The following is a 72,089-nucleotide window of genomic DNA, read 5'->3' as shown; positions in this document are numbered from 1 at the left end:
AAATAATTGTCAACATTAGACTCAATGCTGTCAGTGAAATGACAAAAAAAATACTTGAGAATGTTCTGTTATGATTGCCATTATACGCTTTAGTGCAGAAACAACTTGTAGATCTGCTATCTGAGACATAAACCAGAAAACTCTGTTACTTTTGGAAGGAGAGCACAGAACTTTCAAAGCTATGTTTGGTATAAATGACCCAAATGCACTGTGGGGTTGTTAAATCTGATAAAGCAGCGTGACACTTAACGGTGAACCGCCTAACCAGCTCTGCAGGGAGAACCATTAACACTGATATTTATTTTTTTGGGATCTGACTTATCAAAAAGAAATGTCTTCAGGGAGTACCTGTCTGCGTGCATGTCTGTGGGTGGGCTGCTGTCAGTTTAGGTTATAGAACGGGACAGTGCACCACTCAAACCACATATTTACATATTTGTTATGTGAGATCAGCCGACAAAAAACACGTCTCCCTGCAAAAAGTCAAGCCCGCAGGGAGAGATTATTGAGTTACAGTTCTCATTAAAGTGGACATAAAATATCGCAGCTGGGTAAACGCTCTTAGTGGAGGAGACAGGGGGGGAAAAACACGAAGAGAGAGAGAGAGAGAGAGTGTAGACGAAGATGTGAAGAGGAGGAGTGAGGAAGATGGAGAGGGTGCGAGGAGAGGACGGGAGACGGAGCGAGAGGAGGGATCGCAGTCCTGAGGCTTCATGCCAGATGTCCTATCACTCATTTAACTCCTCGGCAGAGCCTGGAGCTCGCTAATTAACTTAAGGTGTTGAAGACATCAGCTGTCAGTCAGTGTTGTCTTCTGCACATTTAGGCCCAATAAAGATTCATCATTCAGTTATTCTTTCCTTATAAAGGCAGAACACTCTGCAAGCTGGTGATTTGTCCAAATTTAATAAGAAAAGGTGGTGATGGGGAGAGAGACGCCGATGAATCCTCCTCGGATTTTTCCTGGAATATTCCGGCCTGAATTATTTGTGTTAATGGGGGAAGACCACGTGGCTGTGAGGCACTTAATCTGAATGCATTGCTACAACAACATTCACAGTTTTTAACATCACCCTGCTGTCTGAGGAGAGCTGAGAGGACACTCCTACCACTGCAGACAGATTTAATATAGAAGACATGAGGCACCAGGAATTGGGCTAATTTAATACAGCGAACTGGGTCATTAACACACATTGTTCCACCACAGACTACTTCCTCTGTTCACAGGCTGTTTAACCACCACAACACACAGTAGCCTATATACTGTATATGTTTTATTCCTATATTTAACTGCACCAGATAGAGATTAGATAGATTAGATTTTTTATTTTTAGAGATCTAAGATTTTCACTGCCAATGATTGTGCACATGATGAATTAAGAACTGTCTGTCTGGAGTATCAGCAGCCACATAGATCTTAATGCTAGAACATCCATGAGTGATACTGATCATTGATCACTTATGACTTAATCTGCATTACATGAAATGTTTGCGAGAACCATCTTTAGTCTTCCTCATCTTGTTCTGTGTATGCAACACTTTGCTTGTGCGAAGATACAACAGTTTGAATTCCTGGGGCTGAAAATAATGTAAAAACAATCATATAATATCTAATAAACTCCTGTAGTAATAATGATTATCATACAATCATACAAGAGGATCAAAGAGTGTCATGTATTTCTAATAGACATATCTGCTCATGTTCATGTTCATACTAGTATTTTGGAATCTACTAGAGTGTTTACATGCTGTAATGTTGGCATGAAGCCCTTTCAGCCTATTTCTGAATGCAAGCACAAGCACAATTTGCGTGCTTTGCTCCACCTTTAACATCTTATTACTAGAGCTAGCATTGGCCACGTAGCAATGGAGACAGCGAGGTGGACTCAGGTTTTCATTTGGCGGGTCTGTCAGCCTGCTGAAGGACTGCAAAAGGTCACCTCTCATCAGCAGATCACAGTGGGGGACATCACATGCAGGGCCAAATCCAAATGGGGTGTTTTCACACACATTTACTGAAAAAGAGCAGGAGACAAAGTGCTGGTACGGTGTTTCCTCTTAGTCTGAGGGTCTTTAGACACACAAGGGACATGTATTTATGTTGAAAAGTGTTTAAAATGTCAGTTTCCAGCCCAGATTGTCTCGTTTCTCATCACTGATATCCAAAAATCCAGCTCTCTGATCTGATATGTGTAGGGACCATATCAGTCTGACTGTCACCCTAAGTGGACGCTAATTAGACATTTATGAATTGTATCGCTCTTCCCACTTGAACTCTTTGTCTGCTCGTCTTTGTCTGCTGTCTGTTTGGCATTATAGAAGCCCGAGCGAGCCGTGATCCAATTAGTCAAATCCAGACCCAGACCAAAGGTTGGCCAGTCACTCAATTTGTTCGGCTTATGTAAGATTGTCTCCTCTGAATGGAGCCGGACAGCGCGGCAGCTGGTTGCTCGGCGGTGGATGAACCAGCTACAGATCCAGAGCATTGTGGGTATAAATATGCATGATCCTGAAGTGTGTCTTCCACTCATGCTTAATGGGTACACGGAGTTCACATGTGCATGCATCTGATTTATTTCATCAGCCTAACTTTCCACGCAGCCGATTAGATGGTGATCATTTCAACTGAACTGTTGGCATTTACGAGACAACAGGCAGAATATATAGATATTTACATTTCAAAATAAATGTCTCTCCGGGCCGTTCTTCCAGCGTGACGGCAGCAAGAGTGTAATCCTTACATATACATACACGCTGCCTCTATAAACTGCTGAAACCGGAGCACAAGGCAAACCTAAACACACAGAGGGAGAGAGTCCAGAGAAGGCATTAGGCTGGAGGATGAGAGAGGGCCCAAACAAGTCATCACATGCTGTCAGAATATCTTATCTTATCTTAATGCCTGATTCCTATAGTTCACAGCTTGTCACAACAAGTGGGATGATTTTGGGGGGAGTGGGAGGGGGCACAGGGTTAGCACAGGATAAATGGAAAGGCATCAAATATTTCCTGTAATACACAAATCAAATATCATATCTTCACAGTGGGGAATGTCTTTTTCTTTAGGAATGATGAACATCCCTCACCCTGCAGCCTTTACCCAGCAATTCATCAAGAATATTAGCCTGAAGATTGAGGAATTAAACCTGCTTCATGCGTCAGAGATCATAATTCTGTGGGTGTTTTGTCTGCAACTTAAAGTTACACGTCATCTTTGGGAGGATATGAGCAAAAGATGACAATGAAAATGATGAATATTGTCTGAATATTCCAAGGAAGAAGGTTTCCAGATTAAATCTCCTAAACAAACGGTCGCACAAATAACAAAAACGTTTAACTTCCAGAGAACTCATGTGACAGCATGACAGCACCTTTTCATGTTTCAGGTGGCTTTGAACTGGAGCAACTATGAAATGCAATGCTTGGAGCTAAATGCTAACATTAGCGCACTAACATGCTGACAGTGACGATGTTTAGCAGGTACACTGTTTAACATGTTCCCTAATCTTTATTTAGCCCGTTAGCGTGCTAGCATTTGATAATTAGCACTAAACATATCTGAGGCTGTGACGTCAGGATCACTGAAACCTTGTTTCACTGCAGTCCGTCCAACTGTTGCTCAGATACGTCAAAATGTGAGGAGAGATGAGTGGATGCATGTACACACACATCATCTCTCTATTCCAATGTGTGTGTGTGTGTGTGTGTGTATGTGTGTGTGTGTGTGTGTGTGTGTGGCCTTCATGACTCAACACAATGCCGTCTATTCTCACGTCAGCACCGTGCGTCTGAATACCAAAGACTATGGGGGCAGTGCAGGAGAACAACAGCAGGGTGCTACAGTGTCTGTCTGCAGCACACACACACACACACACACACACACACACACGCACACACACACACACACACACACACTGATTCCTTATCACTGCTTGTCTGGCTTGTTGGCTGAATTGAGTGTGCTTCTTTCTCTCTCTTGTTTTGTTTCTTCTTTTCATTCCACTTTGACATCTCTCTCTCTTCTCTCTCTCTCTCTCTCTCTCTCTCTTCTCTCTATCTCTCTGCTCTGATCCCCATTTCTGTGTTTGATCTCAGTTATCTGCTCTTGCCTCTCCTGTTGACCCTTTAACCTTGGGGCAGTACAGAGGAAAAGGTGATGAAAATCAACCCCGCTTGGAGAGAAAAGGCAAATTCTGAGGAAATTCAAGCAAAGACACGTCTCCGAAAAACCTAAACTCCTCTTTTTCTTCCCCTCATAACCCACAGAAATTAACATATTGATCATTTTCTCCCTCCTTTCCTCCCCCTCTGTCTGTGACAGTTTGGAGGACGCTGTCAGCCCCCCCTTATAACCCCCTTCATCCATTTCCCCCGCACCTCCTCCTCCTCCTCTTGGCCTCGGCTCCTCCCCCTGTTTGCCCCCTTCCACCTGATTAGCCAATGGGACCAGACAGGCTTGTCTGGGCATGGAGTGACTGGGTGTTGGGAGGGGGTGGGGATGACCCACTGGACAGGACCGAGCACCTTGGCAGCCACACAGGCCCGAGCAGAGAGCCTGAGAGTGTGTGAGACCAGACCTGGGTGAAGACAATCAGCCTTTTCCTGACACTTAATTGGACAGTTTGTTTCTGGGTGAATTAAACGCCTCCGCCTGTTGCTTCCTCTCAATGGGCCTTTTCAGCAGCAGGTGGGGAGGAGGGGGTTTCTGAACCTGAGGCCCCAAAGGAAGACCAGAAGAGGAAGAAGAAGAAGAAAAAGAAGAAGAAGAAGAGCAGGATATACACAAGAAGGAAAGAAGAAACTGAAATTAAAGAGGGGAGGAGGACGCGTACCAAGAGTATTAGACTGAGCTGGCTGAGACCGACACACACACACACACACACACACACACACACAGTCCTGCACAATGCCAGCAGGAGGACAGAGGTTTTCAGACATGGAGATGTTGGTAGGGATGGAGGAGAAAGTGGACAACGCCAGGGCCAGGGCTGGGAGCTGTGTGGAGTTTCACAGTATCAAGGTAAGTTGTCTTTTTGATAGAGCTGCAGTTTGGCTGAGGGGGGAGGATGATCAGCAGTGTGGGGGGAGAAGGGAGGTTTGTTGTCACACTTTTAACTGTCATGCTAGTTGCACAAGAAGCAACACATCATATAACAGTCGTTCCCAGATGAGAGGGAAGCTTAAGGTCTTGAGTTGAAATGGGTATCCCCTAAAAAACAGAATCACTCATTCAATTTGTATAATTGTTTAATCCATGAATGTGTGTGATTCTCTGTAATGTGTAATGTTTTTATGCTGCTACCTCATGTCTTTAGCTAGCAACTAAAAAGTAGACTCAAATTAAAGCAGTTACCGTCCTCTTTGAGTCAGAAATGACTAATTGCAGACAAACTTTTATTTCCAAAACAACAGTAATATGTAAAACTACTTAATAAGCAGCTTGACAACCAACCCTGTGAGACAACCAACTCCGCTCTCCCCTGTGTGACGTATATTTTATGCAGAAAGTAACAAAATATTAGGAAATACACCAGAAATACACCACACTGTGTTTTCCCACTTGTTGCACACACCTGTTGCATTTCTGCGAGGAAAAACCGGCGAACCATGAAAGAAATCCAACTTTCCTCTGAGCCACAGAAAACTACTTACAAAGAAAAAAAAAAATCATGGAATTTCAACATTTCAGTGCACCGGGGGGATTTTAAGGATGTTTACTATGAAGTGTCGTAGCAAGCGAGCGTGAGTGTTTAAGGCTGCAAAGATGATTGTTACTCATTGAGAGTCAAATGAATGTTCAGTGCATTGACTCTGTGCCACATTTATTCATTAGATTAGACAACATTTTAAATAAAAACTTAAATAAATCAAATTTTGTTGCGTGGAAACATCAATTTGAACAAAACAATTTGACGAAATGATTAAAATTCCACTGAAAATTTGATCTTGAATTGAACTGAAACAGAAGTTACTGTGTGCTTTGTGCAAGAGGAAGACAAACACAGCCCAGTGTGGACCACTGGTGTGTTTAATCTTTGTTTCATAACCTGAGACTCTGTGTGTTTTTGTGCTGATACAAATCTTCACAATACAATTTAGTACACATAAAGTCAGCGGTATTTGGAGGGATAAATGCTACCGTTATTACAACCACTTCTCTGTGCCTCTGTTAAAGCCAGTGGACCAGCAGAGATTTGTATGTGATTGGAAAGAGTTGAGCTGCATGAGGAGGGTCTGAGTCATGATGCCAGATGCTCAAACTGCACATGAATCTGGTGTTTTTTCCCAGCTCTGCTCTGAGTTGATGACCTTGAAGTCTTGCTACAAGTCTGTGCTTTTGTTAAATGACACTGAACATGTTTTAATACAACATGATTTATCTGCGGTTTAGGTTGAATCCACTTCTTCTTTTGTGCTGAAGGAAATTCTGATTTCATGCAGTTGAACCTGTAATCTGAAATGTTCTTCGCACATCAAGGACATTATTCTCATCTTATAATGTTGAGAATTAAAAATGCACACAAGTTTATATCTAATGTTTTGATGGTGGCACTTCTGTCCCCAGGGGCTTGTGGTGTTTTGGACACAAATAGAGGCATGCCTCTGTCTGTTAACACTTTACCAAATGTTTGCCAGCAGAAAACAGAGACGGGAAGCATGTTGTCTGGACATCCTACTGACTCTACTGCCCACATGGACAGTCAGATCAAGAGAGGGGCATCTCAGCCACCTGTCCGCCACGTTGTCTACTCATTCACACTGACACAACCACTGGTAGTACCATGGCAGCAGGCAAAGTAGCTGCAAAGCATTCTGGTTATTGTAGGTTGTGAGCTGGACAGCTCAGACAGAACAGAGGTGAAATGCTCCTTTAAGAGTCAGCAGCAGACCGTCAAAATGAAGCGATACTGGATGTAGAGGCTCGGTTCCTGCGAGTGTAGAAGAGATGTTGAATTGAGTTCAGCTGCTTACGGAGAGGCCTGTTTATGATCAGTTCTGGCAGCAGTTCACCGAAACATTGAGCTCTTTAAGACCAACATGGCGGTCGTCCAACTTCTTTTCATCATTTGTTCTGTGTCTGTTTTATGGTCACGGTTAAATGTTGTTGTCTGTGCCTCAAGAACAAAGTGGAGCGCATGCTTTCCTCCGCTGATGTAGATATTTATCAGCTTACAAAAACCACATAGTTATCTGACTACATAAGGTCATCTGACCTGATTTACTCAACCTTCTCCTCACTGGATGAACAGTAGGTCAGCTAGCAGGTAATCTCTACCTGACCTACTCTTCGTTTTATTGCCTTTCAGTTTATCGTATTATATGACTGTCATACATGAAAGGTCATGTGCACAGTGTTTAAACACGGCCGTGAAACGTTAGCGTGAGCCTCATTTATTCTCTTATTCTCTAATCTCTGTTTTTTTTTTCTCCCCACTCTGTCAACAACAAAGTATGTTTTTGTGCAGGTTGGTCGATCTCTGGCTGTGTTATGTGCACACACGTTATAAAATCTGGGTTTATGGGATTACAGAGGTGTAAGCATGAGTCAGTGTGTACCGTAGGAAGTCAGGTGGCATCACGTGCTGAATCCCACAGACTGGACCGACTCAGAGGAATGCTGCTTTTGTGCTTTGTTCCAAAACCTGGCTGAGAAGCTGCTGTTGTACGGTGCAGCCTCTGAAAGAGAAAAGCTTTGGCATCAGTAAAGAGATTGCACAAATGTAAACTTTGTAGTTCATTTAGATATTTTAGGTGCATCATTACTTCTCAGTCTTGTTGTCTGAAAGGTTCCTGTGGAATGAAACGTTTTCATTGATATTTTTTTCATTATGGTTAATGCTTCAAGTTCCTTTTGACCGAAAACATTGGCTCTCTTTTTAATAAATCAATGCAGAGGTGTGATGCAGAGGAGCAGAGGTGTATATGCAGACATTTCCTTTTCTCTATGTCCTTATGTTGGGGATTTTGATTCCCTGCACCGTAAAAGAGATCCATCAAGTGGTGTGCATGTTGCCTTAAAAAGAAAACATCTGGAGGATGTAGCATGTGTTGCATGAGCACAGGTAAAATAATACAAACCTCCACATATGAAACAATCTTATAAAGATCTAAATAAATATGTTGTTATCCACACAATGAACCATTCATTAGCATGAAAACAGGAGGAGGACCAGAGATAGTCCTGATATATGCAGACTGGAACACCTGAGTGCACCTGAGAACTAAACTCACCATCAGCTGTCCTGAAGCAGTGAGGTAAAGGCCAATCACTACAAATCAAAAACATATATGTAATTTAGATCCCTGTTACAGTCTGAACGATCTCAGCGTGCTTTAGTTATGTTCAACTATACAAGAAAACAATTAGCATGCTCCTGAACATCCACTCTGCATGTTGTCACACAAGGGAACACACTGTGGTCATTGCAGCAAATCAACCACGTTCGAACATTATTAACACAGACTTCATGTTCACTGTGATGCTGTGAAGTTTTAAGTACATGCTAATTGCTTTTATGTATAGAAATGATTCACCTGCTGCCTCAACCTGAAGAAAAAATACATTAAAATTATTACAAAACAATATCAAGTGCATTCGAAACTTGTAAAGAGGTCAAATATACATGCTTTATAGTTAAAGAGCTAAAACATGGAAATACATGAGCATTTCTGAAAGAGTTTGACTGGATTTTCTAAAATGAAAACTTCAAAACATGGACGTCTTTGAGCAGCTAGAGGAGGAAAAGCCATGAAGGAGGTTGTGTGACTCAAAGGTCAGAGTGTGTGGGTGAATGACGGTCTGTTTGTGTTCAACGCAGCCCAGTGTGAGCGTCGGTTCTGATGCTCCAGTATATCAGCTGTACAGCCACACACACACACACACACACACACACACACACACTCAGAGTTTGAAGTCCAGAAGCCATGAAGCTCAGTGTATCATTAAAGTTATCTCCTGACTCTTCCAGGTATATCATTACTGTCCTGAAGTCATAACAAATCAGGCCATACTGATGCACTGTATATGTATTTAGACATGTATGGTGCCTGTGTATATATTCTGTGTGTGTGTGTGTGTGTGAGGGTCCAGGGGGTTAACAACCAAGCTATATGAAGGAATGCGATTGTTTTCACGTGACTGATTTAATGCATGTACAGTACATGTGTGTGTGTGTGTGTGTGTGTGTGTGTGTGTGTGTGTGTGTGAATGGGAATCACCACCAACATCTTTCTAGAGACCCAGCAAACTGAAAAACTAAGAGATCAAGTCACGTCTTTGGAGACGAGCAAAAGCTTGGCGTGTTTATTGGGACCACACGGAGGGGATATACATGGGAAAGTGTTCGATCGAGGGTCTTTACCAGAACTGCAGACTGAGATTGAAGCCACAAGAATGAGTATTTGAGACTCGACCTGAAAGAATGCTAAGTGAAAAAGCATCAGACAGACTTGTAGCCACACAGCTCACATAACACGAGGAATTCTTAGGACTAGACCTTTAAATAGCTTTATCTCACTTATTTAAAACTACTGTTAGTGTAGTTTTCCAGTCATTTTACTGGTCAGAGCTTGAGACTTGTTTCTGAAAGACTTGAGACTCGACTTGCTTTGATCCGTTTTTGACATTTGACTTCTGTGATTGATGTGAATTTGATCACACGGGTTTTCTGCCATTTAGGATCCATTTCAGATCCGAGGAGCTGCCTGTTTCCAAATCAACGAGTATTCTGCAGTGTAATTCCTCTCAGCTTCTCACCTCATGGGTGGCCATTGTGGCTCAGCGGGGCCTCTTTACGCGCCTTCATCAGAGCTTTGCTTCTCCAAGCAGAGCCACAGAGTGAGGGGATTCAGTGTCAGGCTGCATCACGTCTCCTCGGCTTCAGTCCGCGGTCGTGACACGGCAGGTTGTGAAGTCTGAGACGTCAGGGTGGCGGCAGGAGGTATTAGGGATTATGTCCCTCTGACCCCGTGTTCCCAGGTTAGAGAGCAGCAGGAGGAGGAGGAGGAGGAGGAGAGGAGGTGAGGGAAAATGGGGGTCGGGTGAGAGAGACAGAAAGAGAGGATAGGAGAGGGGATAAAGTTTTTGATGAGATGGCATCTGGCAGGCCTCGGCCGCCCCCTCTGATAACTTTTACAACTTCAGTGAGAAAGGTAGCTCCCTCTGCTGCCGCCTCTATGAATAGATGGAGAACAACCTGACCAAAAGAGACAGACTGCACCTTTACTGACTGGAAACTGACCTTCAGCAGCAACAACAAATACACAGAACTTGGACACTTGAATACTGTGGTGGGTTGTAAATGAATAGAGGCAGCAGGCAGTAGACTACAGAGACTTTCAGAGGCTTTGATACTGCAGCCAGTTGTTAGAAAGGATGTAGGTACAGATGATTAGCTCCATGGTTACCAACATAGCAACAGTTAATCTATATATATATATATATACTTTTTCTGCACTGGTAAGTGACATTCAAAGACATGTTGCTCAGTATATTGTGCCTGTGGTGTGGAGAGTCCAATAACTTAGACAGGAAATGGTGACACACGTGGGTGTTTCAGGGGGCTGTGACCACAAAATACACATTATTCATTTGTACGGGGGAAAATTAACTCATTTTTGGTGACAAATTTGACACAAACGACGCCCAAATTAAAATCCTCTCTGCTTAGAGTCGCCGTTATGTTACATGTGACTCTCCCTGCACGCTCCAGTGTTCAACTGATTGTAAAAATTTCAGTGATGCTGAGGACGGGGTAGTAACCAATGAGTGTGCACACGTGTGTCCAAACAACAGGTCACTGCGTTTCTATAGCAACGCCGCCAAACATAACTGCCTGACCAGCGGATGATCTTCGGAGCGGGAGAGAGAGAGAGAGAGAGAGAGAGAGAGAGAGAGAGAGAGCATCTGGGAGCTCTGCAGCCGATGAGCTTGTCCAGATGGTTTAGAGGAGATGGAAGACTAGATTAGGCTTTTGCTTTGTTGTTGTAGTGTGTGTGTGTGTGTGTGTGTGTGTGTGTGTGTGTGTGTGTGTGTGTGTGTGTGTGTGTGTGTTAGCCATCCATGAAGTAATTTGGCCATTAGGTTGGGTTATTATTATGGGTTTCTGAGGGTGACCTTGTGTAAAAACATGCTGTTTGAAGTCAACACACATACACAGCATGAACATCGTGTGTGAAACCTGATAGCATTGCTGGTTTAAGTGTATATATATATATATATATATACACACACACACACACTGGTGCCCATAAAGGTGGAATAATTGTTCAATACCCCCAATTTTGTTAAAGCCTGAATACACAGTTTGCAAAGGTTAATTTCACTGTGATATGTTTGGAAGAGTTTGATCAATAAAGTTGAGGAGATCTGCACTTTATTTATCAAGAATAAATCACATTGTCACAATCATTTCATGAGAAGAGGTAAAAAACAGTTTAGTCCAACCTTATGGGCAACAGTTTATTTATATATATACACTAATGCAGTTGCTGTGAAACTTCCCCATGGGAGGCAGGAAGGAGTCCACCACACACACAGAGATGGAAATCAGGAGCGAGATGTGGATGAAGTGACAGAAACAGACAAGGAAATAAAGAAAAGAATCGCTAAGACACTGGAGAGAGTGGTTCATCAGGAAGCCTTTACGTGATCTAGTGTTGGAAATCTAAGGGAGAAAGAAAGGAGAGAAGAGAAAAGGAACGCGGATGATATATTTTATTGCGCGGAGGAAAATGTGGCGGGATGCAGCAGGAAAACTATTCTTTATAGGTGAGAAGGGTTCAGGTCGGACGCTCCCAGACAACCCAGCAGCAAGGATTTGGAGAAAAAACACACACCTGTTGCTACATGAGAGCACATAAACTTTGAAGTTTGTGTATTTGCCCTGTAAACATTACAAATTGGACAGATTTGTAATATTTACAAGACAATCAGCTGCAAAAATCTGTGTTTTAGTGTCAATATGCAGAGGTGAAGCAGCTGCAGCTGATGTGCAGTGCTCAGTATTGGGAAGCCCCATTATGTGTGGCTGTTTTTTTTCTGGTAAATCAATACTAGCTTTGTAATGATTACTTGGCCATGATTGCTGAAATATTTGGCTTCCAGCTCTCACTTTCCAACCCAAAACAGCAAATGATGAGTGTAGTATTGTTCCAGTATTTAGAAAGGTGATACATCACCTCTCTCGCTAGATGCTTTTGTTGGAGGGTTCACTGTGGGACACAAACACACGTCGTTGCTCAAGAGCTCAAAACATTGGCACACGACGGGTGTGAAGATGAATGCTGCCTGCTGTCTGATATCACACGCAGCTTCCTGTTTCATACTGCTTTGATGAAACCAAACAGTGCCCACCAGATAACAGCTGTCCTGCAGACGTTCTATATTTCGATCGGACAGATAACTGTTGTCCTGATGTCGCTCAGGGCCGAGGGGACGCAGAGAACAGTGGCTGCTGATGTGAGCAGTGCTCGACGATTAGAGCCTGCTCCTGCAGATAAATCTCGTGGTTAATTGCTGTGCTGACAGGAAGGCTTCAGAGAACACTTCTTCTGCAAAGAGATGTTGCAGAAAGGAGCTAAATAGATGAATGTTTGTTCAGGGGAAGGCGTGCGGACCATGACTGCTCTTTTTAACTCCAGCTTAAGCCCTCCACGCTGCTCAGTGCAGGGTGTATCAACTTTAATATCTGAGGACACACTGAACACCAAATCGACAACGATGACATGCATCCTTTTGTCTCTCTTCTTTGCAACCACCCCTTTGTTAGAGTCTCTCTCCGTCTTTCTCTTTCATTTCTGCTGAAGCCTCTTTCTCTGTAAACAAGCTATGGATGTTTGTTTTTTAATGAATTAAATATGCATCTGACAGCAAAACATTCATGAGAGAAATGTCTGTGTGCCTCATGGTTATTTATTGTATTTTCAGTCTCAACATCACACCTGTCACCTGTCAATATTCGCTAAATATGACCGTATTGAATGAATCACATATGCGTCACATACTGCTTCTTTCTATCCACATTGGTGGAACTAGACGAAAGCGAAGTTTATCTCACGGAGCTCTTTTCAGCAGATAAGGTTTTTCAGAGATAGCGGCTCTCGATGTGCTGACCGCGAGTTCAAAGTTTGGCGAGACAACGAGTGAAGGACAGAAAGACAGAGAGACACACACAGAGAGAACGACAAGCCGCTCACTTCATCACAGCTATTTTAGTCCAGGCCTTGTTATACGACGCCACTATTTCTTCTCCACAGTAGCTGCAGCTCTGCTATGGCAACACAGGCTTTAATGACTTATGTGAATGCTTACATTTGCCTCCAAGTGTGTGTGTGTGTGTGTGTGTGTGTGTGTGTGCCCCTCTATGGCGTGCTGCCAAGAAATAAACAGAACTGTCCATTAATTTCATCTGTATGAGCATCTTCAAAGAACCACCTCCTCGAACACACACACACTGTTTACATGACACGCTGCTTTCAGTTACTATATTCTGTTACATCTGTCACAATCTATTTAAATTTATCTGATAAATTATCCCAAGTTTGCTGTGAGATGTTGTCAGAAGGTCAAGCTGAGGCAGGAACTCCTGATGCACAGTTTACTTAAATATGTTCCACATGAAAGGACTCAATTCTGCAATATTTCAAGGCGGCTGAGTCCTGACAGTAAATAATCATGATGATAAACATTAACAGGCTTTTATACATATAAGGGAACTTCACTTCCAAATTCATTTTTCACAACAATAACTGTCAAGTTCATTCTGTATGACCGACGGAAATAAAACGATAATAAGAACAGTGGTAATAATATGATAATAAATGTGGGTAGTTAAGGACTGTTTGTTATTTGACTCATACCTGAGCTACAAGCCTCCCTGAGTGACTGGAGGGACATGAAACGACCGTCCCTCCACCAATAACAACCATATTTACGACAAGTTATCACCACAGCAATCAGCTCACCTCATTACTGTACATTAATGACCTTTTTCCCAAATAAGCTGTAACATACACGAGCAGTGGCTGATTTTAAAACACATTAATGACGGCATTTACAGAATTTACTTGAAAATGAGTTGGTTTTAGCGCTGCTGCAGGTTTTTCTTTTAGGATTCAAGGAACTTTATTTGTCATACCAACACACGTTTACACATGGGGAGGTCCCGTGCAGCCTTCACCAGCCTCTGCAGAACCTTCTTGTCTGCAGCAGAGCAGCTGGTACAGAAGATGCTCTCCACCTAACATCGGCAGATTTAGCTGATTAACTCCAACTTCATCTGTGTTTCTTGTGATCTACACTCAGCTTTTTAGAGGGAAGACAATATAATAGATTAGATGGAATAGCAGAATAATAGACTGGTGTATCCCTCTGTACAGTCATAACTAGACCTCTGGTCACAGAGCTGAAAGCAGCATTTTGTCTCCCAACAACTGCAGACTTTCATGAAACCTTTCACATTCCAGCACAACCTGAACAGGCAGGTTTGACGGGTTTAGTGAGTCTTGTCAGCGCGCAGCTGTAAAACACATCTTTTGAAGAGAAAAAACACATTTAAAATAAAAATATCACCATCTAGGATTGTGCGACTCTCCCCGGTGCAGAAGAGGTATTTGACACGCCTCTCCCGCCCTCATGATAACAAACAGTCCCTCAGCATAATCAGTGATACGTATCATGGCTGAACGGAAAAAGACAAAAGCACCACCCACCAAAATATATTCTGCCCACTGATTCAGGTTCTGAGTGTGTCTGTACCAGCAGCACAACAGTAATACGGACATCAGATTATTATTATTATTATTATTATTATTATTATTATTATTATTATTATCAAGAACAGAGGAAATGAATGAAGTGTTTATTTTCTCATTATGTGTCGTTATTCTTAAAACAATTATTCAGCCATTTCAACGATATTGAAACTAAAATCATACACTCATACAGTCTGCAGGTGTAAAAAGGCACAATTTTCAGCTTCTCCACAGGTTTTTCTACAAGTTTGAAGTTTTACAGAAGCACACAGCACATTTCTACTAGTACTATTCAGATAATTACTACTTGTAAGAGCAACTTCCTGATGTAGTCACTCCTGTGAAGATGTTTGGGTGATTTGAGGTCAGAACAAATGAAACATTAAAGCAGAGCTCATTTAATTAAACAGATTTTGAACCCTGCACGGTCGACATCTATTGACGTTTTAAGTCAACTTTATGTTGATATTTGACTATTAGAGACATTTAAAAGACACAACTGCAGCCTGAAAAGTAAATCCAGTTCTTAAATATTAATAACTACTAGTCATACAGTTCAAGTAGTCTTCATATGACAACATACAGATTCTCAGATCTCATGTCCTGGGCCGTAACCTCACTCCACACACACACACACACACACACAAAAAAAAAACCTGAGAGTTGAACATTATTAATGAGGAGGATGACTTATGATACACACAGCAGGACGGTTGTGTTTCGGGGACTCAGGCCAGACGTCCTGTTATCTTCAGCTGGCTCTCGGCCACTGCTGCACGTTTCTCTGCCGCTTTGTTTTGACAGGGCACATGTGCGGCACAAAAAAAAGATTACAGTACTCATGGCTGCACAGCGGTTGTACAGCAGGTTTAAAAATAGCAACAGGCGTTCCCTGGAAGCAGAGCAGGAGAGGGCTCGGTGTACGTTTCTGCATGCGATTAACACATTTCTTGTGATTGCGAGTGGGTGTGAGTTAGCATGTGATTACTGGGTTTGTGTCAGCGTGTGCAGCCATGTGCACACGGCTTGCGTGTGTGTTCCTAAATTAAGGCGGGTTAATTGTGGCGAGAAAATGGAAAAAGTTCAACATTGCAATTCTGGTCCAGATCCCGGTTTATTTCTGACTCTGTATAGCCAAGACGTGCCATCTGAACTCATTAAGACACACACTCACACTCTCACACACACCCTTACACACACATACATCCATGCCTTTTAATAAAACCCAGACCATGCCTACTCTGGTCCTGCTAGTGAAGCCACAGTGGAACAGGATCCTGTCAAATTACAGCTTTAGGAAGCCGCTCCCTCGACCTCGGATCAGCTTTTCTCTTCCCCTTCAAGCTGCCACACAACATTTACTCAACTACTGTACTTTTATTACTTATATTATACTTTATACTTCTATTCTGCAACTTTTGAGTGTGAATATTGTACTTTTTTACTCCACTAAGTTTATTTCACAGTCATGTTTATGAGTTTCTTTTCAGATTAAGATCTTATATGTGCAGTGAACATGTGCGATCGATCCTATAGAATATATATATCATAGATTAAACTGCCCTACAGTGTAAGAAGGAGTTAAAGCTGGCACTCTCTTAACTACATTAAATTGCAGCTTACACATTAATGATTGAGTAATGATCCAACATTATATTGTATTAACAGGCCGATAGCATGAATACAACACTCATGATGAGCATTTTTACTTTCCATACTTCAAGTACAGTTTGCTGCTTATGTACTTTCATGTGAGGAGGACTTTTACTTATATATTATTTATTTCTTCGACGTGGTATTGCTACTTTAATTTAACTAAACGATCTTCTTCCAGCACTGGGTGTCTGTTACATCTCATCTTCACAGTCATGCACAGTCTACTGTCTTCAGCTGCTGGCCGCCGACCTTTGACCTCTTGATTATCGGTTGTTTTGTGATGTTTAACATTATGCTGTTGTGATATATTTAGAGTCACGTTGGAGAAACTATCCACTAAATGCATCCTCTTCTGATTTCATTGTCCGTCGTGGCCGCTGGCTCAGTTCAGCGTCCACCAATGATCCTCATTACTGGTGGAATGCAGGTTTTGGACCTTTTGACCTTTGACCTCTGGTGAGCTGATAAAGGACGGCTGGTCGTGATAGCGGCTCACGCACAGAGCCCTGTCGACGCTGTGAATGTGAGCGCTGACTGATGCCCTTACACAACACACACACACACACACATGCTGCCAGATGGATGATCAGACTCACACTCTCTCCTGTCTACACACACACACACACACACACACACACACTCTGCACCATGACGTTTGGACTGCTGACTGAAGTGTACATAAACACACTCATCCCCTCCTCTAAATGCTCCTGATTAGCTTTTCTTTCTCGGCTGCCTGTCTGACTCCTAAAGTGCCGTCATGAATCCCCAAGTGACCCCCTCTCTCTCCCTCTCTCTCCCCCTCTCTCTCCCCCTCTCTCTCTCTCTTCCAGACACATTTGTGAATGACACTCAGCATTGCTCTGTGGCCTTTTCAGAGAAAATCACTCTTTCACTTCATGAAGGTTATTCTATTTTTTATCTCACTCAGTGCCTTCCTACACTCATGAGTGTTAAAGGCAAGTTTATACGTATGTAATCTTTCAAACACGGAAAAATGGCTTAACATATTGCTTATTTATGTTAAGAACAATTGAACGTCATTGAAAAGGATAGTGAGGAGAAATAACAGACAGGTTTCAGTGCAGTTACAATACAAAACATAGTAGGAATAAAAGAAATACTACTACCTACCTACTAGGTTTGTTCTGTTCAAGCATGTGAGGTACAGATAATCTGCAGGGAAATAGATAAAAACGAGAGGGCTACTTATATCTGTTCTGCACTGACAGTGGTGGGAGATTGACAACTGATTTCTGGTAAATTCAGCACAGAAAAGCCGCAGAAGTCAGCGACTCCCTCCGCAGACTGAGGCAAACGCTGAAGGGGACTTCAAAGATCTGAGCTGCAAAAGTTCATTACGTTAGGATTAGAAATAAGATAATTTGCACAAATTGTGAGTGAACATTAGACAGAACATTAGATTAGACACTGATACTGAAGGAGCTGATGTTTTATAATTCTTCGCTCCACCCTGTCAGGCTGTCAGATGTGTTGAGGTCAGGGGTTTAAACCCCCCTCAGAGGGCTCAGCTGATGAACCGGATATGAGCATGTATCAAATGGCTTCGTCTGGCTGGTGACATTATTGCCTTGGCGAGCTGTTTGCAGGGGGTCTGCTTCACTGACTGGACGGATGTTGATGGATGACTTAAGTATCATTAATATCTGCACCAACAGGGACTGTAGGTAGCAGCAGTTCCCAAAATGTCCCTGAGTTATAGCACTATTAAAGTTTGGCCTACTTTCTTCAACAGCCCTGCTGTTTCTTTTAGTTTGGCTCACAGTCTAGAATTCATCAGGCAAATATCAGGCCGCCTATGAGAATGTATGAACGAGCGCCTGCATGCTGTCTCTAACTAACTGGTCCTCTGTCCAAAGTCAAATTGTTTGAGAGGTCCCTTCAAGCTATCAGTGACATTTCAGGGCTGTTGTGGAAAACATGGCGGCTTTGTGCTTGGAAATCAAATTATTTAGATTCACTGGCTTCTCCTCTGGAGGTTGTTGCTCAGATGATTTGCAGACGACCTTCATGTAGACCTGTCACAGTCATTCCCCCAGAGGGGTTCTGCTTTTGGATGCTCTACAATACGACTTTTTCTGCTGTTTGGATGAAGACGTCTCAAAACATCAGCCACATGAAGTTAGAAATCAAGTCAGAAGATGTATGCAAACATTTCCTGGCAGCATGATGATCCTCTGTGATTATGTCAACAATTCCAGGGCAACTCCATCCACACAGTCCCTCTGTGTATCAGTGAATGCAAACATTTTGTCAATCAGCGATTTAAGCGAGAACGTCAAGATCTTTATGACCCTTTGACCGTTTATCTAGCAACACTTTCTGATGACCAAAGGACCAATTTCTAACTCTAATGCTGCAACGATCTCTACGGCATTCTTGTTTGAACAAAGCACCCACATGTTGGAATTTTTTTTGTTGTTGTCGTTGCATTGTTTATGGAAGAATACAGCTGCACAGTGTTGTTGAAGGTTCGAGCAAACATTTCTGGAGGTCAAACGTGACTGATTCCTGTTTGGGGAAAGATAATTAGAAGATGACTTGTTTGGAGATGTCATTGTTTAGCTGATGGGGTCGTGAGGGTCAGCCTGCGGGGCTGTGAGCCTGCAGTCCCAGAATATATTCTTCAGAAACAGGCAGTAAGTGTGGTTTCAGTCTTATAGCCACAGGGAGACAACTGATATTATAATAACTGCAAAGTTTCTGAGTGTGCTTTTGAATATCTATTTCTATAATATCCAACTACATCAGGATTCAGACGTGATTATCGTTCGAGAAAGAGTGCAGTGTTTGTTTTTAAAGCCGTACTTAAAGCCGTACTTGCATACATTTACAGAGATACTGGACCAGGGTTAGGGTAGGAAACACTGTAGGTATTTAACTCCAAAGATCAAGTTCTTCATCTTACTCACGATGTTTGATTGGGCTTGCTGGCAGCACCAGATAGGTGGGGCTGACTGCACCATGAGGTAGTGTCAGGTAAGATGAAAATCTCTCTCATTTGCTTATCTGGAATAGCCTGCTTCACTTACACCCCTGAGGCATTTAGAGGAGGAACAAATTAGCTTTTTTCAGACATTTAGTGCTTTGGGCGGTGGGGCAGCGGCATACTTTAGAGTCCGAGACTGTCTTATAGTGTAACATTATGTGATTAAAGATCATAGAAAATAAGTCCAATGGGCGTCACTGGAGCTTTTTACCATATAACTAAGACTTTGCGCCCACATGTCACAGAAAATCCTGTCACACTGAACCCCTGCTGCTCTTTGAAACCATGTTCGGTTGAACCTGCTGCTGACACCAGCACGACCCCCCAGTGCTGTCCACCCTCAGGAAACTACTTAACCTGTCCCGCTGCATCCTTCACGTGACTTTTGTCTTCGTCTTTCGTCTAAACACACACACACACACACACACACACGTGCACATTTCTACGCACACACACTCACATATATCCACAAGAACACACACATGTTTTGATTTTGACTCAAAAGCAGCTCAGGACTATACACACATGGAGAAAAATCAAACAGAATTACTACAGCTGTTTTTATTATTATGTGTACAAAGTGCTTTATAGATGAACTAATAGTATAACAAGAAGAATGTGATAGTAATATGAAACAATAAAGCAAATGACTTAGAAAGAAATGTTGAAATTCAAATGATGAGAACATACAGTGTACCGTTTGTGTTTGGGTTTGTGTGTAATGTGACTTACACACAACAAAACTAATCCACGTGCTGCTACAGAGACACAGAGAGAGGCAGTCAGAACAACACAGTCACAACAACAACACCCACATGGCCGTGTGTCAATAGCATCCCTCAGCCTGTAGGGAGACTGAGCTAATCAGATTAGCAGGACTAGAGGGTCTGGAAGGTGGAGGAGGGGTCTGTGTGTGTGTGTGTGTGTGTGCACGGGCCCAACAGGAGAGCAGATGTAACAGGACAACAGCAAGGCTCAGACCGTCTGTGTCTCTGACTTCTGTCTCAGCGTCTCTGAATGATTGCCTGTCTGTCTGTCTGTCTGTCTGTCTGAGATGGGCGGGGCTTAGGATGACACAGAATATCAGAAAATAGTTAGACAGATTTCAAAATGACACACTTTTCCTCTCACCTCTTGTGATTTGTAGCCACAGACTTTGTTTAAGTTTTACCTGCGAAGGCTTTCAGATATCTGCCTCAAACGGTCCCTTGGAAGACTTTTCTCAGGGAAGTTCATGGACACGTAAGACGAAAACAAAGAAAAGTGAATCGGCACAAAACATAAAACATTCACACTTGAATGTTCTGACTTTTTCCGAATTTTATGAAAAGTGCAGTTCAACTTAGAATAACACGTGGATCACAGGACACAAACCCTTCCCACTACTTCTCAATGGCATATAGGGAAATCTGACTTTCTGGATATTTTGAAAAACACTGTCAGTGAGAATAATCCCGGCAACAGTTATCCTTCCTTCAAAACACTTGTGATGACCAAGATTAAAGGCAGAGTCTGTAAAATTGGAAAAATTAGCAATGGTAGCTATAGATTCTGAAGGTAAAAAAATATCCCACCTGTCCCTTCGGGCCTCCCTCCAAAGCCACTCGCCTCACAACACGTGACACACAGTGCCTCCATGGCTCTGTGATGCTCTGTACTACTGAATGACAACTTCAGTCTGACACATAACCAACTGTTTTTAATCAATCAATCATATAAACACAAGTGAAGTAGTCATCAAGAAGGAGCATCTCTCTCTCTCTCTCTCTCTCTCTCTCTCTCTCTCTCGTTCTTCGGCTCAGCAGGTGTGAGATTCATGCTGAGGAACTGTGGCTCAAATCGTGGCGGCACTTTCTCTGCCATTCTCATGTGACTAGCTCGCTAGCTTTAGCCATAACATGTGGAAGAGTCCGGTCATGCACAACAAGAGTGTGCACAGGGGGGCAGGAACGTAGGTAGACAGTCAGGTCGCCCATCAAATCACTGGATTTGAATGAAATGGCTGGACGGGCTTATTACCGTCCTGTGACAGCTGCAGACTGATTGATTGCTGTTGGACTGTTATGAGAATTTCAACAAATATGACAAAATCTGTTAGTTGCATATCCTCCCTCTAATAAAATAAATGTTTTGCAGGAAACACACAGTTGCACATTGAGCTCTTTTTTTAAGAAGAAAAGACAGAAAACAAATCAGTCCGTTAATTACAGAAACTGGAAATAACTCTGGTTAAACTTTCTAACCTCGACAGGATGACGGATCACATCAACTGTCCAATGAGCAGGCTACTCTGAAGACTGTAATTAACGAGCCCTGGCTGTAATTTAATAGTTAGAACCTGAACCAGCCAAAAAGAAAACCAAATTAAACTTTTCCAAGTTGACTCAAAACACAGGAAGCACTAGCGTACATCTTGGGACGTTATCTGCTTTGATGTAATGAGCCCTGGAAACGTCACATCACTTGAGCCAGCGGTCAGCTAACCTGCTAATTTCCATCTCCACCACAATGTTGGTCCCTCCGTCTCCTGCACCTGAGTCACTCCCTCTCACCGCAGGCTTTGTCTCGGTGCGGTTCGCCCGGCCGGCCTCCGTCTGTCTCCTCGGCCTGATCCGCCTCGGCCTCTCTGAGCCACAATGTTTAGACAAACTGAAGGAGACAGAGACACGCTGACTGTGGGGAGGACAACCATGCTGAAATTTCCGCCTCCTCATTCTGTCTAACTACCCCTGATGTTTGTCTCGGGGGCCTTAAAGGCAAAATCCCTAAATCCCCGAGGAGTAAACAGATGATGGACAGAAACGGCGGAAATGAGAGCAAGTTGTTGTTTTTGAAGGGGCTCCTCTTTAATGCAACATTACACTGTAAATGTTAGCAAAGTACTTTACATGTCTTATGTGCAGCACTTTGAATTGCCGTGTTGTTGAAATGTGCATTACTAATAAACTAGTAAGAGTTTTGTGCAATGACTCTTTTGTACAGCATTGCTCTTGTGTTTAAACACTTTATCAACGTGTTCCTCACATGCAGCCTTTAGTGGTTGTATGAATGATGATTGTCGTGTTGGAGATGTTGCTGTAGGACAGTAAAACTTCTCAGGGAAAATGTTGTGGATATAAAACTCCTACCAACACTCAATATCCTCTTTCTATCAATCATGGCGCCAATTGTTCCCAACCTTAATCAAGTAGTTCTGCAAAAACTTGTAAATGATCGTATGAATAATGTTTAAGGCTTTTGGACGGTGGGACAGCAGCGCCTTCGTTACTCGTTATGTATTCGATTTTCTAAGTTTTCTAAAGCTGCATATTCCTTTTTTAAAAGCAGTGGCAGTGACCAGAAACTACAGTCTCACACGGCAACATGTTTAGAAAAATGATTTCCCACTCACATGTCAGTTTTTCCAGAATTCCAGTGGGGCCGTACCTCAAACATTTGTCGCCCAGAAACCTCTGGGTTATGCTGTTCTCGGAAAAAGGAAACAGTGGGTCTTTATTTTTGGCAGGCGACGTAGAAATCTGGCTCCTTAAAGTAGCAGCAGCAGCAGCAGCAGCAGCAGCGGTGGCGGCGGCAGTGGTGGGGGCGTCCATCCCGAGGAGGTGGATGCTGTTTTGGGTCAGAGCAACTCCCCGTCTGCCCCTGAAGCATCTCTGTCATCCGTCCCTCCCTCAATCCATCCATCCGTCGATGCATCCATCCACTCCAGCTTCCAGAACTCCTCATTATGTCCCCGTGGCCTCTGCTCACACTCCCAGCACACGAGCATGTGTTTGTTTTCAGAGGAGGATCGACGGAGGGGTAGAGTCCTCTTTAAATAGATGCTCAGCTATGTGTGCTCTGAGTGTGTGTGTGTGTGTGTGAAGGTGAGCTTGTGCATGTGTTTACAGAGCAAAGTGCAACCCTAACACCCCACACACACAAGAATAAAGCCTTAATGTGCAGCTCCTGGACTCTCTCCAGCTCATTTTCTCTCCCTGGAGCTGAATGTTTGCAGTCCAAGTCGATACTCTCCTCGGCTTCAGGTTTTCAATAGCCCGACTCTCCAGGCGTGACGGAGACATTCCCTTTGAGACGCACTTCAAAGGAAATGTCAGATGATATTCACGAGGACACATATTGATTCTGTCTTTCACTCGCGGGGAGAATCACCGGCGCAGATCAGGCCTCCCATTTCTCCCTGACCTAAAGTCACTCGGTTCAGGCACGAGGGGAATCTTGGAGTGCCTGGCTGCTTCCCTAACAGTGAGGTGTGTGACCTACTTTGGGGTTTTTTGGGTGGAATAAAATGTGTGTTTTTAAGTCATCACGGAGAGACGTGTTGCTTTTGCCATGGATACGAAAAGAAAAACCACTTCAAGACACTATTTATTGTTGCAACCCGGCGTCTTCCAGTGACAGAGTGGAACAATGAGGACGCAGACACAAAACAGTGGAGCAGCAGTCGTGGTCTGCCAGTGGCGCTTCCAACCACATTTCTGACACACCCTCGGCGTAGTCTCGCTCTTTGCTCTGGATCCCTCCGGACAGGCTGCTCTTGACAAACAGCGAGAAGCAAAAGCAGTCATTTAACCCCCCAAAAACTGAGGAGGAGCACAGAAGGCACTTTAAGTTCAAGAACAAATATGACTGGGCCACGCCGGGCGCTCGATGAAAGGATGATTCAGACGCAGGAGGAGGAGGAATGTAGTCGTCCGTGCATCGAGAGCTGAAGCCAACTGGCTGCTGTTTCATGCACACTGTGACGTGATCAAAGGGGATGGCTATCCCTGTCAATTTCCTTATCATCCTATGCATGCCACTTTTCAGAGAACAGATAAGACGGAACAATTGTTGCATACCTTTGTGTTTATGCAGAGGACACAATGGCCTACAAAGTGCAGCTGCAGGATAATCCTGTCAGGCAGGCATGTTTTAAGATTTGGGACGTTATACAACTCTATAATATTAAGATTCAAACTGTGAAACCAGTGGACACGGAGATTAAATCCCAAATGTTTAAACCCTGTTTGCACGGCCCAACAAAACTCTGATGGAGGGGTGCGCTGTCCTTTCCTTCAGACTTTTAAAAAGTAAACACTCCCACCCTTCTCATGCAGTTATCCTACAGTGAGGTGTACTGTAGCTGTGTGAGGCAAATGTGTAATGCGTCATGCCTATGCAGAAAAAAAAAAAGTGGTGTGGACATTCCTCCTCTTCATCAGTCATGTTATTCTTGGCCCTGGGAGCACATTCTTACACCTGGCCCGGACCCTCCACAAACCGCCTTCCTGTCGTACAAGAACAGTCAGCTTCTATATGGCACCGACTGCCAGACATGGAAAACACACGATGGGTCCTTCAAATAAAAACACTCACTTGTAGGTACACAGGCAAGCTCAAGAGTTAAGCCAAAGCATGCTTTCAGGGACATCAGCAGCGTCAAGGCGTGCAGAGTAGAGCAGGATGTGACCAGGAGTTGATCCTGCCTTCAAAATAAAAGAGGGGAAAAAACAGCTAATAGTCAGTTAAGTCTTATTTCAGCGACATCAGCAGAGAGAAATACAAAAAGACTAAACTGGAGTCTTCAACTCCTCTTTGTCTGAAAACTAAAAACAACTTTGTAAAAACATTTACAGTGACTGCGACCAAAGTAGAGAAGAAACACACACAAACCAGATAGAAGGCCAGAAACCACAAACTTCTTCACAAACGAACATTAAACTGTACCTTACATTATATTTTTCACACAGTCACAGCAGATCAGCTGGGTTATCTTGTCAATGCAAGTCATTTTCTTGTTCCTTTCGTTTTTGCCGATTGTGACAAAAGCGGGTGAGCTCTCATTTCTTCTCACCACTCGTCCCTGGACATGTTTCTGTTTTCTTTAATTAACCAGGCCAGTGGAGCAAAGCTCACACTATCCCGGGTTTGTTTGGGTCAGGTTACAGTTTACATGTAGCACGTGAAGGATTTAAGGAAAATTGTTCATTCCTTTGTTTATACTTACCTTTGTTTGTTCGGTTTGGAGTTTGGAGTTTGGAGAGGAGGCCGGCCCAGCACTTCCCCAATTTATGGTGTTGGTGATGTCAGCGTTACATCATCGGGTCGGACCAAGTGGAGGGTTTTTTTTTTTCTTTTTGACAAATGTTTTGTTGGTATTAAAATGCTTAAATTGTTCTTGCTTGTTTAGCTTGTGGGGAAATGGATAAGAAATGTCCAGAGGTTTGTAGTATGTGTGCTGTGATCTTTATTTGCAGATTTGTTTGCATTCACGGTGCAGACTGTGTCCCCATGTTACCAGATGGTTGAGCTGAAGTGAGCCAAGGTGGGAATTGAATGCCCTATATAAACAGTAGGTACTTGGATGCTGGGGGGGAGAGGAAGGACAGACAGAGATGTGAAGGCTGTGCTGCCACAGTATATTAGTTCTTTTTGAGTCGCTGCAGTTTAGTTTTGAAATTATGTTTTTTTGTGTTTTGAAGTTTAAATTTACCTTCATGGAGCACTGTGAAATAAAAGCACCTCTTTTGCACTCAGGAATTCTGAGTCTGCCTGCCTACCACCTTCCTTGACCTTTTTGGCCGGACTACTCTACACTGATACACATCTTTGGAGCACAAATGTAAAGGAGTAGTTTGCATACTTTGGGCAGTGCCCATTGCTGCTTTGTGTTATGAGCATGCGTCTAAAAGGTGCTTTGGCTACCAGGGCTACTGGTTTTGTTTAGATTTGATTACCACGTCTTACGTGCAAGTTTACAACCTTACTTAGCATCACCAGGTCCGCCCCAGCAGCTGGTGCTCCAATGGTGGAATAAGTCTGTGTAGCAATTACATTAACACAACCTTTCTTGGAATATGTATCATATGATCACAGTATATACAATTATACGTGGTTACAATAAGCTTATTAAGCTGCTTAAATGACCAAAGCCTGCTGATTTACTGAGAACCTGGACCTTTTAAGGGCACTTGCACTCTGGAGGTCCAGGAAGTTACCTGCTTCTCTCAGGTATGAAGCCATTTCTGGCACAAACGCCACTATTTGTCCCTTAATTTCGACTTTGTGCTTTATCTTTGTACACCACCGCCAAAAAAAATACAAAGTCCTGCTTCTTATAGTTTTATTTTGGAAAGAAGGAGCGGAAGTCGTCGCGCTTCGTCCCGCTACCTTGACAACCTCAGACTGAGTCGAGGCGGACCGCAGCCGCAGCGCGCAGAGCGACCAGCGCTCAGACAGACGCAGTCACAGAGGAGCGCAGCGCACACGGCTCACCTCCTCTTCCTCCGGATCTCCTCCTCTCCATCATGGCTTCTCCCCGGGCTCGTGCCCTGCTCTCCGCCGGATAAACTTTGGACTTGGGCTCGTATCATGGGAATATACCGTCTGTGCGCTCGGCCCCGTGGATCTACTCAGCCTTGATGGAAACCATGTCACCGCAGCAGGGGACCATGGGACAGAACAGGTCCGACTCCCTGAGAGAGAGCAAGGCGCTTCCCGACGGCAAAAAGGTACCAGCTGGGCTTCTCTGTTGGACTTGTGGCGCTCGTGCAGTGTCTCCTGTGGACACTTTGCGTTTTTACGCACTGAGTTGCTCGGTGCGCTCATTAAGAACGAGGTAGATGATTCCAATTAGGCTCTAAAGAAACTGGTATTTTACTGAAAGTCATGTAAAATCACTGCAAGAACTCTCAGTGAGGGAGTTAAAGACCGGATAGAGAGAATATATAAAGAAAATCTCAGATTCCCTCTCTTTTGCTTTTATTTCTACCAGTTGTTGCTGTAATACTTTTAGCAAATCTGAAGTTTTCTTCAGGACTTCAGGTCATTATTAAGTTGTTGGTGTTGGTGTCACTTATTTAAAAAATCCTTTAGGTTTGTTTGATCATCCCTTTATTCTGTCTGCCTGAAGACTAACTCGGATTCATGCGCACAAGGTTGGTGCAAGTGGAACAGTTTTTTAAGTTGGCAAATATAAGAGAAAGAATTTCAAGGTTTTCTAATAATAATGTTCCCAAATCCTGAGTTTTAACCGAGAAAAAAAAAAAAATCCCCTCTCATTGATTTTACTGGTCTCCAAGTCGTTTATGTGTCATGAATGCAGCAGTATGTGAGGGAAGCAAATAACTGAGGAGGATAAAGTGCTGATACTGGTGATTATTTGTCAGTCAGACAGTCAGGAGTCACCACGCAAACACAGAGGAATGAGTCCACCACACAGCATCAGATCCATCAGATCCATCAGATCCATCAGATCAGCACCTCTGGAGTTACTCCTCAGTGCGTGGAGAAGTAGTAACAATAAAAACACATACACAGGCATGGGTCCTGATCTCTGCCTCTCCTGTGAACGCAGTCCACAGTGTCGCAGTTGATTATTGTGGCTTTAGTCTCTGGTCCTTGACTCCGTCAGCCGGAGGAGGTGGTGCTCAGATAAGTTGCAGTAAACAGCGCCCCCGTCCAGCGAGTGTCCACAAGGTCAAACTGCAGCTTCCAGCAGGCTGGACGTGAGTAGGTGAAGGTGAGCCGCCAAAATGATGCTAAAAGTCAGCAATTAAAGGCTCCAACGAGGGCTGGACAGAGTTAATGCAGCTGGTAAAATGACCCCAACCAACCCACATCTATTCACTACAGATTAACATGAAAATCAATGCTTGCTGCTTTGCAGTTACTGTACAACAGAGAGAGCTCCAGGTGCTGCTGTGGTCTTATCTTCCAGCTCTTTAAACCCACTAAATCACTCTTACTCATGTTTGTTTGTTGTTGCTGAGATTTGGCCTCATTAATCTACAAATGTTGTTGCTGCACTTTGTCCTGAGCAGAGAAAGTGGAGCTTTGCTTTCACATCACTGACTGAGACACTTTTCCACATGCCGCCTTCACTCAGGAGTCCTTTGTGTTGAGATGTTTGTGTCGATGATGATGATGATGATGATGTATGTTTTATTTGGCAGCTCACGCTTCCTGCTTGGTTTCTGCATGATTAGTTTTTTTATGTTTCACAACAAGCCTGATTCTTGCTTCATGTCAGCGCCTCGTGTGTCCTGTCAGTCACCTCACACCTGAAGGAAGAACAAACATGTCACCTTCCAGACGTCAGTGGAGCAGGAGTTCATTACTTCATATGGACAAAAACTGTGTTCGCAGACTCAACTGGATCGATTTCTCACTTGAAACCAATGTCACTGGACCCTAATCTCAATAAAAGTGACCCTAAATGTGTTTTATGCTGAGCTGTAGTAACTTTGGCTTGGATGACTATAAAGAGTCAAATTCTTCCTTCAGCAGTTACAGGAGAGGAATTTTACCCATAAGTCACTGCTAAAGCAAAGTCTTAATTCATTTTCTGTCGCTGTCTTTTACTCTTTTTTTTCAAACCCTTTCCAGACTAAATGACTGGAGTGTGTGTGTGTGGGGGGGGGTCGGCTCACGTGGTTTTGGTATGTTGCTGATAAATTAGGTTTAATTGAAATAGCTGCGGTCGTCACAGGGATGCCTGTCATACTTCTGTGAGGGAGCTTACAGTTGATCATGTTACAGCGAGAATATATGAGGGATCATAGACATTGTTTAACCGCTGGACAACAGATTTCTCAGATTTCTCTCTGGCTGTCACTCACTTTTCAGTCAGTTTAGCTCACTTCCTCCTCTTCTCTTAAACTCTCTCTCTCTCTTATTCACACAACAAGGCACACACACTGTAGCTGTATCTATTTCCTCTTCTGCCTTTTGTTGTGCTTTGTGCTCCGCAACCATTTGAACAATACATGCCATTCATCATGGGGCGCAAATCAGAAAGACTGGTGCAAGCCGCTGACCCATCTCCTCTCTCTCTCCCTCTCTCCGTCTGACTGTGCAGAAGATGAAGACGTTGGCCCAGAGGCGACAGTCGGCTCCCTCGCTGGTCATCAGCAAAGCACTTACCAGATCGAGGAGCACGTCCAGGTACGAGCAGACACACTCATCCACACACACACACACACAAAGAGCTGCTGTGTTGCTGGTTTGTGTAGTTCCTCAATGGAGAAACGATTTGTCTTAGGAGATGGTGATGCGGATGTGGCTGCTGCTGCAGAGAGAGAACTGTACGCTCTCTTTGGACAAGTACACTTTACAAAACAGGCCTTAAATGTTTCTCACACATCAGAGCAAAGAGGTCGGCCTCAATCACTCATTCATGGTTGAAAGGGGGTTTAAATGCTTCTATCTCCCAGAGCTATCAGACCCTTCATCACCCTCGTATCGGAAATCCCTTCCTTCTCCTTGAACAGGGTCGGAAACAAGCCATTACAAACCCCATGGGGAGGGTATTTATTTACTAGAATCTTTGTCTCACATTTCTTTGGTGGTGCCAGCCTTTATTTTGAGACTTAACAAAAAAAAAAACCAGGGACCTTTTTAGCCTTTGAAGAAACTCAGCTTGTTCCAGAGAAACAAGGTTAAATCAAGAGTCCCTCGTGGATGCAGAACCACAAAATGCTCCTCAAAGCACCTTTAAGCTTTTAAATAGAGGATTTTAATGCCATCATCATTTTCCCAGTGAGCACATGCCTGAGGATGATCCTTGATGTGTGTGTGAGCTGGAGGCACTTAGTGTGTGTGTGTGTGTGTCTTGCAAGTCTCAGGAGTTATGGAGCCAAGGCTTGACACTCTCAGCTGTCACCCTTAACCTTTGACCTCTCATCAGGGGGTGCAGGGGCCAGTGGGGGTCACCTGGGGTCAACACCTCCCATGCCAGTGTGGCGTGAGGTGTTCATTAATGTCCGGATGTGGATGTGAACACGTCGGGGGTGTCACCAGGGGGAGAGATGTGAAATTATAGTGGTCAGGTGACTCCCAGCAGGCACAGGTGAGAGGGCATGGCAGTGGTTATTGTGGATTCCTTTCTCCAGGTACTGTCAGTTGCATATTTTTAAGAAGTTGCTTTAGTTATTGTTCGTTCTTGTTTATTTGTGTGGGTTCATTCTTGTTTGTGAAAGCTTTTCAGAGCGTCTCCATGCTTCGGTAACTGCTGTATAAAAACTATAACGCCCTAAAGTCCCATTAATACAATTTTAATGGACACATCAGTTCTGCCAGCGATACTTGGCAGTGGCTTACTCATTATTACGTCACTGCTGTGCTCTTTATCCAAATAAACCACTGGCTCAGGCCTTATTTCAAAGGGAGAGAAGTAACAAACATATTATATTCGTCATACTGTAACTGAGCAACTCTTTTTTTTTTTCTGCAATCTGAGAGAAAGCTTCAGGATAAAGACCTCGTCGTCTCGTGAGAGTAGCACTGACTGGTTAGCCTGGTGGATCTGTGCTGAGACTGAGTTGGCAATCAGCTTCTCAAAGAGCTTTTTATTAGAATTAACTATTAAAGAGTTTTCATGTGCCAGCAAAGCAACCAGTTTCATAAGAAAAAAGCCCCAAACCTTGATAGTTTCTGTCGTTCTTTACTCCCTCTCTTCTTTTTGCTCATTCTTATTCCTCCACTCTCAGCATGTGCATTCAATGAGCAGCCTCAGCTCTTAATGTCTCAGTCATTTGATGATCTCAAACTTCGAAGCAGAGTTTCATGTATTTCACAGCTTAAACTTTCTTCCTTTCCCTTTCTTTCTTTTGCTCCCTCTGTCCTGCCTTTCCCATCAGGCCAAGAGGTGCTGAAAGGCTCTCTGGCCCTCAGCTCAGCCACTTACATCACCTCTGCACACACATCGGCCTACACACACACACACACTTCATCCAGAAGTATAACCTCATCCCTCGGCCTCCAGGCTTACAGTACAGGGTATTATGGGCTCAAACCGGTGGAGTCCCCTCAGGCCCCTCAGGCAATGAAATCTATACTGCAGGGAGGAAGGTGGCTGCACCATAAAGCATAAAAACATATGATTGGCTCACACCCCTGACCTCAGACACACTATAAGCTACAGTGCCACCACACACACACACACACACACACACACACGCTCACAGTACAACAACAACTTCTCTCTACTTTCATTTGCATCAATATAGTTGTCAGGGTGTTGCTCTATTTACTAAACCTAACTTCCCAACCTGAATTAATTTCTTTCTCTACAAAATGGTCTCAGTTTGTTTGATTTTTTTTTTTTTTTTTTTTTTTTTTTGGCTGTCCGAGGACATCTGGTCCTCAAAATGACATATACAAGAATGCACACATCATGCAGAAGACATTTCCTGGCTTTAATAATGAGCTCTGCTAAGGATATCATGGCTAACAGCCCCCGGTCACTTCTCTAACTGGCTGCAAAAAGGGGAAGAGTTTCTGTATTCTGACCTCATCGTCTGTGTGTGTGTGTGTGTGTGTGTTTCCTCTGGCTGTATAGACAGCCTGTATGTGTCAGCCAGAGAGGACATTATAGTTTCCCTATGGAAATGATGTGGTGCAGCTAGAGCCAGTTCAGGGTGAAGTGAGTCAGCTAGAGGAGACTGAGGGTGAAGAAGGTGTGAAGCTGTCAGGTAGCCTGCTTGATGTTTCTTCTCTTCTCCTGTGGACCACACAGTGTGGACGGGACGGTGGCGTCTTCTCTGGACTTTCCATGAAAGAAGTTGACGCTTCTTGAGGTGTCTCTCTTCTGCCTGTGCTCATTATCCACCTATCAATACTTCAAATGTGGTTTTTCTTCCCACAAACTCCACTCTTACAATCTCAGTTCCACTTTTTCAATAAGATGAATAAGCCTGCTGTTTTTGTTGCAGGAGTTTTTCTGTAAAGAGCTCCACATAGAATTAAACCAGCTTCAAAGAACAGAATATAAAAGCAGGTTAACTTCGTCATCCATGTATGAAGACGTGTGAGACGCATCCTTTGTGTAATGTCTGCATTGTCATGTTTGCTGTATTGTTGCAGGAATGAACAAAAGCTGCCGTTGTGGTTTCAGGAGGTGGTACAGACTGGTGTGTGTTTGTGTAAAACGACGTTGTCTAATCAGCACGTCAGCAAACAGCTCCTCTCTCTCTCTCTCTCTCTCTCTCTCTCACACATACATACACTGAACTGCCAGTTGCTGCTTGTCTGGACGACCTTTATCTGGAAGAAAGAGGTCAAACCTCCGGTGATGCAACCGTCTTCATGCAGAAACTTTAGTCACAAACAGACAAGCACACATGCACACACCCTCTGACTTTCTTTACTACAAATTCCTCTGAACTCACACTTGAACCCACACACATCTTCTGTGAATCACTGTCACATCTCTGACTCCCCTCTTTCACTTTTATCTCAGTCAGAGTCCACATGTTGCATAAGGAACGACTGAAGGTTTCTTCTCTTGCCAGCAGCCTTCTGTTCATTCAGTTCTTCTTGGTTTGTCTTGGATTGATGCCTCAGAAACTTAAAACTTGTTAGTGGCCTCGGAGTCAGATTTGCTACCAGAGGCAAATCAGCTGCAGACAAAGTGATGATACAGAAACACACACAAACACACAGAGTCCTTCTCAGGGTTATTAATAAATGAGCAGATGGAGTTATGAGTTATATAAGTGCATGTCGCTGGTGCCCTGAGGGAGTGAGTCTGCTCGGTCTGGGTGGACCATTTGGCAGCTTAAGATCCTGATATTTCATTATAACTGATGAAACTGACTGAGTTCAGCATTTGTTGAATGAGAAGGAGGATGACGGTCAGCAAAGAAAACAAGTGATGAAGAAAGAAAAGACGATCAGGGAGAGAGAGGAGACGGAGAGCTGTCCTCAGGATGTACACCTACCAGTGCATCAATCATGGTTGCATCCATGACAGAGACTTTACTTATCTGCCCCATCCCAGCCCCCATGATCTGAGGACTGAGTGACTCACCCTCAATTCTATTTATGATTATAAGACCTTATACAGTTCTTGGTTTCATATTCTAAATCTTTTTGTCCATATTATGTTTCTACTCCTAGTAGAGGGTCTAAAGATAGAAAGTCCTCTTGGACACATTTGTCATTTTGTGGTCTAAAAGTTAAATAGACTCGTCAAAGCCCTACTTTGTGATGTATGCCGTTAAAAAGAATCAAACTTTATTACATACAAATCTTGCCGTTGCAGCTTGATTATTCATACGGGGACATTAGTATGCGCTCTTGTGTGGTTCATTGTACACTGGCCCCTTATTGTGTTCCTAAAAGTCAACAGTGCTTCAACAAAGGTGGCCATGTATGCGCGGACGGGCTGAGCGCTCAATTTATCAACATCACATGATGTACAATGGGGCATTAGCTGCTCATCCATCAGATTCAAAGGAAGGCCGGCTCAGCTGTCAATCTTACATTCAGGAGGGAGGGATGTGTAGTGAATACAGAAGATGTTGTCTTCTTTGGGGCAGCGAGGTGTGAAAGGGGCTTTACAGGAAGGTTTTCCATTGTGCGAATGTGGGCTCCTCTGACGGGAGCATTTTCCGGATCTGCATCCACAATAAGAACAGAGGAGGATGTGTTGATAAACTCTTTGAGAGGATTTTTCTGGACTCTTGCTCTCTAACAGTGCTAATCCCATGGCAACTTAATCAAAGAACACCAAAATCCTCCCCAACGCCCCTTTGCAGTGATCTCTTACCCCCGTGCTGTCCTCCTGCAGTGGCATGTGGCCTGACATTAGCAGAGCAGATAGAGATGTAACGGACGCCGAGCTTTGATGCAAAGGGGAGTCACAGACAAAGAGAAGGGGGAGAAAATAGAAGTTTGGTACAAGTCTGTTGCAGGGAGTTGATATCACGAATAAAGATCCACATGTTGGCGTCACTATCTCCCTGACAAAGACAGAAAGAAATGCTTTATTCATTGCCGTGGAATCAATGAGTGAGCACGAGTTATGACCAGTTTACCTAGTATTTCTTTTCCTTCAGGAACAATAGCTGATTGTTTTGCAACTGCTGATTTCTGTAGTCATTCTTGCAGCATGGTGTCAGGTCTTTCATACAGACCAAGAAACGGCATGTTAGACTCTTACGTCATCCTTCATCTGTGTTTTACTCTTCAGCAGTTTCGGTGAGTTTACAGGTCTTGAAGGGCGACGTGTCCCACCGAGCATCAGCGCTTAATTGGCTACATTCATTGTCTTTACTTGAGCCAAGTTATTTTTGGATGACACACAAAGACGGACAAAAAGGGAAGCTTTCCAGCGTAGTTGTCTGTTCTTCGTTAATTACTTACGTAACAAATCACTTACACAATGTAGCTGCAAGGATTCAAGCTTGTCTGTCCTCCCTGGACTTGGACTACCACCGGGTGCTTTGTTGAAGGGGGTTACCAACAGAATGCATGTGTCCTCATCAGTATCCAGGATGTGTATATGGAAAAATAAAAAGGAATGAAAAGCAGAAACTATGTTAAGAAGTGGGTGTGTACATGCGTGAGAGTGCAGACGGCGTGTGTGCATGTTTGTGTACATGAAAGAGACAGAAAAGGCAGAGACAGAGATAGAAAATGTGTATGTGTGTGTGTGTGTAAGTGGACATTTAGGTCTTTTATCTGGCGGTGAAGAGTAAACAGGAAAGGATGGAGCTCTCAAACTATTTCCCCTTCCTCCAAAAACTCCCCTCTGTTTTCATCTGTCCATCAGTGGCACAGATTGACAGCAGGGAAACAGACAATTTTATGTTTAATTTTGTCACTAGTATTGTGTTTGTATTGAACCTTTCTTAACAGTAGTTACAGTGTTTTATTGAAAGGAGAGGTTGGAGGAGCTGGGCTCTGATAAAAATGTGTCTTGCTCAAGTGTCCTTGAGACACATTCATCTCCACAACAAGAGGAGACAGCGGTTGTACTGGGCAGCTCCGTGGCTTAAATGTGTAAATGTTCACAGGGTGTAAGTCTAGTGGACCAGAATGGTTTAAATTCTGTGTGTCCTTACCAAAAGAATTAGTCTAGTGTGTTCAGTTTAACAGCACTTCTTGAGCACTTTCCCTTGAAGGAGCTGCACATCATCCACTTATGGTACTAGAAGCAGCTGCATTGTAACACTCAGAGGGACTCGGTGCCTTGATCAATGCAGTAACTATTTAGGGAGCTGCAGAGAATTTTGCCGTCGGGCATCCTGGGACTTCTCTCTTACCCCTGTCTGTCAGTGTAAAACCCCTCGAGGCAAATTTGTGAGCAGCGGTATTGGGCCACACAATATAGATATGACTTAATTTTTGCCTTTGGGGTCAACAGTGTTTCATTTTTTGTGTCTGTGTTGTGTGTTTGTCTCCCAGGGAATGCTGCCTGATGCCAGTCAGCCCAGAGTCATGTCCCCTTGTCCAGGCCTTCCTAGCTGAGAGCCCAGGCCGCTTATTCCTGGGCCATGCCCAAACACAACTGAAGACGGGCCTGCAGACCCAGGAGAGACACCTCTTCCTCTTCACTGACACACTGCTCGTCGCCAAGGCCAAGTAAGTTTCCTTCAGTGTGTCTTGTGAAATGACAGAGAGAATGAAGGAGTGTATGTTTATGTGGTTGCGTGACTGAGAAGGAGATGGAAAATTGAGACAGGAAACAGGAAAAAAAAAAAAAAGTGAAACAAATTTGAGAATCAAAGAAGCAACATTTCAACTGTTCCTAAAAGTTTCTCCAACACTAACAACAAAAAACTATTTGTAGAGGATGGATTAACCTCCTTCTGCTATCTTTCCCTTCTCTGCTTCTTGCACGTCTCCCTCCTTCACTTTCTCCCCAGTATATAATTATTTCCCAACCAATTAAATCCATATGAACCCAGGCTCAGATCAAAGCCACACTGGCCTGCCTTGGGCCGACAGTATGGGGCTCTCCACCCACAAACTGCACAAACTGCAACACACACACGTTCAAAAATAGACTTAAAGAGCACATGTATGGTTTTTGAAGTCCACAAACGCACACATACATGCACCGAGGCACACGTATAAACACATAGACATGTAGAGATGGAAACAGACATCTGCTCTGTGTACTTATGTACTTACTGTACACACACACACCCCTCAATGCAGACACAGCAGGACCTCTGTGGTCATGTGCCGGTGGGCGGAGCTGACCCTTCCAGCAGCAGCAGCAGAGAGTATACGCTATAATTGGCTTTATAACATTATGGCTAAGCACAGGGTGAGTTACAGGAATGTGTGTTGGTATGTGTGTGTTTGAGAGGGAGAGGGAGAAGAAATGAATCGATGTGTACGTGTGTTTATGTGCCTTTATATTTGTGTAATAGTAGGGAGAGTATGTGTGTATGCCACATGTGCGCACTTGGAGTTGGTCCCTCTGTAATCACAGATGTAATGGTGGATATATATACTTCTACTGAGTGTGCCTGTCTGAAAATAGCTAGATCTTTTTATAATTGTAATATATATATATACACACAGCATTTCCTAAAGTACTATACTATACTATAACTATATTCTGTGAGGAAAATTGCAACAGAAGAGGATCCCAGTACGTTCCTTGTGGAACCCCTTGAATCCGTTTTTTATGCAAACCTTCACAAAGGAACCTTCTAGCATTCTTCACCTGAAAAATGTTTCACCTGAATTTGCTGTTTAATTGATTGACTGACTGACATATTATTTATCTATAACAATTTTGATAACTGATCATTTAAGTAATTTGTGAATCAGCAATTCCAAATTTTTACTGGTTTACTGTTTCTTCTCAAATGTGAGAACAGTTGGTTGACAAAACAAACATTTGGTAGCTGTCATGTGGGGCAATGGGAAATTGTGACGGCATCTTTCACTATTCTTTTATATTTTACAGACTTGATAATGAAACTAATTAGCACACTGTGTCTTCTGCAGGTCTCCCACTCATTTCAAGGTGAAGGCCCAAGTGCGAGTGTGTGAGATGTGGACAGCCAGCTGCATGGAAGAGGTGTGTGAGGGAAGCACCAACCCAGAAAGGAGCTTTGTCATGGGCTGGCCCACCAGCAACTGTGTGGCCACGTTCAGGTACGCACATCCACACATACACAGTAAAACAGTTTTTTAAATTCAAGAAGAGGAAAGCCTGGAAGGGAAAATGTAATTTTATTTTCTACGATGATCCTAATTTAATCAAAGTGGAGCAATTTAATGTAACTTAATTTCCTCTTACATAACTTCATTCAGTACATCTGCTTGCATTGCATGACAGTTATTCATGCCAAGCTCTCTAAAAAAGTACACTATGTACTGAGGTGCAAATGCACAGTGGAATAGGAAACAAAAAAAAACTGAACACGCAACCACAAAGTCCCTAAACCCTTAAGCGCAAAGGCAGTTCCCAGTCGTAAAGCTGCTCAATCCAACCGCAGTAAGACTAGAGTAGACAACCAAACATATACTACAGGCACGAACATGCACCACACTTACAAATACACCATATATAAGTATATTTGCACCTTCCTCGATGGTGTGCACATATTTGACTGATCCACACATAATTATTTTCCATCAGCAGGAATCCAGTCATAGCTTGGGGCGAAGTCTGCAATTTTAGCCAGTGGGTGTTACATAAGAGAGCAAAACAGACAGTTGCTTTTAACATGATGATTTCCTCTGACTGTATTTTATCACTCTCTTTACTCCTCTCCAGCTCAGAGGAGCACAAGGACAAATGGTTGACACTCATCAAAAGGTAAATGGTTTGTTATACCCCCCCCCCCCGCTACTTTGTCTGCAATGGCTTGTTTTGGTATTTTAGCTTATTGCTTATCTTCCAAAATCTAATTTCCCTTACCAGCAGGGAAGATTTGACTTGGACAGAACAGAAATGATTAAATAGAAGCCAGCTCAACTTGATTGAGAGTAATCACAGTGTGACTAAAGAGGAATCACCTGACATGAAAATGCTATTTTTATCTTGGCACTTATTTTCCTTTGTTTCCACCCACACGCAGTCGGATAATTGAGGGAAAAGAGAAGGACGACCCTAAGACCATTCCTCTGAAGATATTTGCAAAGGATATTGGAAACTGTGCATACGTAAGATTTGCTTCCTTTTCTCTGTGATCTTTATTGCTTCTGTCAGCACAAAAAAGAATATTGTTTGATTGCTTGTCTTTAAGTGGGTAATTAATTACCATTCATACAGTGCTGCCATTCATGAAACACACACAAACAACTAGATATTTCTATAATCTAAACATCTAAATGTTTCCACCAGGCCAAGACACTCGCGGTCAGCAACACTGACAGCACCACTGATGTCATCCGCATGGCTCTGCTGCAGTTTGGCATATCAGTGAGTAACCGAAGACCAAAATTGATGTTCAGCTCAGTATCCAGTGACAGCTATGCTTTGATTAAAAAGAGTTTCAAGCAAATCAGTGATGAGTACGCCTCTGTAGCTATCTGTTCTAAAAATTAGAAATAAGGCTTGTAAACATCTAGTTGTTAGAAGAGACTTTTGTGAAAGATTTGTGACTTTTTAGACCATTTTAGACCACATAAGACTGAACTAGCGGCTAAAGTGGAGCTGGTTTGTACAGTAGTTGCTGTGGCTCTCAGACCAAATACCTGTAAGAGCATTTGAAGTGGTGTCTTTACACCACAGACGTGCACGCATGAAGGGACCTTGAGGTAAAAGCAGGCAGAATTTGTTAAACCTGGTTCTCTTTGTCTTCGTCTAGGGCTGCGTTAAAGACCACCGGCTGTGGGTGAGCTCCAGTAAGGATGACCCTCCGTACCCTCTCATTGGTGAGCCCATAGGCAAATACTCCTCCCCCTTTAACCTTTTTCCCCTTGAAGATGCTCTTTACAAAGATACTTCACAGCAAAAGGTGCTCGAATAAGATTTCTAGTCATACTCAGAATACCGATGGCTTCGAAAAAACCTTCACGTATGCTTACAATTACATCTTTCATAAGTTTGTTAGAGTTAAACAAAGAAACCTCCTGTCTCATCCCTCCCACGACGCACTTTTTGGGAAACCAGGCAGTACTAACGCAGAAAATACCCACAGCGGGGGTCACTACTGTACGAGCACCAACAACGCACCAAAAACTCAACATCTGGGAGCATTTCAGAGCCCTTGGTTTTTGTCACAGTGGTATTTCCATGACATTCTGTTACTATAATCTTTTGTTCTGTTGTTCACACTGAATTCCAAACATCCCAACCTTAGACTGCTGATTCATCGCTGCTCAGCACAAGTTCTGCCCTATTTTTATCAGCTTTCTTACGCTGGCTCCATGTCACAATCGCAGAGTGCACATACCCAGAGCCCTGACCTCTAACCTGTAGACCTTCACCTCTCATTCAGGCCACGAGTTTCCCTTCAGCATTAAGATGAGCCACATTCGGGATGGCGGGAGCAGTGGCGGAGGCCTGGGAGGAGGAGCGTTCAGGGATCCAGCCAGTCCCGCAGACTGTCCAGGGGTGCTGCTGCTGGACCAGTGTCTCCCACCAGACACCCAGTGCCAGTTTATCCTCAAGCCCAGCAAGGTTGCCCCGGGACAGGCTCCGCTTATAGGTAGGACATCATGAGACATTTTCTGTTTATATTCAATATATTTCAGAATTGAAGTCAACTTTGCACATGGGTGACTTCAGATAGGTGATCGTTTGAAAGCACTTTGAAGCTGCATGGTTTATTATCAGTGGATTCCAACCAAAAGTCCTCATTAAGTGTTAAAAGCTCTGAATTGTGGGTTTAAAGCTGCAAGACAACAGTGATCTTAATGCACTGAGGCTGATCCATGTAGTGCTGGAAGAGCAGTGAACGTAGGAGCTTTCAAAAAGAGCTGAGAGTTTGTTTATCAACATGACCTTTAAGGTTTCCCAGTAGGTGGTTGGTCAGTGTTAATAATCCGTCCATGAATCAGCTTCTCTATGAAACCACAGGAAGAAATATGAGGATACAGACAGATTAATGCAGAAGCGAAAGTACCTCCTCAGATTTAGCTTCCCTTCACATAAACCATTTCACTTTGTTCGTGCTCGTCCTTCACACTCGCAGACACTCAGTTATGTTGTTGATTCTGAGGATGAATCAGGAGGTGAACGAGAAAGAAGGCGTGATCGAGAACGGTGGGAACGGAGATCTTAGCGGCAGAGAGGTGACTGCAGGGGTCGGAGAGACGCGGTGTCAAAATAAGACAAACGTCAGACAGACAAAGAGGAAGAAACCCCAGAAGGGACGGATGAATGTGAGAAGAGGAAGATGGAAAGTGAAAAGAGATGACACAGCTATTGAGTAAGCCTGAGGGTCAGTGTAGGTGATGGAAAAAGAAACAACAGACTGTAACAGATAGAGAGAGAGAAGAATTCGGAGAGGGAGCGGCTGAAAAAGGGACGTCGAAGTGAGAGGGACAGACGAACGTGGAGGAGAGAGAACAACAAGAGGATGGTGGACAGGCAGGAGCGAGGATGAGTTATGGGGATACAGAGAGCGGGATGGAAAAAAGGAGGAGATGAGGTTTAGAGGAAAACAAATTGAGGAGAAAAGTGTTTTCCAGTCAAGGAGGCTTTAGTTTGCCAACCACAAGCTTCGCCTCAGATTCCTCCGCCTCAAGCATAACACCATCTTATATAATCGCTCCATACCAGCCCCACTGCCACCGCGGCCTCACTGCTTACACCTAAACATGATAGCTAACGAACACGTGAGCCGCCCCTTCCCACGGACCCTGCAGGCAACTCTTTCTTGAGTGTTAGAAACTAGCTGGTGCATGTAAAACACATGTAAAAACTGTCCAAACTGCTCCTTCTTCCAGAGATCCATTATTCTATAATTATTATTCTTTAAAACACAGAACGCCTGGTCACATGATAACTGATGGACATCTTAAAGAGGAGGAAGCGTTCGATGCCATGTTAGTTTTTGGGACATGACACACAGTCAGTGTGTGCTATGAACTCATTTAGCCTCTAAGTACTGACGTTTGACCCCCAGTCCTTCTTATAAACCGAGTTAGATCATCGTTACCGGCCGTAGACGTATTTGGGTTGTGTAAAAATCAGTTGTCATGTGACCGTAACAAAAATGATTCAGACTGTGTTTGATTTTATAAAAAGAAAACTGCTGGGTTAAAAGGTTAAAGAGTGCAGCTCGTTAAAGTTAGAAAAAGAAAGTTGATTCTGTGAAGTCTCTAGAAGTCAATGACTTCACCTACTCTTGTTTTTTATTGTGAATAAGGAGGAATACAGCTCCTGGCACCTGTTGTGTAACTATTAGAAAAGAGGATAACAGACTTTGACCACCCAGTCGACGGTCCAGTCTCTGTTTTCTCTTTCTCCTTCGCTAAAACTAGAAAGCTGTAATGATGTAACGCCTGATTTCGGTGCGGCCTGCTGAGAAGTGCCAGAGCGGGCCAGTAATTCTGTTACTGCTGAACTTTGTTCCAGAGTGTGTTTGGGCCTGACGCCACGGCAGATTGTTAAATAATGGATTCTACATGAAGTATGCCGCATATTTTGTGGGCCCCTTTTGTGCTGCTGAGTCCTCCACCCACCGAAAGAATCTTCTATTTGTCAGGAGACTTCGACTCTTGGATGCTAATCACAATCACTTAATAATAGAAATGTCATCATGCTTTTGATAACAAATTGTTGGCAAATGAAAGTTTCTACAGTTATATTTCACAACAACCATTTATAAGCTCTATAAGGTTTTTTTTTGGTCGTTCAGAGCTGTAATGAATGTTTTTCATTATCAGTTCATGAATAGAAATGTTTCTGATATTGATAAAGCTTCTCTTTTAACTGATTCATTGTTTATTGTTCATGCTGATTGCAAGTTCCCGGAGCCCAAGGTGGTGGTGCAAAACCCAAAGATATTTTTACAATACAGATAAAAAGATAAAGCTTACTGTTGAGCTGTTACTGCAGCTCACAGGACAGACGTAAAGCACACAGTTAAAGAAACAGAACATTAAATAAACATAATATATACAGAAAAACCTTATATACACTTATAAGTAATAATAATAATTATATAAAGAAACAACAACAGGGTGGGGTGGGGATGGAAACATTATATGGATTATATGTTTTTGCACAGTTGTCCATGAGTTGACTGACTGCAGCGGACTGCAATGATACAAAAAGAGACAAATCACCACATTTCAGACACAGAAAACAGCAAATGTTTGTTATTCTGCTCAATAAATGACGAATGAATCGATTAATCAGTTTATCTCTATCAGCACTAAGTCCCTCTGCAGTGGGGTCTTGTTCCTTCGCTCGGTATAAATCATCTTGCATTGAGATTTGATCAAACAGTAAATGTTTGGCTGCACATTGTCGTTAACATGCACTTCAATGCACACACAGCATGTTGTTCCATAACTGCAGGAACATGCTGAGCTGTTGCATCAGAGAGAACATGTGGAGTGAACACGGACCTGCAGACGGACACAAACATCACAGGCATTGACATTGTGACTTGGCACCACTGAGCAAACACTCAACAAGGAACACACACAGTCACAAGCCTGAAGACACACACAGAGCCTCATACATGCTTTCACACACACACACACACACACACACACACACACACACACACACACACACACACACACACACACACCATACATGTCTGCATATGTTTCTCCCAAACACTGAATCAGTGGTTCTTTCTTCCTCTGTCTGTCACCGTCTTCCACAGTATCTCTCTGTGCCTTTTTTTAGGTTCCAACTATTCAGCTGAAATTCAGCAGACAGACCAAGTATTCATGTGCACACTGAACAAGTCTAACACCTTTAGCTAACTGCTAAACAATTCACAACCTACTTTGTTGGAAAGTTTAACTCAGAAGACAAGAAATAAATGTTGCAAAACTATTTCATCGGCTGCAGTTTTGCAGTTTAGTGAACCGTCGGGCACTGCTGGATGTGAATTGTATTCCCGAGTGTACTTTAGTGACTTCAAAATGCATTACTCAAGCAGCAGCAGTTTAATTTTACATCTGAAACCACAGCTCACCTCTTCCTCTTCTTTCTCCCCACAGAGCCTGGTCAGCAGAAGCCCTTCAAGAGAAAGAGGTCTCTGATCAACTGGCCTTTCTGGAGAGGCTCCAACACACAGCTGGACGGCCTGCCCCTCTCCCCGACCTCACTCTCCCCCACTCAGGGACGGCTGTTCGGACGACCCCTTGGCTCCATCTGCTCTCCAGAGCACGGCCTGCCCAAGCCTGTCATGGTGAGCCGAGTGAAGGTCACGCAGGCCAGCAGGAGGGGGCAAATCCTCGTCTGGGGGCGGGTGGACACGGGATGGATTAGGGTTTACTGTGTATTTGAAGAAAGGGAGATGCAGCGGTATCATAACTTACTGTATACTGCATGTGTCAGATAAATGGTTTAAGTTAAAGAAATAATGGAAGTGAAACCTCTTAAATGTGCTTGAATAAGGAATCCAGATCCAGTATCTCTGAACATTTGCTCCAACCTTCAGAACTTTTAGAAAAGCCAAACTGGATCTACACCAAAAAAATTAAACCTAAATTATTAGATTTTTCTGCCACTTCAGATATTTGACAGTTTAACCAACTAAACACCAAATAGTTAGCAGTCCAAGTTAATTAACCTTAATCCACATGAAACATCATTAAATAACCCGTCTAAAATGGTGACAGATTCATCCGATGAATCATTTCTGATTCAGAAATAAACCAAACCACGTGTCTCTGATTTCCTTTGGATGAAACGTTGGCAGGAGCTCTGAGCAAGTCTGTCCTTTGGTGTCAAACATTAAATGTTTTCAGTCGCAGCTTTTGTTGTTCACTGCAGCTTTTTGAGTTCTAGTCCTGTCAGCGACGAAAACTACATTATATAATATTGATTTTAAGAGGATTTTATGTCGGTAACCGTCCACCTCCCTCCTCCCTCCAGGACATGTTGGTGTTCCTGTACCTGGAGGGGCCGTACACCAGGGGCGTCTTCAGGCGCTCAGCTGGGGCCAAAGCGTGCCGGGAGCTTCGGGACAGACTGGACAGTGGGACGGAGGACCCAGAGATCACACACCAGTCTGTGTTCATCATTGCTGCTGTCCTCAAGGTAACACACACACACACACACACTCCACCACACACAGCTCTGCCCCGTCTCACCGATTTGAAACCAGACAACAGAGAGCAGGAGCGACAGATGTGCGTCCAAAGTCACATAACTCCAGACAGGATAATCTGTCTCTGCACAGCCAGGCAGGCTGCCAGTCACACACACAAGGTGCTGCATTGTTCTGCATCCAGGCCAAACAGCCACCACATCGTCGGGCATCCAGGGAGCAGCTGAGGTGCTGTGGGGGTTTATACAGAGCCGATTCATCGCTCGTCTTTGTTGTGCTTTACCTGCGTCTACACAATGGGCATGGATTGTGCCTCACCTGAAACAAAAACAATCTTTTTGATTCGTCTGTTGAAAGAAAATGAATTAATGCCAAAAAAGTCCGGTTCAGGATATAGTGTCTATAGTGGTCTCTTTGCTTTAGAGTCTAAAGTACAGTTAAGTTAATATGGTCGAAAAACAAAATGTCACGCTGTCTAAAGTTTAGACATTTAATTATTTGTTCGACGTCACGATCTGTTTTGGTTTTTTGCACACAGGACTTCCTGCGAAACATCCCGGGCAGCATGCTGTGTGTGGATCTGTACGACCGGTGGATGGATGTGATGGAGGGGGAGGGAGGGGAGGAGAGGACACAAGCTGTCCAGAGGTAGGAACTCTCTCTTCACATCCTAAATTACATCATATTTAATGCTGAAACCCTCTTATGCTTATGCTTTAAAGCAATATTACATGTTACTGTGTCTCTCTCACGAGCGCACACAGACATAAGAAGTCAGAAGGGTGACGAATTAAAGGAAAGTCCTGAATAAGTTTGAGTTCTGGAGACTTAGCACACAGCTTACAATGACACTCTGTTGGGTTTTTACTTTAATCACACACTTGATGCCTAGAAAGGAAAGGAAAGACAGAGAGAGGGCTTCACTTCAGCGCCAGAAGCAACAGACTAATTTCCTTTTGCTCAGGAAAATAAAACACTGTGAGAACAAGTGATTTAAGATGTGTTTCATGATCGCTGTAGTTTTGTTCTTCCCATGATGACTCTCCATCTTTCTCTCGCTCAGGTTGCTCCACCTCCTGCCCAGCGAGAACCTGCTCCTGCTGCGGCACGTGATCGCCGTGCTGCACTGTATCCAAGGCAACGCCCACGACAACCAGATGAACGCCTTCAACCTGTCCGTCTGCATTGCTCCCAGCATGCTCTGGGCTCCAGCACCAAGCACCCCCGAGATGGAGGGGGAGGGCACCAAAAAGGTGAGATACACGATATGAAATATAATATAGAATGATAAATATATATACAGGAAGTAAACTTTTGAGTTATTTATTGTCATTATTCATTAATTTGCGGATCATTTTCTCGATTAATCGATTGATTTCACTTGTTATTCAACCAGCCAGAATCTGAGATGCTGAAAGCAGAAAATATTTGGTATTTTTGCTTGAAAGATTTGATCGATTTTCAATAAAGTTGCAGATTAATTAGTTTTCTCACATCTGTCTGTTCAATATGAGGCTCAGTATGAACTCTGTATGCTACACTGGTGAATGCACAGACGTGGTATACTGTAGATCTTCTCCTCTAACTCTTGGCAAGAAAGCAGATAAATGCATTTCCCAAAATGCCAAACCGAACAGCCCTGAATACACTACAGAGTGTGTGTGTGTGTGTGTGTGTGTGTGTGTGTGTGTGTGTGTTAAAGAGGCTTGCTGAGACGGTGTGCAAACTCTGAGGAATTTAACGTTTCAGTGAAATGATAGAAACAAACTGCCTCAGCATGAGTGTGTGCGCACCAGTGTTAAGTATGAAACACATGAGACCAGACAGACAGACGAAGTACGATCCTGAGGGTTTACAGACAGAAGTATACCGTGTGTGTGTGTGTGTGTGTGGGTGTGTGTGTGTGCACACATGTGTTCACATGCACACACAATCTCTGTCAGCCTGAAAACCATTTGTCAGCAGGCTGAACGTTTCCCCACCGACATGAGCTGTGCCGACCTCCGAGCAGGAGCTGACCCACTAACACACAGCTATGACACACACACACACACACACACACACACACACACACACACACACACGCTCTGTCACGTTCACACGTCAGCGCCGACAATCACTCATAAGCTAAAATCACAACATTCTTACACTCTGCTGAGCTTCAAATCCCCGAGCTTACAGCAAGACTTGACAGGAAAGAGGAAAGCCTCACACTTTTCATGCAGACTTAACTTCCAGGCACACAAGAAAATATAAGAGTGTGCATCAGGTTAGAGAAGTGTTACCTTTAGAATATATTAGAGATGACCTTATAAGAGGACAAGAGACTAGAGTCAAGAAGGCACAGTTAGCAGCGATCCTCTTAACAGCGAAGCGATGCCGCTCACTCTCTCCCCCTTGTATCTTGGCCGGCCAGGCTAACCTGAGATGACTTAATTCCCCAACAGTGGCTGCAGCCAGCGCCCGCAGAGGAAGCCCCCTCGCCCACCACGGCTCATCACGTCGTCACTAAGACAGAGGGAACACAAAGCTTTTTGATTTGTGGCCTATTTGGAAAGTCACAGTAATTTAGGTACACAGAATGTCACAGTAATTTAGTTACACAGGATCTCAGTGGGTGGCTGGTCTGGCTATCTTCTCACATGTGTGTGTGTGGGAGAGAGAGTGTGTGTGGGAGAGAGAGAGAGTGAGTGTGTGTGTGTGTGTATGCTTGAGGTAGTTGAGGTTCATTGAGAAAACATGCTAAGAATTTCCTACAGAATCCCGAGGCCAAGTGTGTGTTTTAGCGGAAAATAGTGTTGCTGAAACAACGTTGCTTTCCTCTCTTCACACACACACACACACACACACACACACACACACACACACACACACACACACACAATTCAGCACAAATACCATCAGCACCCACAAATACCTAAATATCTCTTTCACAAATACTCCCCTGATAACATTTTCCCTCTCTCACGCTGCTTGTTTGTGTGTGCGGCCTGAGCGCAGGCGGCCTTTTTCTGGGAAAAAACTTTAGAAAAATAACAAAGTGAGATTTCGACATTTCCCTCCTTGCGGTCGGAGCCCGGGGACAGTTTAAACTAGCGTGGGCCCCTGGCCGTGTAATGGCTAGTTTCCAACCTTGTCTGGAGATGCCTGAATGCTCAGTTTTTGACCAATTCAGTTTAGTCTCTGTGTCCCTTCCTCTTTCATGCAGCATATAATTTAAATGTTTTTGGCCGAGCGGAGCCGTTTAGGAGATTCTGAGGTAAATACAGCTTTAGTTTGTGTATCACTTAAGACGGAGACAGACAGACAGACAGACAATCATTCAAAAGAACGTTGTTTTTCTCTTGAGCTTGGTTCTCGACATGTGGACCAAACTTTGACTGATCCTCCGCTTTGTTTTGATCTTAACTGCAGTCACGCTACAGTAGCAGACGGCGTCCAATAGAGGATAAAACAGAAAATGGATGCATCTGCTGACTGATGACCGCAGAAATACTCAGAAATGACCCACTAACACACAGCTGTGACATCTCTTAACGCACCCACACACATGTGCAGCAGTGTATATGCTCCAAGTATACTGTGGCGAGCATTGTAGGAAGTCCACTCTCAACCTGCGTCCATACTGCAGGCAAATATTTTGTGAGTGATCTACAGCATCCGGACAGACAGACTGTTAAGATATCCCATTTATCCTATTGAGTTAGAGAGGAGGAAGCAGGTCTAAATGGGCTGCTGATGGAGGGGCGAAAGTCTCCTGCGTGCCCACGGGCTCTTTCTAACAGTGCTCTGTAGCACGTAGCAGCCCTCCCTGAGTGACAGTGAGGAATGCTGAATGAGTGATTAAAGGAGGGCGGGAAGCCTAAATGGAGGACAGAGTGGCAGGTAAGACGAGAGGGAAGCAAAAGAGGGAAGTAGAGAAGAAAGCTAAAGAGAAAAGAGGAGGGGGAAGAATGCAAGTGTTGAAAACAAAAGAAAGAAAAAAGAAGGAAGAGGTCAAAAGTATTTCAGCGAGATTATGCAACATGTTATCTTTCCTTTTATTATTTTGTAAAAGAACACATGATTCAAAAATAACCCATTTTATATGTTTTTGCTGTAGCTGCTGTTTCTGGTGAAACCGAATCATCAACAAAATGAAGCAATGCTGATTTCTCTCTGAGTTTGCTCAGCGTTGTGTGTTGGGGTGACCTGTAGTAGTTAGAGAGGGGCCTTTAACTCTTTAATTTAATTAAAAAGTCAAGATTTGGGTCCAGTTTGGCTGGGTTAGGGTTAGGGTTAGGGTTAGGTGCTCTATTTAGGCTACTATTTCAGCTGATAAGCACAGGACCGGATGTATTTTAATAATTATGATTCACTTCAGTTTGGACCTACTGCACATAGAACTGGAGCCATTAAAAAGAATTTGAAACAGTAGTTATATGTAACATAGACATCTAAATAACCTTCACTTCCTAACATGTATGTGTACATGTGTGTGGTGCAGAAGTGACGTTGCACATGTGCTGTTTTCTACTGGTTAACACACATTTAACACTTGTCAGTTAATGGCTGCTTTTTCTTTAGGAGTGAGACAGTTGAATGATAAGAGACACGTGTCACAGAATAGCAACATTATCTAACGGTGAAGATGTCTCATGTAGTCAGGAACAGGTTCGTTCTGAGGATCGGGTGTTTGTTTCAGTGGTATTTGAAGGTGGATGGTGAAAATGATGCAGCACCTGTGGGGAAACTAACTGCAGACTTTAGTGTGAGTGCAGTGAAGTAGGATGACAGACAGACAGACAGACGGGACCTTTTTTTGTGCTCTAATATTGTTGTGGATGTGGATATGGTGTCACTGCAGGTTATGGAAAACACTTCTAAGACTTAGTCATAATCCGAGTAAACTGTGGCCTCGGGGCTTTCATACCGCAGTCATTAGCACACGTGGTATCTGAAGAGAGGTCGCGTACGCACACAGGAGATAAAACCAAAAGGTTAATGTTGCATTTGCTCTCTGGTAACAATGGTGAGGGATTTACTGTGCCTGATCGCTAGAGTGACACTACTGTGGGACTCATTAAGTTATGTAACGCTGAAAATACAGCTCTCATCTCTCCCATCATCTGCCAGGTAAAATGTGAACGGCCTTCATTCACCCCCGTTCTCTATGAGACTCTTTCCTCTCATTGCATTTGGACTGTCGGCTTTGTCTGTGAAAGTCACATCAGGACCAGATGATGCAAAGAGTCACATTTCTATCAGAGGCTTTAGTGACTAAAAGACAATCTTTGGATTAAAATGTCCTTGTTTTTAAGTTGTCTAACATACACTTGTTACTGACATGGTGTGTGTATGATGCTCTAGAACAAAATAAATAGATATATTATATAATAGAGTACATTTTGTACAATTTTCATATTATAATCCAAAAGTTGGTCTATTTTTTTCTTCAAACCTTCGACCTTTTTCTAATATAAATCAACTTGTGTGAAGAATTTTGTAGAAATAACGATCATTATACTGAAAGAAGACAAAATAATGCAAAAAAAAAGGAAGATCTGATTCAAGAAAATTCTTGAAACAACTGGATTTTATGCAAGCAGGTTATATTATCTCATCAACCTTTCAGACCCTTTGCTGGTTGCAATAAATTAAGACTTTTCTCACTCAATCTTGAGCAGAAAGCACTTAAATTGTAGCCTGGTTGTGCACGGTTTGTGAACACTGAGTCATTCAACGCATTTGGACACCATGCAGACATATGAAACGGACAACATCTGGCCCAACAAGCAGGAAACAGGGCGGCCCTGAAGAGTGACAGCAGGAAAAACAACCCCTTTCTAAACACAACAGGCAGGTTTTAGTGGAAACTTACCACAGATTGGGGAAGCTGTGACTCCACCGTTTCTGTGGAACTGGCATTAACCGACTATTTATGTGTTTAGTTTAAACAGCAGTGCTTCAGCCAAGTAATGTGATTTGTTTGAGGACTGTTTCCAACTGAAGCCATCGGCAGCATGTTTAACTCCCTCCAGGACATCTGTAGCTGTGTTTTCTCCTGATAACAAATATAGTAATATGCATTATCTTAGAAGTTTACAGCTGCTATAGAAAACTCCTACGCTGGACTTGTCTGTCTCGGTCTTCAACGAGCATTTGAGACCTGGTGATAATCAAAGCCAATAGATGATGTCATATATTATCATTATTAGGACGTTATCCAGGACTGGGAAGAAGGAGTTTGATGTTTTCGTGGTCGGTGTGGAATGCAAATACTCGTGTGGTTAGGAGGTCGATATCAGCCCGAACAAACGAATGCAAACTTTTCTCAGAATAATGATATGGGACACACACACACACACACACACACACACACACAACTTAAGACAGCTGTTTGGAGCTGATGTCATTAAGGTATTTAGGTCAGGATTTCACTAAATGAAGCAGTAGCTACAGTGTCCAAATGTTCAGTGGGCATATATTGATTTCCATTCTGGTGTGTGTGTGTGTGTGTGTATTACTTAGACTGCATACTTGCTGAATTACTGCAGAACTTTGGCTGATTCCCTGAGGAGATACTTCAGCCAACGAAGCTCTGATAAAGAGCACCAGAATTACACTTTCATCCAACTGTACAACACTGAAAACGGGCGGTCAGCAGCTGCAGCGAAGCAAAGGAGAGCCAAAGTGTAACCAGGTGGTGTTTTCTCCCTGCAGGTGTGTGAGCTCGTGCGCTTCCTCATAGAGAACTGCTGCAGCGTCCTGGGAGAAGACGTCACCTCGCTGTTCAGGAGCTTCAGCCAGAAGAGCAGCAGCAGTGACCACGGATCAGGTGAGAGTCCACAGAGGGGAGGAGAGGGGAGGAGAGGAGAGGGGAGGATGTGAATAGAGAACGAATGAAAGATGAATGGAGTCTGACTCACTCCACACACATTAACAGTCTCCATCCAATGCTTCACATAAGCTCGTAATCCCAACAGTCACATTTCTAACTCAGCTGTTATATATTTAGACGTGGAGGCTTTAACATGACATGAACTATTTACAATTTACAAGCAGCAACAAAGAAACATGAGTCTGAGTCTGAATCTTTTACATTATTCCCTCCTGGTTCAATCTGAGGGTTTTACAGTTTTAAAGTCTGCAACACTGCAACTGGAAGATCTAATCATGTTAGTGAATCATTAATCATGTTGTTATTTATTTATTTTGCTTTTTCTGTCATAACACAGGCAATAAAAGTGCACAACCTAATCTGTAATTTGAAAACCACAAGAAGATACTCTCTGCTTTAATGTTCCTACCAAGTTTAGTCTGGTTTAAACAGACTCTTACTTCACTCACCCTCGCTGGAAATGTCTAGTTAAGAAGTAACGGAGAAGCAGAAATGTAGTAAAACATAGGCAACATTGAGGATTGTACATAATTCTTAATGAGGGTCAGGATCAAGGTCAAAGTGTGTGTGTGTGTGTGTGTGTGTGTGTGTGTGTGTGTGTGTGTGTGTGTGTGTGTGTGTGTGTGTGTGTGTGTGTGTGTGTGTGTGTGTGTGTGTGTGTGTGTGTGTGTGTGTGTGTGTGTGTGTGTGTGTGTGTGTGTGTGTGTGTACCTGAACAGCAGCTCCTCAGTCTCTGGTTTTCTGTGAGTGCTCTCAGCGGACAGTGCTTCAGTGTGTTACACCTCAAAAGCCATAACGTGGTTTGAGATCGACTAGCTCACCGTGTGTGTGTGTGTGTGTGTGTGTGTGTGTGTGTGTGTGTGTGTGTGTGTAATTTAATGGTCTAGGCTCTTTCAGGCCCGTTGATTGGGGTCAACCGATCGGCCTGTGGTAATTTCAGTGATTGCCAGGGTCACAGGTGCTGATTAACGCGGCATTGAATCTCCCCATTCATAAATAGACCAGCTTTAACTTTCCTCCTCACGCTATAAATAATCACCAGAGGTCAGGGAGCACACAGCAGGACGCAGGGCGACGCTTTGTCCCCTGTTCTCCTCGTCTCCAGCCGTGAACTGTGGCTTTGTTCGTTTATTTCGGGGGTCAAGATTCTTAGTTTCTCTCAGACTGCTGCTTTGTTGGGCTTCGTGGATGAGTTTTGTACAAGGAGGTGAAATGTTACGGTTGTATAGTTTTTGGTCCAGGTTGTTGTAATTAATGATGCATTTTCTGGTCTGACTCAAAGTGGAGGATTTTGGCAGCTAGTTGGTGGAAATACCCTAAATTGTGGGACACTTGTGGGGAATGTTGGACGAATGTCTGCAAGAACATGATCGGAAAATCACCTTAAGATTACAGGAAATGTCACGGTAAAGTAAGACTGTTTCTAACAATATTCTTTCTTTCCTCTCCATCCTTCTCCTCCCAGATGTGTCGTCCTTCCAGATGAACGACTCGTCCTACGACAGTCTGGAGAACGAGCTGAACGACGACCCCGAGTCTCCCTACCAGGAGCAGCTGCCCCTTCGGGACAAGGACAAGCCGGACAGCCGCAGTCGTGACTCCGTCATCACCCTCAGCGACTGCGACCCTGATCCCGACCCCGAGACCGACCTCCTGCTGCAGCTCCCCCCGCTGGCCAGACCCAGGAGGTTCAGCCCTGCGGTTCGACAACCCCGCACCCGCCAGTCCAACGGCCTGTCACAGGGTCCCAGGAGGCTGAGGAGGAGCTCAGAGCCCGCCTTGGCCCTGACCAGCACTACGCCCCCAGGCACAGCGCCGGTTCTTGCCGATAACCACTGCCTGCCAGTAAGGAAGGCAAGCTACGATGCTGCCATGGAGGGGGACGAGGGGGAGGTGTTTCTGGAGCAGGGCCTGAGTGAGCTGCAGCTGAAGGAGGAGGAAGAGGATGGATATGAGAAGGGAGGAGCCAAAGTTCAGAATGGTGGGCGGAGGAAAATGAAGCACGCCCCTCCGCCTCCGTTGCGACTGGATGCCAGCTGTTCCAGTCTGTCGTCACCGGCGACCTCACCCACAGGCTCCTCCCTCAGCTCCTTAGACTCCGCCTTCTCACAGTACTCTACTGACTACGCCACCAGTGGGGCCATCCCATTGGCTGAGCCTGCTCCTCTCTCCCCTCTCTTTCCGGGTCAGCCCCAGCTGTCACCCAGGGACTCCCCTCCTCAGAAGGAAGCCCCGCCTCATTGGCCACAGCCCGCCCTGCCCCCTCGGACCAGCCAAACCCCCCCTCAACCGTATGGACTTCACCCTAACACGTGGCTCAAGAAGGACCGCCGCTTGTCACTGAGGCAGCCTGATAATGGACAAGCAGAGGAGGACTTGCCTGTGGTGAACGGGAAAACCCACCCAACCAGTAATGGCTGCTGTGTCGGTGCCCAGGACGCCGCGGCGGTGAACCGAAACAGCCAACAGAGATCCAGCAGCCCTCCGTCGTACCAGCAGGCTCTGCTGCAGCTGCAGCGCAGCCGCTCTCCTTTCTATAGGGGGACAGAGAAACCTCTGACCATCAGAGAGCTGAGGCAGCTCCACGACCAGACCTGCTACAAACCACCACTCCCAGCATCCCCTAACAACCCCAAACCAAACACAGGAAGTGAGGTCACACAGAGGCTGGCTAGAAGTGAGTGTGTGCAGCCCCCACAGGGTGTTTTCTTTGGACAAAGCGCCACCACTCTGGTCCTGCAGAGGCAAAAGTCCCACTCTCTAACTCCGGCCGTGGACGAGCACAAAGGGAGGAGGAGCCTTCCTCGTCGAGCATCTGAGCCTGCAAACTCCACCCTGTCCTCCAGCCTCACCCTGGACAGACCTCGCACGTCTAAAGGTCAACCCCAAGACGGTGGCCTCAGAGTGTCAGAGGTGGAGCCCAACCACGCCGAGCCGCGCTTCTGCCTGTCTCCCTCCGCCACCCGTGCTGTAAGGGACTACTTTTCCTCCCAGGGTCAGAGGGACGCAGATGCCTGCCTGAGGAGGAGTCAGGAGGTGGCGCTGGCTATTGTGCAGGGGAAGAGGGAATGGCAGAGCCGGCGGTGCAGTGACCCACGAGTGGATGAGTTTGAGCAGCTGTTTTTTGCAGAAGAGTCGTACGTGTAAATAAGAATTTTGTACAGACTGTATGAAAGAGGGGTTTTTAACTAATATGTTCACTTGTGTACAACTGTCTTCATTGTTGATATGGTAATATTCCTCCAAATACATCTTTTTCCTTCTGTGGCAGCAGTAGTCAGCCCAAGACAAAAAGGTGTCACTGTAATGGTACATCCAAGGTTTAAGATTTTAAAAGGTACAGATACACTTCCTGATTCGCTTCCACGCTGTTGGTGATGGCCCACAACAGAAATGTTGCTTTGTAGCACCACAGATCCTCAAAAACATATTTACTGAGTCACAGCGTATGATTCAGTGAATCATTACCGAGTTAAATAAATCAGACGTCTGGATCACTAAACAATCATTAGAGTGTCTGTCAAATCAGGTCAGCGTTACAGCTCTTGTGCCAAAATCTGGTCCCTCTGGAAAAACGTTTGCCTCTGGAATGTGTCACTGAGCGTGGATAAAAAAAAAAACATGAAGGAAGAGGAGTCTTTTTCATTCTTTGGAAACTTGTGAAACGAAACTATATTTTTAATCAATTCCAAAGCCAGCAGAAGAAATCAATGGTGGGAAATCAAAACAAACACCCATCAAATTTTATGAAATAAGTGACAAAATCTTTACTGTATATTAACATAGAAATGCATCAAAGATCTCAGATTTTTTTTAGGGAATACAAATGTTGGCACAATGATTGTGACGCTGCTCTCTGTAGCATTAATGACAATAATATGGTCGTGACGACTCCTGTGACTTCATGCTTCATACTATGAACACGCTTTTAGCTCCATCCACAGCACCTGTGATGTCTGCTGGAGCGCATTAATAAGACGGATGCTCCCTGTACATACCAAGGAAACAGAACAGACTGTACCTTTTTTATGACCAATTACATCTGCAGAGTGAAACGTTTGTCCTGAGAAGCGTTTGTCCGTCTGCATCGGTGAATTAATAGGGCTGGTATTTATTCGTATGAGCCGAGTTTCCTCACACACAGCACACAGTGTTGTGCCCTGTAGCTCTGGTTTATATCTATGTGACTGGGGAGGGACGGGACGGGGGAGGGAGAGAAGAAACATTGATGTGTGTGTGTGTGTGTGGGTGTGTGTGGGTGTGTGTGCTTGTGTACGTGATCAATTGACGTGATCAGTGACAGGGGAAGTGAGAGGACTTGTGCCATTGAGGGAGAAATCTCCTTTATTCTTGCTTTTATAGCACTTCATTATTCTTACCAAGAAACTTTCAGTCTCACAAGAATGACAAGGACACAGTGTGTGTGTCTGTCTGTGTGTCTGTGTGTGTGTGTGTGTGTGTGTGTGTGTGTGTGTGTGTGTGTGTGTGTGTGTGTGTGTGTGTGTGTGTGTGTGTGTGTGTGTGTGTGTGTGTGTGTGTGTGTGTGTGTGTGTGTAATGGGCCATTGAAAAACAGTTTCTTCAACTGTTGTGCGTTTTTGTCAATAATAATATGATGTTTTCGTTCCAGTGCTGTCGCCATTGCAGCGCTGATTTCTCCGGTGACACTTCACACTAAACGGTCTTATTTCACTGTGCATTCAAAAATAAAGGAAAACTTATAGATGATATATTCTCAGCACAGTGTAAGAGCAGTTGTTATTTGCATCAACACAATTATTATGAACTTAGCTTTTCCGTGTGATCACATAGCGGAATAAGACCACTGTCGTGTCAAGTGTCGCCATTTTAAATGGTCTCAAAAGTACTTTATCCTCTATTATTAATATTATAATTGTTATCTCCATTACAGTGAATTGTGTTCCAACGTGTATAGTTCTGCATATTTATGATACAGAAATATATAATTACATATAAATATATTACCTTGTTACTTTGGTATGTTGTGTTGTGTGAGAAAATCAAATGTGTATTTTTGTACATGCCAATTCTGCTGCTGCTGTCTCTATAGAAAGTATATTTGCTACAAAATGCACCATTTGTATATTGTGTACATCTGATGTCCAATGCTCACAAGAACAAAATGTCATTGATTTTAATAAATGTTGCTCTTGTGAAACGACTTTGCGGATTAAGCTGAGTTCGTTTTTTTTTGTGTGTGTGGCTGCACGAAAAGCGGTAAAAGTGGTGTTTGTGCAGCTGGAAATAATGTTATGTTCAGTAAAAAGCAGCAAATGTGTTCTGCTACAATATTTTAAAAAAGAAAGAAGAAGTTGTCATGTAAAAAAAAGGGAACAATGACCAATGACTTCAATACAAGTTAGAGCAATAGTCCTTGTTTGAGCAATGCCTGTACGACAGAAGTCGTGAGGAACCCAGGAACCCTGTGTGGTTCCCGTCTGACCGCAGCATCCCAGAAAGGTTTGTTTAAGCTCTGCAAGTTATGAGTGCAAAGCTGCTGTGGATATTTACAGCAAGCAACCTTTAAGAGTTTAAGAATTTACTAACACAAGAATCTTTGTAATAGTCTCTCTAACTTTAATTTACAGTCTCTCCTGACAGCCAGTAGCACACAGTTCAACGAGAAACAGAACGTCTGCGTCATGGTTTACTCAGATATTTAGAAAACACATCCTGGGACGTCAAAGCCAGCAGAAATATAGACGGACTCATCAAAAGCACCGTTTGTCCACTGGTGTATCTTATTCTCCTCATCTGCTGCACCACTACACGACTGTCCACTGAAGTGGCTCCACTGGCATGATGTGCGTCAGGGAGGCAGGTTGCTCAGGTGATGTAAACCAAACACTTTGTTGCATAATGTTTCCCATAAGCCCTTGAATTACTTAGATCTGACACCGACTCAAACAATACTTTACCAGTGAGGTGGCAAATTGGAGCAGGCTATGATGTAATGTACCACCTCCTTACATAGAGCTGCTCGGTCACTTCCTGTTCTCTCTTGAGAGTGGGCTTTAGTTTTTGCAGCTGAAATGTGTTTCTAAAAAAAAAATATCACAGCAAAATTGAATCTAAGGCTTGAGACAATCTTGAAATCTAGTCTGTGCCCCTTTCAACCTTCTCCAGATACGTTCTAGTCAATTCGTGCTGAGAATCAAGAAATCTTTTCATTGCCTGAAAACAAACATGAATCCACACTGTCAGCTGTGTGCTGTACAGGAGGTTAACGGCCCAAACTGTTTGGTTTAGAGACAGCAAGCAAATGTAAATAAGAAAATGAACAATGAAGCTATCAACTAAATAAATGACACATGATCAATGTGAACATCTGGTTTAAATTGGTTATTATGGGGTACTGTCTACGTCTGTCCGTCAGCCAAAGGTGGACTGTGGTTACAGTCCCCCCCTCTGCTCCTTCTGTTAGCTATGGTGCTAAATAACAGCCAGAAAAGGGTTTCTGTGGAGCATTAAGACGTCACAGTGAATCTGACCTTTGACCTTTTGGATATAGTAAACGTCATCACTTCATCATTTCATCCGATTTGACATTTGTGTGAAATGTTGTCACAATCAGAGAATTAATTATTTGAGTTATGGCCAAAAATGACCCTCGACTGCCAAATTATCACCAATCCAAGTGGAGGTTTGTGCCAAAATGGAAGAAACACTAGTGTGCCACTGGTGGACCTTCCAGCAGTGACTCCCATCCTCAGTGAGGTGTTGCTGCTGCCAGAGCAGACTGTGGAGGACTCTGTGGTGCAACAGACTCCCAGAATGAAGTTCAGACAGGACGGTACAAGAAGAAACTCACCCTGTGCTGTAACTCACTGCTCAGAGGAGGAGGTCATCAACCGGAGCACGGCGGAGAAATGTGGCATTGTGTGTGTACAAAGACTTTTTGCTTTGAAGTGTGTGTGTGTGTGTGTGTTTGTGGGCTGTAGCTGTTGTTGGGTTTATTTTATCTTTACAGCTTTTTGTCTCGTACTGATGCTTCACTCTGCTGTTTAAGTGGCAGGATATCTAGTTTATGAAGCCTAATATTTCCTGTTGCGTCCACCACTTTGTGTAGAGAGTTAGAGCCTTCTGGTCTGAGTTTGTCCTCTTTTCTAGTTCATTCATGTACGGCTTCGCTGAGGATGATGACCGTAGATTTATAACTGATCACCAGGTGTATGCTCAGGCTGCAAATGTCCTTCTATAGAAAAGGAATTTATTGTTGGGCTCAGAGGAAGGTTGTTGTATAATAATGCACTGCCTTTTGTAGCCAATAGTGGTCTTTAATCTAATAGTCCTCATCATATACCCTCCTGGAAACATATTACAAGTACAAGTACAAGTACTTTTACTATTCTTGTACTCTTTCCGTCCCTGTGTGCGGGTCTCCTCAGCAGCTTGGGGGGGCAGACTGGTGGAGCTGCCAGGGTCTGAGGGCATCCACATATGAGAGAAACTCCACTTCAAGTTCACCACCTGAAACAAACCGTAAAAACATTTTCATGCACTGATGCGTGCGCCTCAGATGTAAGAACCTGTGGGTGGCAGAAGTCGCAGAGGAGCCAGCAGACTTGTGAGAGTTCATGCATGTAACAAGTAGGTGTCAAACAGGATTGATGCGGCCGCCGTCACATCACAACAGGCGTCCTTTGAAAAGAACAAACTGTACCAGATGTCTTCTGAAATATCTTCTGTCAGACAGTCAGTTATGGTAGCGCTGACTCTGCCTGGAGGATGATGCAACCAGGGACCTGTCTTTTCTTAAGTCATGGTGCTTGCCGGTATTTACAGCTCAGCATACCTGGCTGGTGGTTTACCTGCTGCACGGGCCTGCAGGATACACAGCTGAGCTCAAAATGTACAAGAACTTTGGCATGAGTCTGGTGTTGATTTGCTCTCTTGGTTACACTTTCCCCCCCCGTGGATCAGTTCATGATGTGATAAGGATTAATCATTTATAGGCCTATATCTCAGCGCAGGGGCAAAGTTTAGCACGTGTGAACGCAGCTAAAATCCTCCTACGCTGCGCTGCACAGCGATCGTATGAGATGTTACAGATGATGGGAAACAGCCTTTTTAAACAGGTCCAGCTGAGAGACAACAATAAACTTTAAAATTCACACACCCCAAAAAACATAGCTGCAAAAACACAAAGACAAAATACATTTAAAGTAGTTTAGAAATTAGTAGAATCTCCATATGACCAAAGGTGTTTGTGTTGTGATATATTTTATGTAATATGCAGGAAAAGTTAGATATATACACGTATGTGTCTAGTAATCACTGGGATTTCATAGTATTAAAGGATAATATGTAAATATATTTCATCATCAGACAGTTTGTACTCTTGGTAAAGGCGCCTGTTAGTTTAATAGTGTGAGTCTAGCTACAGGAAAGATCACTGCACCGTAACACCATAAAGTCTGACTTCTCATTCAACAGCTTGATGTGCAATAATAATAATAATAATAATAATAATAATAATAATACATTTTATTTATAGGCGCCTTTCAAAACACCCAAGGACACCATACAAGACAAACAGATAAAACAAACAGTTGCAGGGCCCAAAGCTATCAGATGCCATAAATTAAAACAGAAGCTGTAAAGTCCACAAAGCTCCTCATGTGTAATTTATGATTCTGATATCGGGAAATCACAACGTGAATGCAAATTAGTAAAGGAATGAACGTGTGAGGACATTCAGATCATTAACCAGCAGGTTTGTACAGATCCATGTGCTTTTGATGAACTGTGAGATACAAACACTTCCATGTATCTCATCATGTTCTGCTGAGTTTGCAGAGTAGGTCGGCAGCTGAAGCCTCACAGCGATCCACCGGAGAGGCCTGCTTTGTGCACTTTTCTACTTCTGCATCTATGTTTTGAGTGTGGAAGTATAAATGAATACATACAGACAACAGAGAAGCAGATTACGCTTCAGGAGACGTTTCTACGAGGCATTGTTTGTGTTGTGAATCTGGGCGACCTTCAGATTTTAATGTAACCGCTGCAGCCTCACGGCAAGAAGGTATCAGGTTTGAATCCACCAGCCAGCCAGCCTTGCCGGAGCCTCTCTGTTCTGAGAACGTTGTCCCCGTGTCTCTGCAGGCGTTAAACGATGATTCAAGCTTCAAACTTTTAGGAGCCACCTCACAAGCCTCGAGGCAGCGTTGGACACTCGAAGCACTCTGCTGGAATGTTTCTGTGTGTTTGTTTTCTTGCCTTTTTCTGTCTAAATGATCGTTGCTTTCTTTACAAGTGCAGTTCACACTCTCAGACCCTCAGCTGCCCTCCTGGCAACAGAAACGTTTGCTTTTGTTTTCAGAGGGATGATAAGGGAGTTTTAGAGCAGCTTGGCTTCTCCAGCAGATTCCTCTGCCAGCTCGTAGCTCTCTGAGCAATGAGGTCACGCCTGATATGATCTATCCCACTTGTGAATTTCAGTCAAAACAGCAATTAGTCGTGTTTTCCTCCCTACGCTACACTGTTGACCCGCTCCTAGAAGCATGTAACTCCCCGCACAGGAACCCTGGTTATATTCCCACATATTGTTTTTCTGACACACTTTGGTGAAACAATTATGCTGCTGTGAAAAGCAGGCACGAGTAAAATCCCCCTTTAAGCCCCAGGGGACCCTGCATCTGATGCCGATTAAGTTTCTATGTGCAAAATATCAAAAAAAAACAATGGCACTGACAGAGGAATATTTTACAGTCATATCCCATGTGATGAAAGTAGCTGCTGTGAAAGAACCAAGCGTGTTACGGCATTGTTTCTACCAGGCTGAAACCCACAAGATATGATTACGTGGTGGTTTATGGGACTCTGTAGAAGTGCAGAGACATTTGAACAAAAACATGTCAGCTTTTTCGTTTGACATTTTTACGTCTAAATACCACAAATTGCAGGCGCAGCTCGGAATGATTTAAGACCTCCAACAGAGTAAGTTACATAAGGGGAGTGAAGATTTATTTGTTCGGACAGTAAAGAAGAGAGACTGTGTGTGTGTGTGTGTATTACATGAAGATATGTATTCCTGTACATGGAATATACATGTATGAACACACTCACATGGACATAAATATGAAAAGGAAAGGCTGCAGAGGCAAAGAGATGTGCAGTCCCAGGTTATTGGATTGATTAGTGGTGCTGAGGCTGGTGCTGTCATGTAAAACAGTGATGTCTCTGCATACCGTCTGTAGGTGACTTGTTTGAACGACAGCTTGCACGACTTCATTGCTTCATTGCAACCTTTTATTCAGAGTGAGTCCAGAAAAACAGGAGCAGGTTCCAATAAGAGAATTGTTGGCGAAGCTGCAGCTCACTGTTTCCTGCTTGTCTTGTCTTCACCGAGGTCTCGACATGATGTCCTCCTGCTGTGAGCTTGTGAGGTCGAGTGCAGCACCAAACTTTGGTGTTTGTTCCCCTCATCGCTGGTCTTTGCTTGAGCTGCACAAAAGCTTCCAACGTTAGAGGGACTTTTCCTCTCATCTACAAAGGCCGGAGTCTCCATCAGATTCCTGCCTGCAGCTCCGTTTTGAACAATTGTTCCCTCTCTGTACAGTTTCTGCACCCAAACACACACCGATAACACTAACCTGCCTCTTAGAGATTACATTTATATACAGCTAATTTATAAATATGTTCTGACGGACCAATGTAGTTAATTTATTTTCATTAGTTTTCTGCCATAGTAACCACAGTGCCATCTTTTCCCCGACCCAGAGCAAAGTGCTTTTGTTGTCTGATGAATGTAACGAGGGGGTTGGATGATACACACACTTGTCAACCAGAGAAATGATGACGAACACAAGCACAGGAACACGTTTACATTCACGCTTCAGTTTTCTCTTATCTGCAGCACGGGGAACCCTCAGGACGGCGTCCCTGCTGTTTTCCACATGCTGCTGTGTAAGCTTTTGTGTTCGTGTCCCTTTCATGTGTGTAGGTGAAGGTGGGCGGGGGGGCGGGTGGGTGGGGCACCAGTCTGACCTTTGCTGGCATTAAAAGAAACGGATTAGGCCAAACTTTCATCTTCCCCTTTGTTATCACCACCAACGCTCTCATCATGTTCCCCGTCAAATAAATGTCAAAATGCTCTGGAGACCTTTTTTTCCCACTGGAACAGGCGAGCACTGCTCAGGGAATCCCTTCATGTGGGGATCCTGAATCTTTAGGATCTCTTTTCTTTTCATTGTTAAGTGGCTTTAAAGTAAGACGGACGTAACGAAGTCAAGAGTCTTTCACACAGAAAAATAAAAAACTCTCAATACAATTTCTGGAATTTAAGTATTATTGAATCAACCGATCAAACAACAACCTAATGATGTGCAAACGTTAGATGATGATAAAAGTCACGTTTGCAAGCATCACAAGCATCGACCTTCACTCTTTAGGTTTGATATGACAGTTTTAGCATCTTTCAGGGAAATGATATCAGTAGACACAGTGAACCGTAATCTGAGTTGATTATTCTATTAATGATTAGATCTGTTATTGCTCAACATGCTGCACCAGTCAGACGGTTACGGAAATATTCGTTGGGACCGCAGCCAATGATTATTTTTACTGTCAGCTGTTTCCTCAATGAATCGATTAGTTATCTGCTAGTTAGTTATTGGGTCCATAAATGATCAGTTTACTGTCATAAAGGAGTAAAGGAAGCAGAAAATATTTGAACTCAAGACGTTTGAATGAGAGAATTTGTAATTTTTTTCCCAAAGGTTAGGAAGCAGATTAAGAAGTGGTTCTGAAGGGAGGGTGTGTGGTATTTTCTGTCTTTTACTTGTTAATTTACAATTCTAGCTGCTCTTGCTTGTTTCTCCAATGATATAGACCCTTTAGCCTTTAATTTAGTAGTTTACAACTAACTGATTAATTGATTAATCGTTGCAGGTCTAGTATTCATGTAGCACAGCACATATTTGACCGGCTGATTTGAGTCCTGCTGGATGAAGCTAGATTAAAGACACCCCTGCAATTGTTCCAGCTGCTAGTACTACTGTGTGTGTGTGTGTGTGTGTGTGTTGTTTCCAGTGTTTTATCTTGTTCTTCTAAATCCTCCTTGAAATGGAGTCCATGTCAGTGTCCTTTCTTTCCTCACCGTCCTTTGGTGGAGGAGAAAGCGAAAAGAGTTTACGTTCGACGATCAACAAAGAACCAGATTTAAGATGCACTTTGTTGCGGTTTGCGACGGACAGTCAAACACGGCAGGAAACATGAGAGCGGGGGGAAATGGCAGGTGAGGTGGGGGAGCTGCCATGACCTATGAGTAAAACTGAGAACATCAAGCAGCAGTGATACCCCCCCCCCCACCCCCCTGCCCGGCATCAAGGCTTCAAAAGCGAATGCCCCCCCATCAACCCCTCCACCCTGTGTCCCTCTCTTATGACTGACACGTATGTGAGTCACGTTGAGGGAATAAAAGCGTCTCTTGTGTTCCTATTTATAGATCACTACATGTGTTGGCCATCTTTCCATTTTGGTCCTGTGGCCATTTTGGTCGTTATGCAACAGGCTGCAGACAATGTTTTCTTTTTCTGTCTTCCATAGACGCTCTAACCGATGGCAGCTCTACTTTCTAAACTTCTGGGGTGGATTTTGTTTTTTGCCTGTTTCTACATATGCCATCAGTTAATCATAATGTATGTGAATGTTTGAATGCTTCAACGTGCGTACAAGCATGTTTGTGTGTGTTTGTCAGCAGCATTTGCAGGATTTAGTATCTACAAGACTGATCCAAGCTCGTTTTTTTGGTCAGAAATAGATACAAAACTAGAACTTTGTCGTAAAACCTGATGAAAGTAATATTTTGGACATTCCCAAAAATAACAGAGGCATAAAAAAAGTCACTGCCCTGTTCAGCAAGTGTGCAATTTACACCACAGAGACCATCCGTCTCACTTATTACCCCTTATTACCAACTGAACCCTTTGATGGGACACAGTCGTGTTCCTGCGCACACACACACACACACACACACACACACACACACACACACACACACACACAATGCTATATTATATAATGCACCATAAGCCCAGTAACCCAAACTCAACCTTTCCTACAGTGAAACACTGAGCACATGATGTCAACACTTAAAGTGACGTCGTATTAAAGCTAGATGATCATATAATATATTATGTGAATAAACATATGATGCACTTGGGAATAAACATCTATCTCTAATATAAACATATTTAAAGTGAAAGCTTCGCTCTGTAGTTGAGGTTCAGTAAAACTAGATGGATAAATGGATGAATGAAGAAGAACCAGCGGAGCTTCCCAGCATGCTCTGGTCCATCTCCATCTCTGTCCGTCACGAGACACGAGCTTAAAACATGATGATCTCTGGCCTTTGTGACCTTCAGGATCAGTACGGACAACTCAGTACTCAGTAAGGATACCTTTTTTTATGAGCACTGCTCACTCAACATGTAACTCACATTTTAAAGTCAAGTGAGGGAACTTTTCTGCCTGAACACAGTTCTTTTCAGCTTTAACGGCATTAAATGAAAGATCTGCTTGACTCGGACATTTTGAGGCAATCTGTCTCCTGAAGTAAGTAAAGCTGACTCATTAACTCGTGTGATTGATTACCTCAGAGGAGCAATGTGATGTATAGCTGAAACTCTGGCTGGGAGTAGTGTGCATGCACGTGTGTGTGTGTGTGTTTTCCTTCTTATTACCTGATCATGGGGGGCCATTATATTCATGACCTCCGACCCACATTACATAAGCGTCTGTGTTTACTACACTCAGGCCTTTTTTACAGTTCCCTAGCATGGGTATCCAAAACTTTTGATACGGCCAAAATATACTTGTGTGTGTTTGGACTGTTTCCTAAGAGAGCTGGCTTTCAGGCAATCCAACAAACAAGTAATATTGGGAGTCTGCAGCTCCTCTACAGTGTCTGTGTGCAGCTATTTGAGTTTTAAAAGTGCCCTAACAAGCTCTGGATCCTGACCAAAAGGATGACGGCACATAAAGAATGACGGCACATGAAATGGGGTTTTGATAAGGATTCCTCTTGGATGCCTCCTTCTGAGGACAAATCCAGAGAGCTGGAACACCCTGAGGATGTACTGGAGGGATGATACAGTACATCCCATGTGGCCTGGGAAGAATGTGACTCATCTCAGCTGGATGGTTTAAAGAACAAACCAAGGTTATCTCAGCAGAGTTAAAGAACACAGTGGATCTCTGACTAATCAATACTGTCTGATTTTGCACTTTGAAATGTAAACAAACTGACGGTAGCACATTTATTGTTAAATGTGAGCTAATACTGGAGATCTCTGTGAAATATGGTGGTTTTTAAGCACCTGCATTTATCAGATATCTATATATTCAAAACAGATTTATTCTTAGCAGCTGTTTATGAAATACAGTAGACAATCAGCATATAAGAGGGGAAATATTATTGCTAAAGTATATAATGACATTTAGTAAGTGTGTGCCATACAATAAGTAGTGCTAATTATAATAGTAATTCCCTAAATCATAATGTAAGTTCCATATTTTATATTTGTTTATATAAAGAAAGTGTTAAAGTTTCAGGGATGGCTGTTGTGACCCAGCTCATAATGGTTTCGGGGGATGTTGTGTTTCCTCCCTGCCTGAGGGTGGAGCTGTCCTGCTGGTCCGGTATCTGAGTTGCAGGTGGTGCCTGCCTCCGGACTGGCTGAGCACCGGATGGCGTCCATCTTAAGAGGGGCACCTGTGGAGACCATCTCCTCTCCTTTTTCCTTCTCAGCTCTCAACTCTTCAGTTGATGTTTGATGTGCACTTCAAGTAGTAAAAGGTGGTTGTAGGGGTGAGCAGCCTCTTTCTTTCTGATCTTCTGTTAGGCAGACAGGTAAGAGGCCTGTATTTTCTTTAGTTTTATTTTCTTCAGTTAGGGTTAGTTGGTTGGATCTCACCCTGAAGCTACTCCCTAATAAAACCACGCTGTTCGGACTGCGTCTGTTGAACACGGGTCATCCTTGTGAGCGGGGAAAGAGGTGAGTCGTCTCCCTTGTGTTGCGCCCAGGTTTCCCCTAGGCCGGGTGGAACAGTGGCTTATTCATCATTGTGACCGTCTGTCGGTAGCACCAGTGAATCACCAGTAAGGGTCAAAAAGCTCAAAACTGATTTATCCAGTCAGATCTGGAGAGGGGCTTAGACCAATGGGTTGCTCTGCACCAAAGAGCAGCCTGGGGTTTCTGTTTTGGACTCATTAGTACGGTATTGTACCAAACTAAAGCAAAACGTGTCGACCAGGTCACTCCAGGGTAACACATGTGAGTAGTTTCAGTAACAGACCGAGCTCCTTTACTGATGAGAAGCAGAAATTCAAACATATTGAACTCTATTCTACTACTCAGTGACTGGATTTCAGTTTCAGTTTGGTCCATTTGGGGATTTAGAGGCCTCATCTAAAACCCACTGAATTTCATTCATGCCTTCGTTCAGTGTCCCACCTCCTCACCCTTCTGTTCACTGCATCATCTCACCCTTCTGTTCACTGCATCTCCTCACCCTTCTGTTCACTGCATCATCTCACTCCAACTGTCACCCTGCATGTAAAAACATCCTTCCTGATCTTTGGTACCTCCTCAACCCCTCTGGTGCCTTTAGGCTCACACTCAGGAAGGTGAGTCACACTTCATGTCTGGTTCTCATTGCCATTATCCTCCGCCAGGACAATCCAGCATGCTGTCACATGCTTTTAAATACAGCGTAAATGCCACATATTACATAATTAGTGATGCAACCCACTCGACGGCTCCATTTCAGCAGAATATTATTTTCATTAAAGACGGCACAGTGCACACCTCCACCCAGACCTTCAGGTCGCTCAGCTGCCTGGTTCAGTTCACACTGTAGGTCATGGTTACATAAGACTTTTTGGTGACATCAGTATGTGATTGGGTCACCAACATCTCCACGTCTGTTGGGACTGCTGGTACGTACAGAGCATCTCTAAATCTCTACATGCATCTTGGTGGAAAATGTGTGTAGTGTAAAGGAAATTGAGAGAAAGGAGTTTGTTTAGCTTGGCGGAGGGAGGGTATAAGTCTATCATCTGAAAACACCCATATTCACAGATTACTTATTGTATATTTTCTGTGAATCTTGCAAACTATTTCCATCCATGATGGAGCGACTACAGCAGCTGTTTACAGATACGACACACGTGGAGACAGTTTACACCTTTTGTGACAGCATGAGACACTTTTTTAAGAAATGTAACTGAAGTTTGAAGTCTTCTTCTTCACATAGGCCACGCGTTTATATATTATGCTGTGCTCGTTCAAATATTTTGCTAAACTAAAGCTATCTGTACATATATATATATATATAGTCTGGTTTGGAAAACAGGCCAGTGCACTGTAGCTCTCGAATAAAGCACAGCTGTTTGGATATTTTGGGTTCATGGAATTTTGCTTTGGTTTCAAAATATTAACATAAATCAGTGTGACGTGACGCAGTTAAATGTCTGCTAATGTACTCCTTTGACCCATTTCTAGACAGACTTCATCATATTTGAACATTGAATAGAATATTATCTGATGACGTCTTCGGCAGCGACCACAGTGAGGACAACAGTTTTCATCAGCTCCGTAAATCCCTCAGAGGGATTTGATTTACCAGTGCTCCCAAATCTGATTAATATAATCATTGTAAGTGGCCCTAAGAGGCTTTGGCCCAATTCGGTTCATATCGGACTAACTGGACAATATAGAGAAGGAAAACTAATATCCAGGCACGTCTCCATCACTGATGGAAGCACCATGATGACCTACTTTCTGCTTTTCGATTGGCTTACAGCCCAGCAGTTGTCGGGGGACACAAAGTTCACCAGCTGTCATTCACCAGCCTATTTGCCGGGATGCAATTGAGATTATCAGCAAGCTTATTCCTCCGTGTGTGTGTGTGTGTGTGTGTGTTTGTGTGTGCCAGGCCTGGAACTGGAATTATTCATTTCAGGTGCATGACCACTTGGCCTCTGGTGTTGTCTTTTTTATTGCATTTTTCTAAGTTTAAGGTTTTTTTTTTTTTTGTTTTTTTTCAATGCATAGTACAACCATCAGTGAAAGAAACAAGCTGTCTATTACAGGAAACAATTTATTGATATTTACTAATTAGGCCTACCAATAATTTCAAGGAACCACAGGAACTAAACGATGCACAATGCTTAAGTTGGATTTAATCGATGAATGATAAGCAGACATGCAGCAAATTGAATTTCATTACTTTAGCTCACTTATTTTGTTCCCTTATCGTAGCTCCTTCTCTCTACTTTGACTTTAACATGAATAAATGATAAGACATTGGGTGGAATATCATTGAAACACAGACAAATGACTTAAAACAAATCCTATGCAGTACACAAGCCTCTCACACATGGCTTGGCATCAAAACCATGAAAATCTTGCTTTTGGTTCGTCGACCAGTTGGAAAGCGAGAATCAAGTGGGAGAAACATGCGTGCCGAGAGGTCATCCAGAAACCAAGCCACCCACTTCCCCGAGCTGAGCACTCCCTGTTTGGGCTGACAAACCCAACATTCCTCACTCAACTTCCTCTCTTCGCCTGACAAAGCGAGACAAGTCCGCTCTGACTGTGGTGATGGTCAAAAGAACAAAGCTGAAAGAAAACAGAAACGTTTTGGAGACCGAGAAATAGATGCACAGCAGAGCATTTTAATTCCACGTGCCCTTTCCTCTCATTCAACAAATCTGAATTGATCATGACTGGCTTGGGTTTTCAAATGTTTTCATTTAAAGCTGCTGGCATCAAATGTCTTCCAGTATCCATTATTCTATATTTTCTATATATTCAAATAATATTTTTTTTCCAGAAAAGCAGCCCTTTACATCACCTGAAGCCATTAGATTCAGCGTTATGTGAACATCTTGCTAAATGCAGCTCTAAAGCGTGTTGTAAGGAGGATAATTCAGTCCACACAGTCAGCAGGATGAGTCCCTCCAGCAGACAGTCAGGTAAACATCTTCATCACAAGAAGAGCAGAGGAATGTAAATGTGTGCACAGAAAAGGGGGATTACCTACTTAAATTTCCAAATCTTGAGGTCTGGGAATGTTTTGAACATCTGCGTAGTGTGACTGATTGCAGATATTTCCTCTGAATATGATTAACGAGAGCATTTAGCCATGACATTACCTGGCAGGGTGTTCGTGGACATGCAGGAGCCAATCAGTATCAGATGTAAATTGCAAAGACAAGTTGCCGTTCAAGTGACTCAAATCGCTTCGGCCTGCAGCTAGAATTTAACTCCCCCCCAACTTCTCAGTATTTTTTTTTTTCCTTCCAGCTCACGTGTAGCTGTGTGGGGCCAGATGAGGCCCTCTGACGGCAGCACTCCCAATCTAACATCTGCCATCTTGGATCTGATAGAGGCACATGCTGTATGCATGAAACTGGATGCTGGGTTACAAAATGGAAAAAGCAGAAAAAGATGAATTAAAAAAAGAAAATTACGAATTCAGAATTCCACAATATAAATATTCTGTGCGAAAAGTGACCTGATTTTTATATTTTGAGGGGCGAGCAAAAGAGTTGAGGACTGTTTTTCATACAAGTGGATCATTTGAAACAAGCAGAAAGAAAACATAAGGAAGAGGAGGGAGAGAGTTAGAGGAGAGAAAACCAGCTGGACAGACAGACAGACAGACGTGTGTGAAAGAGCTGCTCCAAAAGCACTCTTGTGTTTGTTAAGAGCATCAAAGCGTTGAGTCCTGGCAGAGCTGAGAGGAGGTTATCCTGAAAGAGGAGGCTGTCAAGGTCAGAGGTTGCAGTTTGAACTCTGGTGGAGCAGGACATGGAGGCGACCTAAACGTCTCCTTTCATTTGAGTGAAACAAGAATTCACTGTGGACTTTGAGAACTACATTTCCATAAATGTACATCCAGCGTTCTGGTATCGGACTCCTCACTTCTAAAGCTTTTGGTGTTGGACTGATGGGAGAAGACAAAGAGAAACAGACAATGGAGTGAATGTTTTATTCAGCAGGCCTGGTTGTGCACCTGTTTAACCTCAGTGGAGCCAGACAGGGAATCAGCCGCTCTGACATCAAGTGAATATTTGCTCTAGTGGCTGAACAAATGTAGCTTTTGGCTGACAGGATGATTCTTACCTCAGGCTAGATGTTTCCTAGCTTCCAGTATGAACTCTTTTTTTTCTCCATTTTCATCTAAATGTGTACAAGCAGTGTACACGCAGGGGGCAGATGTAGAGACGATATACACTACTCACTAAAAGTTAGGGATATTCAGCTTTCAGGTGAAGTTTCAGGATGAACCTAAAATGCATTCTAACCTTTCCAGGTGAACTTAATGTGACCTTCTCTAAACCTTTGAATGCACATGTCCAACTGTTCAGTGTCTCAGTACTTTCTGCACCAGCTGCTGTTCTCTAACAAGAAGCTTAACAGCAACATTCACAACAGGTTTGATCCATGAATCCACCAATACATTTCCTGCTTCAGTTAGAATTGGTATTTAAACAGTCCTCCTCATCCTGCTGTTCACATTCTGACATCATGAGACCAAGACGACACCTAACAGTTGATCAGCAGCACCTCAACACTGGAGGCTTCAAACAGGAAGTCCTCAGACGGAGGTGTTCACTGAGCTTAGAGGGTCACAGAGTGTCATCAGGAGGTTGGAACAGTGATACAGAGACTGGAAGAGTCACAGAAAGGAGAGGAGTGGACGTCCTTTGGCCACGTCCCAATTTATTGAGACACTGAAAATGTTTTGTTGTGGTATACCTACCACTGTTGGTAGATTTTCTTCAAATAAATTGTTTAAAATGAATAAATCACCAGTGCATGCTTCTACTTAAATGTCCTACTTTCATGATATAATATCACTGTAGCATTCACTTCTTACATTTTCCATATATTTCACCTGAAAGTCGAATATCCCTAACTTTTAGTGAGTAGTGTATATGTATAAATAAAACATTTAGATCTAATTGTGGGAGTGGAAATAATAATAATTTACGTGCCTTCATGGAGATTTAACCAGAGTCAGGTGTACACACACTTGTATCAGGCCCCCTGTGTGTGTGTGTGTGTGTGTATATTGTTCACATGGACATAAAGAAAGAATGCAAGCAGTGTATAGACCTTAAAGTTTATAAGGTCCGTTGGGTCTGCAGGGCTGCCAAGTCAAATATAAAACATTTGAATAACATTATTTAATAAAACGCTCTTGTTAAAAGGGAGGCCAGTGAAGCAATAGTTGGGTTTCCCCCCCGCAGAGCAACAACAGGTCGGTGATAGAGAAGCATTGGCCTCAGCAGTGACCGTTAGCCTGCTGCACAGGCTCTGGATATTTCTGACAATTCTGGAAAAAGCTCTGATTCCACCTTGTGCTCCGTTCTGCCAGAGCAGCCCGAGGAGGGAAGTCCAGCCAGGAGGCTTTTTGCTGATCTCAATATAAACGTGACATAAAGTTAATAAAAGAAACTGACTGCTGCAGTTTCAGCCTTTTCACCTTCACCTCTTGGTGTCAGCAAATTATCGTGAGAATGACTGAATTTCTAAAAACAGATTTGGGACGACAATCAATCAGTCAGTGCTGTTTAGGAAAATATCCACCAGACATGATAGAAATCCCACCAGACTCTGTCAGTCTCGCCTTCCTTTACAAATATTTACCCCATGATACCATTTTTAAACAACTCTAAACAGAAATACTGTGTTTGCGCCTGAAGTCTCGTTTCCAGTTGAGTTCGCTGGCTCATTTCCACAGCGTCTCTTATGTTTGCCAGAGTGGAGTATTATCTTTTAAGCTGTGTACATCCACACTGTTTACATCTTCATAGTTCAAACATGAGTGTC

At 43.5% G+C, this 72,089-nt stretch overlaps 1 protein-coding gene across 1 annotated transcript; it reads left to right on the top strand.

Moving 5' to 3' along the window:
- Nucleotides 1–26,687: 26,687 nt before the first annotated feature.
- LOC139208406 (rho GTPase-activating protein 20-like) lies at nucleotides 26,688–54,616 on the top strand. The gene is made up of 15 exons (XM_070838078.1): nucleotides 26,688–26,910; nucleotides 29,259–29,344; nucleotides 35,591–35,767; nucleotides 37,151–37,300; nucleotides 37,926–37,967; nucleotides 38,230–38,314; nucleotides 38,496–38,573; nucleotides 38,962–39,028; nucleotides 39,595–39,804; nucleotides 43,286–43,476; nucleotides 44,166–44,330; nucleotides 44,879–44,988; nucleotides 45,404–45,593; nucleotides 51,043–51,157; nucleotides 52,686–54,616. Exons 1-15 carry the CDS (start codon nucleotides 26,821–26,823, stop codon nucleotides 54,365–54,367), a joined length of 3,438 nt encoding a protein of 1,145 aa, XP_070694179.1. The 5' UTR covers nucleotides 26,688–26,820; the 3' UTR covers nucleotides 54,368–54,616.
- The last annotated feature ends 17,473 nt before the right edge of the window (nucleotides 54,617–72,089 follow it).

The sequence above is a fragment of the Pempheris klunzingeri genome, chromosome 10 (genome assembly GCF_042242105.1).
Source record: "Pempheris klunzingeri isolate RE-2024b chromosome 10, fPemKlu1.hap1, whole genome shotgun sequence".
Classification (NCBI taxonomy): domain Eukaryota; kingdom Metazoa; phylum Chordata; class Actinopteri; order Acropomatiformes; family Pempheridae; genus Pempheris; species Pempheris klunzingeri.
This window is presented reverse-complemented; position numbering and strand designations above follow the sequence as displayed.

Excerpts from the sequence above, each read along its gene's own strand:
- LOC139208406 (XM_070838078.1), top strand. The coding sequence starts at position 26,821 with ATGGAAACCATGTCACCGCAGCAGGGGACCATGGGACAGAACAGGTCC. Across the intron at positions 29,345-35,590 it reads AGATCGAGGAGCACGTCCAG|GGAATGCTGCCTGATGCCAG; the intron begins GTACGAGCAGAC and ends TTTGTCTCCCAG. Across the intron at positions 38,315-38,495 it reads ATATTGGAAACTGTGCATAC|GCCAAGACACTCGCGGTCAG; the intron begins GTAAGATTTGCT and ends TGTTTCCACCAG.